General features: G+C 41.0%; 1 protein-coding gene across 1 annotated transcript; it reads right to left on the bottom strand.

Moving 5' to 3' along the window:
* Positions 1 to 47,058: 47,058 nt before the first annotated feature.
* LOC145393337 (uncharacterized) lies at positions 47,059 to 47,910 on the bottom strand. The gene has a single exon (XM_080267439.1). It carries the CDS (start codon positions 47,908 to 47,910, stop codon positions 47,059 to 47,061), a length of 852 nt encoding a protein of 283 aa, XP_080123565.1.
* Between the last annotated feature and the right edge of the window lie 24,179 nt (positions 47,911 to 72,089).

The raw sequence follows: 72,089 nt of genomic DNA, 5'->3' as shown, positions 1-72,089 counted from the left end.
AATGTCTATGTACAGTACATATTGCATGACTTTCACCCACTCTTACACTGATGATAGTCATGGTAACTCAGCTTTGACTGTTAATTTTCTCCCAGCTGAGCAACATGGTTCGGTGTTTAAGTAACATGCCCTTAGCCACGAGAACGTCCTTTTCACCATTCATACAGTTTAGGGGAGATTTCTTGTTGTGAAAGAGTTAATAAAGGCTATATCTACTTCGTCCACTTCGGTACGTCTCTCCTGATCTGAAGTAAATCGTCTGAAGTTGACAAGAATAATAACATACAAAAACGGCATTGTAGTGAAGGGGTTAATGACACCCATAACAAAAGAACTAATAAGGATAATGTCTGACCAGTTGACCGATAGCATTTCTCATAGCTGGGTAAAATCGTCTGCAAAAGACTCTTATGACTCAAACATTAATAAAATCGCTCGGCGTAAACTGGAAAATGCCGCATTTGTTCCGGCCTTGAGAAATTTAATGGTGATAGTATTAACCTTCTCGTGCTCATGTGACTCACGCACAGCTGAATAATACTCTCTGGCCTTGGCTGAACAGATTACTAAAAAAGTACCGATCATGAGAGGGTTAAGCATACCCGTAGCAACAAAAGAAAGCAAATAAGTAAATAAATAAATAAATAAATACTCATTTGCATAGACTTTGACTACTAAGATCTCCCTCACCAGAACATGCTGTTTTAGGCATCGCAGGAAGGGCTTCTTTCGTAATGAGGGGTTGCTAGTTGCAGTCTGATATGCTAATAAAGGAATGAACTATGATTCATCGAGAAAATTCCATAAAATAATTAATTGTTAACCCGATGAACTCTATGACACCTTAGACACCTTGAACTCTTCACCTTGAGAACGTCTTAAGTTTATTCTCATTACCTCCAGACGATTTTATTTAGCTAAGAAGGGTCCTTAGTTGTGAAAGGGTTAATGAAGGCTTTTTTCCTGCAAAGAAAAATGAAAGACTTGGCCGAGCAAATATTACCCTGTAAAGAGAGAGAGAGAGAGAGAGAGAGAGAGAGAGATCCGTTCATTTAGAGGTGTCTAGACACATTGCGTTTAGAAGACTGGATGTCATAGGCAAAGGGAAATAAAACTAACGTAGACAACTCCAGAGTCGACATGGTGCATAAAGAAATGTCTGGCGGTATTGGTTAACTCTTGGATCAGAGAGGTGAACAGAAAAGGTGTGAGAATGCGTTGCAAAGCAGGTCCTACGAGCCTGCCGTAATGGAGGAGGAAGGCAAGTAGACAGTTCAGAAGACTAGTGACCATTAAAGCAGCGATACTAAAAAGATATAGATGCAGCGGTTTGGAGAAGAGAAAGAGAGGTTGAAGGGAGTCAGTAAGAGGAGGGCAGTTGATCAGACGAAAAGCCATTGAACCCACCTCGTTTAGAAGAGCTGTGTGGGTAGCCTTCCCATACATGCAAGTTGTGCTCTATAGAAGGGCGATTGAGACCCTAGCGGCAGCAGATGTGCGGGACTAAAGAAGACACGGAAACAGCTTTGCACACTGAATCTCTTGGCAGTTCGAAAACTATTGAGAACTGAATAAAAGTGTCAGTTTTTAATAAGAAAAAATTGATACTGACGTCCTCGGGCTGAGCGGGATAAGCAGGAATGATTTTCAGATGGGAAATTCTACAGACTTCTACATATAAGAAATATATTTTCACAGAGCCGTTATTTGGCAAATTTCCCGTAGATAAAAACCGAAAAAAAAAGACACAAATCCATACTTACCCATCAGGCTTGTGTTCAATTCCATTTTATCAATTCCAGGTAAGATCCAACTCCGACAAATTCAAATTAATTTCCAATGAAATATCTATTAATTTATTCCAGATTTTTTAAAACCATGTCCTCTTTATTTCCAATTCAGTCCATTTACTTAGCAGAACACAAGTTGCACTTAAATTCAACAAACTATTATATCTATAATTTATATGGATTTTTAAAAGTCACCTCTTATTTATATGAGTTCCTATGATCATATTAACTACGGTATTTTTTAGCAACGTGGTTTAACCAGTAATAACCTTAAAGATGAAGCTTGTTGCCATATGGCAACACTAGCAGAATTTGAGTATAAATGACTGTTGGTTTCCAACTACCTGCATGTTGTTTTACTGCTTGCATTACGTGCAGTGCGTTATCTACCTAACTTATTCCTTTGAATGTGGTTATAAAGAAAAACAGTTTGCACTACTTATTTTGGCTAGCTCCATTCTACCCTTATTCTAAGTCACATTTTCTTTTTTTTTCTTGTATTCTCGTTTAATGGTGGCAGGCACTTCTATCCTTCATCTGACCAAACTTGGACACAATGACCAGCCTATGACCTAGTTGTGTCCGCAAAGTTTTGGTTGCTAGGCAACTGTTCGTTGCCTAATGCCTATCCATGGCCGGAAAACCGCCTTTTTCGTACTTTCCACGTTTTGCTTTATAGACTCATTACTTATGGGCATAGAAAGCTCTGATTTCTTTCGGCGTCATCTTGGGGTCATTCCCTACTGGAAGTGTGCCATCCATTTTTTCCCTCTCTCCTCCAGTTTTCGTGTGGCAACCCGGCAAAGATTGGCCTCAGCTTCCTATAGCAACCGGTAATGGTTTTCAAAAATGCCACCCTATTTCGCCAGTGACTATGGAATTGAATGAAAGTTTGCGTGCTTATAGACATTCACTAGTACAACAATATTCTTTATTAAACCTATGTGCTACATTGGCCAGGTCGGGGGTCAAAGGTCATCAAATGCGAAAAAAGTGAAAATAGCTAAAATCACGACTATGTGCAAAAGGCTAAGGCTCCAAAGATTATTAAGCCAGGGCCATAATTCTTGGGTGGAATGTTGCACTGGAGTATCTCCATACAAAAATGACATTTAGTGTCAAAACTCACTTCCAGTCACTGGCAACACCACCTAGTAGTTGTACCTTTTGTAATCTGCGAATTTCAAGTACCCTACCTCCCCAGTGGGTGGATGGACTTGAATGAAACTTTGCATGCTTTTAGACGTTAATGAGTACTATAAGTGTGCTTTGTACAAGCATGCCCTATATCTGCCAGGTCAGGGGTCAAAGATCATCAAGTGTAGAAAATATGAAAAGTGCTAAATTGTGACCTTACTTGCACAAAATGCTAAGGCATCGAATATTTAAACAAGGGCCGTGATTCTTGGATGGAATGTTGCACCGAAGTACTTCCATATAAGAATGACTTTTAGTGTGGAAACTCACTTCTGGTCGCTGGCAGTGCCACCTATAGTTTGTACCTCAGGGAGGCCAAAGCTTGGTCCGCTTAGAGCTGGCCATCATTGCCTACTGGTTTGTCTTGTTTAAGTTTTACAGCACTTTATTACTTAGGGCACACCATTTAATGGATGTCCTTAGCTACAACATCTTATCATCTAATGTTCTGCAATTAGATCTAAAACATTATTAGTGTACTTATCATTGCAGAGGTCAAATCAATCCCTGCACATCGAATTATAGACTTGTAAATTATGAAGATACTCTACTGATATAAATCCTTACAAAATACTTTGACACCTCTTTTGTTATCATGACAGCGGACCAGTTTAAGGATGCATGATGAACTAAATACTCATAGTATTCATCAGTGAAAAACGGCCCCCAAAAGTTCCCTTGAAGTAAATCACAATACTTGCTATTGTTTGGCTCTGTGAGCGAAAGTAAGCTCTTTCTCTACCGGTGTACAGGGGCAGTTTCTTGTATTGTTTCATTGAAGAAGGCTAACATCTCACTCCCATATCAAGGCGGTATTATGATTATGAGCTGTCTCTTTTGGATAACAAATTTCTAATATTGCTGGGAACTGGTTGCCAGTGTCTTTCTGGTTGTTTTTACTCATCCTTATCAGTAGAAACTTCATCAGTCAGCTCATGAAATTAGGAGGTTTCAAAATACATGTCATAAATGAGGCGCCCCCTGCTGAAGTGATGCAAGTGACACCTCGGTCAAAATTTAGCTATCACTTTCATCGAGTGGTACGATAATAGCTCTATGTCAGATAAGTTTCCCAAAATGATTCATGGAATGGTGTGGTCATAAGGTCCATAACCCTACACAACACAACGAATTTTTCAAGGAAATGCCGCACGACTTTACTTTCCAATCTGTAGTAAGGCAAGAGCCCGGGAGAGGTGCCCAACCAATCAGCACACTAACATCATGGTGCCCGCCAGCCAATGGGAGCACAGGAGGGCCATCAGTCATAGTTCCCGCCTTGTATCAACTGGTTTACCTTTTTTGTTTTTTCTTTTCTTTCTTTCTTTTTATGTATGGTTTTCTGACCTGTACGGTTCGTTGTGTTAAGTAAGTGTTAAGAAAAAATAATATTATTATGAAAGTCATTATTTTTTTTTAGTAACAATGAAGTTGTATGTTGCCTACATAAAAGAAAAATATTATTTTGAGAAGTCCGTACGAGTGTTACATTACCTTTTTTTTTTTTTTTTTTTTAAGAAAATATTCAGCGTTGACCCCTTGTGCCAAAGGGGTTCTATGGCTATGATTAAGTGAAGTACCCAAGAGAAAGCCTTAGTGTTAAGTTAGTTTTAAGAAAAAATAATATGAATAATATTATGAAAGAAAAGTCATTATTTTTTTTTTCTAGTAAACGCAAGTTATGTGTACGTGGCTACATTAAAGAAAAATATTATTTTGAAAAGTCCTTACGATTTAACATTGCCTATTTCTTTTCAGTTTACAAGAAAATAATATTCACTGTATTATGAAGAGGAAATTATTAAGTACTGACATCAAGAACATATTAAGTGACGAAGTAGTACGGTAATAAGACAAAGCACAATTACATTCAATAATATTATTATCAGGGTTATTGTCTCGCAATGGCTTGGGTAGGCCTTCAGTCTTCATCAGCCACTTATTCAGACAGTTTAAAACAACAGGATTATTAATAGGTAAAGGATGTCATTTTTTAATCCATGCAACTCCGATAAATCTTCGTATGTTGAGTGAGATCGTATGGAGGTACCTAAAATATAAGGTACAAAAGCGCCATGTGCTTCAAGGGGTCATGTATTATCAGTAGATTAATAATAACCCAAGAACATAGCGTATGAAAGATGGAAATGAGGTTAGCGCCACCGATTTGCTCCTTGCTTCACTTCTGCTCTAAAGGTGAAGTGAGGCAAGGGAAAACGGGAGTGAGCCAGCCCGCCAACTTTCAAATGCTGTTTTCGCGACTTATTGTTTGTGTCACTTGCATCATTTCAGCAGGGGACGCCTCAAATCACCCTAGAATGTCCATATGGGATAAGTTAGTATTTGTTTTGTTAAGCTGGATTTGCTGGTTAGGTAGTTTGGAAGTTTCTCAATATTTCTGGTATTTTACAGCTGCGTGTCAGAGTTGCCAGTTAGCCTGCTATTGTGAGCATAGTTATTTCGTTAGTTGTACAGTAATTTTTATGCTCTTTTTCTGATTAATGTTTTATTGATATGATTGGTTTTTAAATTATGTAATTTAATTTAAGTTTGTACAGTTAAGCAGTGTAAGAAAACTCCTGCATGTTTTGGATTTCTCCGAGTTGGTAACGGTTGAAACCGTTGCTCCCTCGTGAATTCACAAGAACTTTGTAGACGTAATACAACACTCTAGAATATGGGAAGCTTATATAAGGATGGGCGAGAGACTAGAGCAGTTTCAGCCAGTTTTCAATTCAGTTTGAATTGTAGTGCAGTGTCAGTGCAGTGTTAGTAAAAGTTGTCTATCATCAGTACTTGTGAAAACAGTGACGCGAAGTTGGAGAGCGTTAAGTGTAAATATTTGGAAAATAAAGACAGTGAACTTTAGTAGTCAGTGTTTATTCACCAGGCCTAACCTGATCTTGTGTCCTGTACACTGTAAGGCTGACCATAGGAAGAACAACACAACGTCCTTCTTATAATGAACTACTGCTGTTGGAGCCTGTGGCAGTGTGAGATGGGGATGTAATAATGGTGTCAGGAGTGTGGATTTTCAGAGTGTGTTGCCATGAGACTAATCTTCGACATGGAGCAAGAGGGTGTGCAGAACAAGATCCCGAGCTGGGTAGGAGGAAGAAGTGTCATTGGCTGCAGTCATGAAGCTGTTGCAAACACAGTATCCAGTTACAAGCACAAAGTGTCCAACTACAAGCACAGTATGAACGACTACAGGTACATAATGAAGGACACAAAGAACTCAGAGAACAATTACGAGCACAGAATGAAGGAATACAGGCACAGAATGAAGGACAGAAAGAACTCATAGAACAACTGCAAGCACAAAGTGAACAACTAGAGGAACAAACATGAAGAACAGAAAGAACGATATGAATAACTTCAAGAGGCATTAGAGGAGCAACAGAGGGAATTACAACTGAGCGTGCAAGGACAACTAGATGTTATCACGGGGAAAATGAAGGAAGAACAGCAACAGCTTAAGGAGGAAGTAGATGCCAAGCTAGAGCAGCAGAAGTATAAGGTAAGCAATAATGTGAAGGTGTGCAGACAGCATGTAGGTGACCTGTTGAAGCATGTAGATGACCAGTTCAAGCATGTAGATGGCCATTTGAAGATAATTTGTGAGAGAATTGAGGCTGTAGGGAAATATTGCACTGCTGAGCCTCAGGCTAATGTACAGGGAGCATATATATATATATATATATATATATATATATATATATATATATATATATATATATATATATATATATATATAACTGTATGGTGGATCTTGACGAATCCCAAGCATCTAAAAGTAATATGACAAGACTGAATAATCAGAATGCAGAAGTTTTAAGTCTTGGACTTAATTATGATACCCCAGTTTTTAGGCCTCAAACCAGCAAAGTGCATGACTAATGGGGGTCCAGTCAAAAAGAAACCTCAAGACTTTGATGGCAGAGTATCTTGGTAAGCTTCCTGTGCACAGTTTGAGTTACGTGCTGGTCTGAAGGGTTAGGATGATAGGCAGAGGACAGCGCAGCTCGCTACTAGCCTTAAGGGTGCCTCAATGGAAATTCTGAACCAAATGTCAGTAGAGGATAGGAATAGTTATCAGTCCCTAGTAGAGGCTCTGGAGTGCAGATATGGGACCATGTACCAGTCTGAGGTTTACAGAGCAAGATTCCGGACTGGTGTATGGGCTCGAGGCGAATCCCTACAGCAGCTTGCTCATGACCTGGAGAGTATGGCATACAAGGCATACCCTGGAGCAGAACCTAATCTATTGGCTATTCTTCTGAGGGACCAGTTCATCGATGCACTGGACAGTGCACAGTTGAAAGTGCAAGTGAAGCAGGCACAACCCAGAAGCATGCAAGAAACACTAGCCAAGGCTCTAGAGTTCGAGTCCTACATCAAGTCCAGTACATCCACTTTTCAGGCAGGTCGTAGGGCAGGATTCAAGGCAAGAAAGGGGTAGGTACGTGAAGCTGAAAAATTTGAAGGAAGATGCTGGTACTGTGCAAACCAGGCCATAGGAAAGAGGACTGCTACAAGTGGAAGAGGGAACAGGAGCAGACTGGAGGAAGTTGCTGGTTCTGCAGGAAGCTGGGACACAAGCAGGACGATTGTTACAAATGGAACAAGGAGCAAGAGCAGGGCAGTGCAAAGAAATCTAAAAGTGTAACAAAAGCGTGTTGGACATGTAGTGAGGTGGGACACTTCAGTTCTGAATGTCCGAAGAGGAAAGGGGAGAATAAGAAGAAGGCTGCAGAAGACCAGATAGACGCAGAAACCTAGTGGAGGCTAGTGTTAAGGGGCAACCACCAGCCGGCTTTTCCCAAGTAGCCCCACCACCAAGAAAATGCAACTGAACTGCAATCAAGAGTGTGCAAACAGACGGAAGAATAGATGGAAAGAAATGTTCCCTGGTGATTGATTCGGCCTCAGAGCAGACTTTTGTGAGGCCTGATGTGTTACATCATCAGTATCTGCCTGAGTCATTAGAACAATTGTGTGGCGTAACTGGTCGCCGTGCAGAACTGAGGGGACCCTTGCATGTCTGGATTGAAGTGGCAGGGAAAGAGGCTGCTCTTCCTGTCTATGTGGCCAACATGGAGGATCCTTGCCTTCTTGGTCTGGACTATCTGATGTCCATGGGATGTGAGCTGGACTTCTGCTTCAAGAAGTTGAAGGTTCATGGAAAGTCGTTACCTCTCATGGCAGTGAGCCATACCAGTTCTGGAGGTGATGTGAAGGTGCTCTGCACTACAGTGATACCCCCAAATTCGGAACCATGCTTCAGTGTAAGGTGAGTGGGTCTTTTGGCGGCTGAATAGGAGACAGTGAAGCCTGATTTACAGTGCAAGATGAAGGCTGGAGTGATGGCGGGGAGAACTTTGGTGGAAACAGGTGCAGGTGAAATGCTGGTTGTGGTTGCCAATTTCTCCTGTGAGCCACAGAAGATCAGTGAGGGAGAAATTATGGGACTGTGCCAGGTGGTGGACCCTGAGTAGCATCAGAGGAAGGCCTGTAAAAGGAACATAGTCAAGGAAAATGGGTACCTGCCAGACTACTTACAAGCTCTGTTTTCAAGGAGTTGCCAATGCCTGGATGGCATACAAGTGCTGAAGTTCAGGCAGCTGCTGATGAAGTTTGCTGACGTCTTCTCCACCGGAGACCTATACCTGTAGTGCACTGATATTGTGGAGCATAGTATGGACACCGGGGATCACCTCCCAATTAAACAGCCAGTGTGGAGGATGGCGCCAGCCCAATGGCAAGAAATGGAGATGATGATGGAGAATCTCAAAAGTCGAGGAACGATAGACAAGTCCAGCAGTCCTTGGGCATCAGCAGTGGTTCTGGTAAGGAAGAAAGATGGCTCGGTAAGGTGCTGTGTGGATTATCGAGCCCTGAATGAAGTGACAGTGAAGGTGCATACCCCTTGCCAAGAATTCATGGCACCCTGGATGCTCTGTCAGGTGCCAAGTGGTTTTCCACCCTAGACATGAAGGCAGGATACCACCAGGTCAAGGCTGCACAGAAGGACACAGAGAATTCAGCCTTTTCGTATGGGCGGGGTTTATGGCAGTTTAAGTTGATGCCTTTTGGCCTATGCAATGACCCAAATACTTTTGAGCATCTAATGGATCGTGTACTGGAAGGCCTGCATAGCAGATGGCCCTCACCTTTCTGGATGATGTAATTGTGTTTGGATGGACTTTCGACCAGGAATTGGAGAGGCTGTAGGAAGTGTTCAACAGGATCTGAGTGGCGCACCTCAAACTGAACCCCAAGAAGTACTACTTGTTTCAGAAGGAAGTGAAGTACTTGGGACACATTCTAGGTGAGAGCAGCGTCCATACTGACACAGAGAAGGTGGCAGCTGTAGAAAACTGGCCAGTTCCAACTTGTGTGAAAGAGCTATGGAGTTTCCTGGGCTTGTGCACCTACTATTGGCGTTTTGAGCAGGACTTTTCTACGATAGCTGCACCTCTGCACAAGTTGTTGGGGAAGAGACAGAAGTTTGCGTGGACTGCAATGACTCTGAAGGCCCTCAGCAAACTGAAGGATACGTTGGCAAACTCTCCTGTATTGCCATACCCTGATCAGAGTCAGCCATTTATCTTGGACTGTGATGCTACTGGCCATGGTACTGGTGGAGTCTTGTCACAGAAGAAGGATGACAAGGAGTATGTGGTGGCATATTACAGCAAGAAGCTCAGCCCACTGGAGTAGAACTACTGTATGACCCGTAAGGAGCTCTTGGCAGTGATGAAGGGCCTTGATTCCTTCCATTCCTACTTGTATGGGTCTTACTGCATCATCTTGACAGACCATGCGGCACTGAAGTGGCTGAAAACGCTAAACAATCCAGAAGGACAACTGGCATGCCGGTTCGGGAAGCTAGACCAGCACAATTATGAGGTGCAGCACAGTCCTGGGCAGGTATATGGCAATGCTGACAGCCTTAGTCGTGGGGCTTGTGACCCAGAGTGCCGGCAGTGTAGTAAAAAAGAAGCTCATAGTAAGAAATGCAGCTGTACTGCAGCTACAGGGCCAGTGTCAGATGAAGAAGACCTGAAGAGAATGCAGATGAAGGATGCAGATTTACAACCAGTTCAGCCCTGCGACCAAGAGCTACTAGAGTCAGTGGGATCTTCTTTATTCTAACAACTGACTTCTGAATGTCAGTGAGAGACACCCGATGGCCTCAGCAAGTACTGGCAACTGGTGGTTCCAAAGAAAATGAGGTCCAAGATCTTGCATGAGTTCCATAACCAAATCACAAGTGGGGACCTGGGAGTGAAGAAAACTCTAAGCCGGCTGCGACAGAGGTTCTACTGGACTGGTATGCATCAGGATGTTGAGGAGTGGTGTCAGGCCTGTGATGTATGTTGTGTCAAGAAAGGACCCAAGACATGTGGCTGTGCCCCTCTTCAGCTGTACCAAGTGGGTGCACTGATGGAAAGAGTTGCGGTAGACATTGCTGGACCTCTGCCACTGACTGAAAGAGGAAAACGGTATAATGTGTTGCCATGGACTACTTTACAAAGTGGGCAGAAGCCTATGCCATTCCTGATCAAGAGGCTGCGACTGTTGCTCAGTTGTTGGCTGACCAGTTCTTCTGTCGTTTTGGGATGCCACAAGAGCTTCATTTAGACCAGGATAGAAACTTCAAGTCTGCTGTGTTCTGTGAGCACTGCAAGTTTCTGGAAATCAAGAAGACTGGGATGACCTCACTTAGGCCACTTTCAGATGGGATGGTGGAAAAATGCAACTGGATCCTGGGACAAGAACTGGCCAAGTACTACAAAGAGGGACAAATGGAATTGGACCAGAAATTACCTGCATTACTGATGGCATATCAGTCTGCATCTCTTGAGTCTATTGGCTACATTCCTACAAAACTGATGTTGGGCCACGAGATGCACATACCTGCTGACTTGTTAGTGGCAAGACCACCTGTTGAATAGCTGCCTACAGACACCTCCAGCAATGTGAAACATCTTAAAACATCTCCAGGACAGGCTGGCTGAGGTACATCATCAAGTGTGAGAAGCCCTTAAGTTTTCAGAAGTGATGAAGTGCAAGTATGATGCCAAGGCAAGTGAGTTGAACTTCAAGGATGGTAACCAAGTTTGGTTATACAATCCTCAGCGAAAGAATGGACAGTCACCGAAGTTGCAGAGCCCATGGGACGGGCCTTACACTGTGCTGGGCCGTCTATCAGATGTAACTTACAGGATTCAGGGAGATAGGAAATCTCGCCCAAAGGTGGTACACATGAATTGTCTGTGGCAGTACCATGGGCCAGGACAGTACAGCTGGGATGTCTCCAAGGAATCATGCTCACCTGCAGCCGAGGATGTTGAGGAGAACCAAGGAGCTGACATACAAAAGGATGGTGATAGTTTCCCAGTGGAAGAAGTGCATCAGGAAGAGGATCAAAACATTCCAGGAGAAGTGGACTGTATGGAGGAGCAGGGACGTTGTCGGAAGCGGCACAGGAGAGGACCTGATAATTTGAAGGAATATTTTGTGTATAATTAAATGCTTAGTTTCGATTAAGGATTATGTTTGTATACATTGTGTAGTTTTGTTGGGACGACAAAGGACTAGGAAGGGAGTAGTGTTAAGAAGCCGTATTTGCTAGTTAGGTAGTCTGGAAGCTTCTCAATGTTTCTGGTATTTTACCGTTGTGTGTCAGAGTTGCCAGTTAACCTACTATTGTGAGCATAGATATTTCGTTAGTCGTACAATAATTTTTATGCTCTTTTTCTGAATAATGTTTTATTTATGTGACTACCTTTACGTAATTGAATTTAAGTTTGTATGCTAAATAATTTAGGTATTAAGCAGTGTAAGAAAACTTTGGCATATTTTGGATGTCTCAGAGTTAGTAACGGTTGAAACCGTTGCTCCCTCGCGAATGCACAAGAAATTTGTAGAAGTAATAGAACACTCTAGAATATGGGAAGCTTACATGAGGATGGGGAAGAGACTAGAGGAGTTTCAGCCAGTTTTCAGTTAATTTTGAGTGTAATGCAGTGACAGTGCAGTGTTACTAAAGTTTGTATAGCTCCAGTGCTTGTGAAAACAGTGAAGTTGGAAAGAATTAAGTGTAATTACTTGAAAAATAAAGACAGTGAACTTCAAAAGCCAGTGTTTATTCACCACACCGGAGATGATCTTGTGTACTGTACACCGTAAGGGTGACCAGAGGAAGAACAACTCATTGGGCAACGGCCTTCCTGTACTGAACTGCTACTGTTGGACCCTGTGACAATGTGGGACGGGATATAACAGTATTATATTTAGCACACAAAACCACATTTCATAGTCAACACTGGCACTATACATAGCAAAATAGCAATACATCATATGCAGTTGGTAACAGGAATATACTGTATTACTGCAGATCAGTGAATAACAAGCCTTAGGCTTTTCCATTTTGCAATCCAACAAAACATAAATGCATCCACTTTTAAAGAGAACTGACTGCAAATAGAGAACTGACTTCAGACAGACAAGCTTAGTTCAACATATCTACAAAGAGGAAGGCAATATTATGTTGAGCCATCCACAAGACGATGGCGCTAAAAACAAGAACTTACAGAGGTTTTATATTTTTGACACTAATGTTGTCATATGGTAACACTGGGAGACAATGGATTAAGATGCTCTTTATTTCTAAGTCAGCTAATTTAATTTTATTAAGTATGATGGATGCATTGGTTTTATAACAACCCACTTTTGTTCGTAGTAACTGTTTCACCACAGTTTTAAGGCAATAACGGAACACGTACCAAAAAGTAACACGTGATGCATATTAACAATGTACAAAAAATCCAATAACCAAACCCTAAGAGCATGTCATTTCATCTCTATGGCACAAAAAAGAGAAAACACATCAAAATCAGCTGGGATATTTAAAAATAATACAACATATCTGTAGTTGTAAAATTACGAGCAAATGCAATTGTTTAGAAAAACCACAAAGTAAAACTGGATAACCTTAAATAAGTTACAAGCAAGCTGAACAAAGAATAAATAAATAGGCCACATAAAAAAGCTAGTATTTTTATTCAGTATAATATCAGTTCATGTCAGTTCATCTTATCATTTCCTATTCAATTCAGTTCCTTTGATATATTTTATACACAAATTCATTTCCAATTCACATACAGTACTTACCCAGAATTTGCATTTCAGTTCCATATCAATTCATAATTGAACCAATGTCTGTTTCCCATCAAACTTTGCCCTGTAATCTCTCAAACAAACCACTGACGCTCACGAATAGTCTCTATTATCAAAAAAATATAAAAATTGCAATAATAAAAGTGTTAGTGGTTGATATAGTTGTGGTAGCAGTAGTGGCAATCATTATCATCATATTTATCATCATACAGACCTCCTTTCCCATCCCAAGGATCGGTGAGGTAGGGTCCAGGGAGCCAGAAAGTACACTTGTGAGGGTATCTTGAAAATTGTGTGTGTGTGTGTGTGTGTGTGTGTGTGTGTGTGTTAAAGTGAGGACAGTAATGGTGGTTTAGTGGTGTGAGAGAGTTAGAGGGTGTTAGAGGCTGGATGATACTGTATTATTATTACTTTTTGTTGGTTACATGAGATTATTATTGTCATTTGTTTGATAGACAATAATAATGCCGATCGTAATAATAAGAAAAATAATAAAATATACTACTACTACTACTACTACTAGTAATAATAATAATAATAACAATAATAATAATAATAATAATAATAATAATAATAACTAATAATAATTATATTATTATAAGTATAATCATAATATTAATATTAACAATAATTATTTGATTCAGCCTCTAACACCCTCTTATCACCAACGTACCACCAAAGCACTATTGTCCTCGCTTTCTACACACACACACACACACACACACACACACACACACACACACACACACACACACACACACACACACACATATATATATATATATATATATATATATATATATATATATATATATATATATATATATATATATTTTATAGGTATTAATTATATAACACATAATATATAATATGTATAATATATATAATATTGGTATAACATATTTATTATAAGACATACATAATAAATAGATTAATATATATATATATATATATATCCATCCATCCATCCATCATCCAATCCTACATTTCCCCATGAGGAGCGTAGGAGCCCATGGCTAAGCAGTTGGTCCCGGCATTTAAGATGAGAGTGACCAGCCTCACTCATCCCTGAGTGGCATTACATGAGCAATCAACCCCAACCATTCCTTGGATATAAACCTTCACCGGTTCAATCCGATTGGAGCACAATAATTACTCACTAAACCACCATGCGCCAAAATCTGGTTATATGGTTACCACCCCTCATAGTAAATGGTTTCCTGGTGTACAGGAAGCCATTTGGCTTGTCACTCAGTGTAGAGTCATCCACAGGCAGAAGGGAGAGGAAAGAATGAAAGAAAGAAAGACAGAAGAGGAAGTGTATAGAAACCCGTAGGCAGATGGACAAGGAAAGAATGAAGTAAAGGAAGACAGATGTATATCATTTTTACCAAAACTTTAAAGAACCACAAGTATCTCACCCACAACCGTAATACTGAAATGTCTACACCAATGCTGAGCTCATTCCTTTAGCCATTCGGATGCAGGGGTTATGGTGGCGGGATGTCCGACAAGTACTGTTTATTGCTGGCTTTGATTGTGCGGCCCTCAAACACACACACATTATCACCCTAGACGCCCACACAACCCAGCATACAAACCTGCACACTAAGTACGACGCGACTTGAATGGCTGCTTGTTTGGTTAGTATGCAGGGCCTGGAGGAGGAGGAGGAGGAGGAGGAGGAGAGAGAGGAAGAAAGAGAGAGAGAGAGAGAGAGAGAGAGAGAAAAGTCTAAGGATTATGCCCCTCTATAAGACGAGGGTCATTAAAAGAGACGTGTTGTTTTGTCCCTGTTATCCCTGCAAAAGCGGCCCGAAGGTGTATATATATATATATATATATATATATATATATATATATATATATATATATATATATATATATATATATATATATATATATATATATATATATATATATATATATATATATATATATATTTGCAGAGACTTCACTTCACCGTGAAGATATGTATGCAAACTAACCACAGGAGAAATGTAAGGAGCGACAATGAGTACTTTCGTATATTGCATCGTCAGACAGAGTGAGACAGAAACGTAAAGGGTAGAGGTCTTTTATGCACACCCGCAGCAGGTAGTGGCACACAGAACAATGGATGACCTGAATTTTTACCTGCGGCTTAACTTAGGGTCACCTGCAGCAGGGCGTGGAACACAACAAAGGATGACCTGAATCTAAAAAATGCACGTGACAAAGGAGGAGGGAGTAGGAGGGGAGGAAAGGGGAGTTGGAGGGAGGGGGAAGGGGAGAGGGAGGAGAGGATGAATACTGCTGCTTAACTTAAGACCTAGAGGATTAATGCTTGGTGTGTCCCACACAGCTGTGACTACACCACCAGGAGATGACAGGGAACAATCACGTGTTAGTCTGGGGGATACTGCTTTAAAATTAATTCAGTTAACAATTTATCACACTTAAAATGACCATAGCTCATGTTTACATTCTTTTCATATGTGCCAGAAATTAGACAAGATTCTATTACATTTCTTTCATCTAAGCTTTTTGATCTTGCTAGAATCTTGGAGCCTGTCCAGTCAATATGGTGATCATTGGATGCTTTGTGCTGAAATAAACCACTACTCTGTTGGGCTGTTCTTACACTGTATTTATGTTGTGATATTCTAGTTTCCAAATCTTTTCCAGATTGTCCTATGTAAAATTTGTTACAGCTTTTACACGGGATTTTGTAAACAACGCCTGAATTACTGAAAGGGCTGTTCTTGATGAGGGTTTTTTTGATGGTGTTCTCATATTTGAATACTACTTGTACATTGAGTTTCCTCAGTATGTGAACAACATCAAGAAAATTTTCATGGAAGGGGAGGACAAGGGTTCTTTGAATGTTCTGGCGATCTGGCTTATTCAAATAACCCTTGTCCTCCCCTTCCATGAAAATTTTCTTGATGTTAACATACTGAGGAAACTCCATGTACAAGTAGTATTCAAATATGAGAACACCATTAAAAAAAAAAAAAAACTCATCAAGAACAGCCCTTTCAGTAATTCAGGCGTAGTTTCCAAAATCCCGTGTAAAAGCTGTAACAACTTTAAAAAGGACAATCTGGAAAAGATTTGGAAACTAGAATATCACAACATAAATACAGTGTAAGAACAGCCCAACAAAGTAGTGGTTTATTTCAGCACAAAGCATCCAATGATCACCATATTGACTGGACAGGCTCCAAGATTCTAGCAAGATCAAAAAGCTTAGATGAAAGAAATGTAATAGAATCTTGTCTAATTTCTGGCACATATGAAAAGAATGTAAACATGAGCTATGGTCATTTTAAGTGTGATAAATTGTTAACTGAATTAATTTTAAAGCAGTATCCCCCAGACTAACGCGTGATTGTTCCCTGTCATCTCCTGATGGTGTAGTCACACCTGTGTGGGACACACCAAGCATTAATCCTCTAGGTCTTAAGTTAAGCAGCAGTATTCATCCTCTCCTCCCTCTCCCCTTCCCCCTCCCTCCAACTCCCCTTTCCTCCCCTCCTCCTTTGTCACGTGCATTTTTTAGATTCAGGTCATCCTTTGTTGTGTTCCACGCCCCGCTGCAGGTGACCCTAAGTTAAGCCGCAGGTAAAAATTCAGGTCATCCATTGTTCTGTGTGCCACTACCTGCTGCGGGTGTGCATAAAAGACCTCTACCCTTTACGTTTCTGTCTCACTCTGTCTGAAGATGTAATATACGAAAGTACTCACTGTCGCTCCTTACATTTCTCCTGTGGTTAGTTTGCATATATATATATATATATATATATATATATATATATCTATATATATATATATATATATATATATATATATATATATATATTGAGTCTGGTGAATGCTGATGGTAGTGAGTGGAATCGGAATCAGCTGCTTTTTGTGGATGATACAGCACTGGTGGCTGATTCTGAGGAGGGTTTGAGATAGTTGGCAGAGGAGTTTGGATGGGTGTGTGAAAGGAGGAAATTGAGAGTAAATGACAATAAGAGTAAAGTGATGAAATGTACCAGGTTGGTAGATGGTAGGGGGATGAATATAGTTATGAATGGTGAGTTGCTTGAGGAGGTAGAGTGTTTTAAGTATTTACAGTAGGGTCACATGTTGCTGTGGATGGAAGAATAGATGCAGAAGTTAAGTTTAGAATGAATGAAATAGGAATAGTGCTGGGAGGAATGAAGAAAGTGTTTAGACGTCGTTCGCTTAGAATGGGTGTAAAGAGAAGGCTGTATGAAGGTGCTCTGGTATCGACTGCTTTATATGGAAATATGGGAATAGAAGAGAGGAAAAGTCTGAATGTAATGGAGATGAGGTGTCTGAGGAGTATGTGTGGAGTGACACGTATGGATCGCGTGAGAAATGATGAAGTGCGAAGGAGAACTGGAGTTGTGCGGGAGATGGCTGATCGAGTTGAGCAGATGGTGTTGCAATGGTTTGGACATATGGAGAGGATGGATAATGAGCGGTTGGTGAAAAAGATAACTGGATCGGATGTGAGAGGTGTAAGGTTGAGGGGAAGACCACGAATAGGATAGATGGACAGTGTGAGAGAGCGTTGGATGTGAGAGGGATGTGTGTTGAGCAAGGAAGAGTGGCTACATGTGATAGAAATGATTGGAAAGAAATTGTGAATGAATAAATGATGATGCAGCCCTGAAGAGATATTCTCCTGCATTTGGTCCAATCAGCTGATCTGGTCAGTGCGGGTAAGGGGATGGGTCAATGATGATGTGGCAGGGGTAAACCAGCTCTGCTGTTGGGCCCTGTTACAGATTTCGCTGGCTGCACTGAGCAGTTAACCCTCGTGCGGTGTAGCGCGGTGAGGATCTGTCTCTTCTCCCCTTTGGGGCTAAGATGCGAATGAATGTGTATGTGTGGATGAGTAAATTGGGAGTGTCTCGTCCTGTCTCGGCTACATCCCTTTCTTGGGGGAAGCAGCCTAGGTATATATATATATATATATATATATATATATATATATATATATATATATATATATGCTAGGAAGAAGGAACCAAAGGCAACGAGCCCGCAATAATCGTTCCCTCCAAGAGAAAAACAAAATACAAGAAAGAGCCAAATTCAAGATCCGATCATTTCGAGATGCCTGGACACACTGCGTTTGAGAGACTGGAGATCATCGCTAGCAGGAAATACAGACAGAGGAAGACAGTTCCAGAGCTGACCTGTTGGATAAATGAAGGACTGGGAGTAACAGTTAACTCTTGCATTAGAAAGATGGACAGAAAAGGGATGAGAGTTTGCTGCTAGACGGGTGCTATGCACCCGTTGTAGAGGTGGAGGAATGCAAGCAACAGTTCAGAGAAGCAGTGACCATTGAAGTTGCGACAGAAAAGAGATAAAGATGCAACAGTGCGGCAAAGAGACAGAGGTTGAAGGGAGACAGTAAGAGGAGGAGAGTTAATGACACGAAAAGCCTTTGACTCCACTCTATTGAGAAGAGCTGTATGTGGGGAGCCTCCCCACACATGAGAGATGTACTCTAAACAGGGGCGGATAAAACCCGTGTATAGAGTCAACAATTGTGCAAGGGTAAAGAAGGAACGGAGACAGCTTAGTACACCTAATCTCTTGGGAGCAGATTTTACAAGAGATGTAATATGATCTTTCCAAGATAAGTCCCGAGTGAATGAAACCCCAAGCATATTCAAAGATGATGCAAGATTAAACTGAATATAATTAAGCATTAGGGGGTACACCTGTGGAAGATTTTGTCAGGTTGATAGGTGTAAGAACTGAGTCTTTGATGCATTAATAACAAGATTATTTTTATCTCAGACAGAGATACAAGCCAAGTCAGACATTAGGTGTGCCATAGCCTCATCCCTTGCTTGTTGAAGTAACTGCTGAGATGGACGTTGCGGTAACCGAATGGAAAGGTGAAGGGTGGAATCATTATCGTACGAATGGATAGGGTTAGATGTACAGCTTAGAAGGTCATTGATGAATAAAAGGAAGAGAGTGGGTGATAGGACAGAGCCCTGAGGAACACCACTGTTGTTAGATCTAGGAGAAGAACAGTGGCCGTCTACAACAGCGGCTATAGAACGACAAGAAAGGATGCTATAGATGAAGGCACAGATAGAAGGATAGAAACCGTAATAGGGCAGTTTTGGTATGAATGACTTACGCCAGATTCAATTGAAAGCCTTTGAGGTGTCAAGTGCAATGGCAAAGCTTTCTCCGAAGTCCCGAAAGGAGGATGATCAGGAGTCTGAAAGGTAGGTGAGAAGATCGCCAATGGAGCGTCCCTGACGGAGCCCATACTGATGATCTGAAAGAAGGTTGTGATAGGAAAGATGCTTTGAAATTTTTCTCTTAAGAATCGACTCGAAAATTTTTGAGTTACAGGGTGTTAAAGCAATTGGACGATAGTTAGAGGGTTGGGAATGGTCACCCCTTTTTTTGGGACTGGCTGAATGAGAGCAAGAAGGAAAGGTACAATTTGATAGACAAAGGCGAAAGAGTTTACCTAGGCAGGGTGTAAGCACAGAAGCACAGTTCTTGAGGAAAACAGGAGGAACTCCATCAGGCCCATATGCCTTGTTAGTATTGAGGCCTGAGATGGCAGAAAATACATTTTAATGCCAGCCATGAGGAAGTCAGAGAGGGGAAGTGATGGAGGTACAGCACCGGAATCGTCTAAGGTGGAAGTGGAGGAGAAAGTCTGAGTGAAGAGATCTGCTTTATTAGTAAAGGAAATAGCTACAGAGCCATCAGAGCAGAAAAGAGAATGAAGGATGATGAGGTAAAGTTGTTAGAAAAGTTTTTGGCAAGGTGCCAAAAGATAGATAGATATTCAATTGTGTGTGTGTGTGTGTGTGTGTGTGTGTGTGTGTGTGTGTGTGTGTGTGTGTGTGTGTGTGTGTCTTCCTAGTACATACTGAGTGAAAAGGGATAACGGGAAGTACAATGACTCCTCCAGTCCGACCTGCCGAGAATCCTGCGCAGTGGAAGAAAAGGGCAAAAGGAAATGATGAGGAAATGAGAGAAGGGAAAACGATGAGGGAAGAAAAGAAGTAACAACAGGGGCACTCAGTGGAGGGCATCTCTCCGACAAGGGCAACGTAATTTCCAAACCACTCTTAATAATGGGTTAGGTTTTTTCATCACTGATTAGGGTTTCACAAAAATGTTTTCCGGATCCATAATCCGTAATACGATCTGGACTGATCTTAATAGTTATCCGATTGTTCCCTGGGACATGGGCTATCTACCCATTAAGCTTACTACTGATCTCTCTCTTCTAGTTTTTGACTAATTTTACTAACAAACAAACAAACAGGGATGTAAACATACTCTCCTTGTCTGAGAGAAAGAGAAGAAGGAAAATGGTTTTGTTGAGGGAAGAGAAGAAAGATAGGAAGGAGAGGAGGAGGAAGAAAAAAGAGACGAGAGGAAAGAGGGCATAACAACACCAGTATATGAGCACTGTATCCACTTCACTAACCTGCTCGACATCTCGACCGAAATTCTTATCGCCACTGTAGCTGATCACGGCACTCTGTCCTAACGTGCACTGTTGTTTCCCCCTCTGTGTTGCAGGGTTAGCGTAATTTTCCACCAAATTCAGAGTCTGCATCTTTTTCCAGTAGAGTTATCAGGTTTCTGTTCCTTTTCTGCGAAATTTGCATCTGTTTTTGCTACATCCAGTGTTATAAAGTTAGTGTATATTTCTGTTAGATCCAGAGTTGACACCCAGGTTAGTGTATTTTTCTGATAGATTCGGAGCTGTTAATTTAGCTACTAAGTTGGCGCTTTTATTTTATTTTTCATGATTTAATTTTTTGCCACATCCACAGTTGCCGGATCTGCGTCTCTTTCTGCAAGATCCACAGTCACCAAGCTCTAAACCATGCAAAGTTGCTTGGTTAGCGACTTCTTTAAAGATTCAAGGATTTTTTTAAAGCAGTTTTAGCAGTATTATTTGACTTGGATTTTGATCCCTGTGTCTGCCGGGATGTTACGCGGATTGACAATCGTGGGCTGTCAGTGAGGACAAACGGTAGGCTTGGCAGATCTGAATAGCCGATCACGGGTAATTCAAAATCCGTCCACCTGGTCATGAAGCCTCTGTATTAAACTTGACGGTGGCTGGACAGGGCAATGCCTGGAAGAGTATGAAAGGGGGTGGAGGCTGAAAAGGACGTAAAAGGTAAGGAGATCGGAGGGAAGAGTTGAGCTTAGGAGATTAGAGAAAGGAGAGGATGCTCAAGAAAGGAGAGGAGAATGGAACGGGAGAAGGAAATAGAAACTTGGGGGGGGGGAGAGGAAAGGAGGATTACTTAGAGGGTGAGAGGATTGTTCTCTTGACGAGAGGAAGGCAAGTGGATAATGGGTGGAATATAAAGTAGGAAAAGTAGGGAATGGTCGGACTCCCACACCCACCTATCCTTCAGTTAAATACAACAGGGAAGAAAAAGTCCATTAAAACACAGAAAAATATTCTGATAACATTCTGGAAACAGTCACTGAAATTATATATATAATCCTAAGGAAGGAATTGGAAACTGGGAGAGGGAGGAGAGATGAAGAAAGAGAGAAGGCAAAGGCAAGAGAGAGAGAGAGAGAGAGAGAGAGAGAGATGTTGGAAGCTTGCAAAAGTTGTTCTTTCAAAGAGAGCAAAAATGAATATCCGTGCATGTCAAGGTTACCTGATATATAAAAGACTAGAGGTGGCAAGCAAAGAGAAGCCGTACAGATACCAAAGATTCTCTCGTAAACAGACCCAGAACGACCGCTTCCAGTTTCTCTAAGGCAAAGAGGGTTCATGTTGGTGTCTGTGTCCAAATGAAGTTCGGTAATCGAACACAGTTATTAGCATAACAATTTTTGGCGCTAATCTGTTTTCACCAGCATTATGAAGCAACCTCTAGCATTTTATGACCCTTAAAAGTCAGAAGGGTGAGTCAGTCATCCATTAGGTTGGATTTCTTGGTGCACTATATATATAGATAGATAGATAGATAGATGTATAAAGATATATATATATATATATATATATATATATATATATATATATATATATATATATATATATATATCCATCATCCAATCCTACATTGCCCAATGAGGAGCGTAGGAGCCCGGGGCTAGGCAGTTGGTCCCGACATTTAAGATGAGTGACCAGCCTCACTCATCTCTGAGTGGCAATACATGAGCAATCAACCTCAACCATCCCTTGGAGATAAACCTTCACCGGCTCAATCCGATTGGAGTGCAATAATTACCCACTAAACCACCAGGAGCCAAAATTTGATTATATGGTTACCACCCAGCGTAGTAAATGGTTTCCTGGTGTTCAGGAAACCATTTAGCTTGTCACTCAGTGTAGAGTCACCCACAGGCAGAAGGAAGAGGAAAGAATGAAGGAAAGAAAGACAGAAGAGGGAGTGTAAAGTCACCCGTAGGCAGAAGGACAAGGAAAGAATGAAGGAAAGAAAGACAGAAGAGAATGGAAGGAAAGAAGGATGGAGTAGAGGAAAGGGCAGACACCCAACAGCAGCACTACATCGAGTGAGTGGATGGTGAGCGCCCCCACCCACCACTATATATATATATATATATATATATATATATATATATATATATATATATATATATATATATATATATATATATATATATATATATATGTGTGTGTGTGTGTGTGTGTGTGTGTGTGTGTGTGTGTGTGTGTTGCAGTGAATTTGTGTAACCAGTGATTTTATGAAATCCCTAGTCTATTCGTGAAATGAGTTTGAACTGGGGTGGATTAATTTAGGCTAGGTTAATTTAGCCTGTGGTTAGGTTAGGCTGGGATAATATAGGTTAAGCTTAACTTAGATTAAGCTAGGTTAGTTAGGTTAGGTGAGGTTAGGTTAGTCTAGATGAATGCTAAGTACTGTTAAGTGTTCATCTAGATTAACCTAACTAGTCGAACAGGGCAGTACTCCCGAGGTGGATGGCAAGCTGGTGATAGGGAGAGCTGGAGCTCCCGTTTCACCAGCCCTCAGGACTTGATCCTGACCATCCCCCTTTTCTGAACATTTTTAATGCATTCACTTGCACAGAGAGTAGGCCAGCATGCTCTCATAATACCTCTACCTTCAACTGTCTACACCACACTACATGCACATAACATATCACACCTTCTATTCACTCTCTTTAGTAATGGCCGCTGCAATGTTACGATCAAATGAGGTGGTACCTCGGATTACCACCACCAGCAGGGTAGGACTGGCGGCACAGGGTCCTCCCGGTCGCCATCATGCGACTATGCCAGCAGCGACTGTTGCTATTTCCTGTAATACTCGTCAGTGAAGAGGTGAAAGTGCGGCTTTATTCTTCACCAACATCCGCGGCCTTACCACAAATTTAAACTCAGTTAATTTTTTCCTTCAATCCATATCCCCTTTGGCAATTTTCCTCACAGAACCACAAATCTCACCCTCTACTGATATATTCTCATTTTGTTTTCCTGGTTACCATCTCCTTACAAACTTCTGTAACAAGGGCGGCACTTGTTGTTATATCAAATCCCTGTATGCAGTTGTCACTTTTAAACTTCACTTCATCCAGTTTTGATTACTCATTCTATAAACTAAATTGTCAAAATATTACCAAATATATTTATGTAGTTTATCGCTCCCCCAGTGCTTCTTTGGAACCCAGTGTATTTGATTCCATATCCACACAGTTGAGTAACCTTAACCTTGCCCTTAGCACTGAAATTACCATTTTGGGTGATTTTAACCTACATAATGTTGAATGGTTATTGCATTCTGCCAGGACTGACAATGCTGGTCTAGAGTGCGAGCTGTTTGCGGAGTCGTTTAATCTCACCCAGCTGGTAAAGCAACCAACCAGAATACCTGATAATCCTGCCCATGGTGCCCATCTCTTGGATTTATTCTTGACAAATAATCCAGATCAATACAGGATAGAGGTACTGTCACCACCTGGATCCTCTGACCAGGTACTGTCACCACCTGGATCCTCTGACCACAATCTCATGAAAGCCTCATCATTTAAACCCCCCACACCTCCCCGTTCTGAACCTGTCAGGGTGACCCGATGGCACTTTGATAGGGCAAACTGGGATAGATGTAGAAATTATCTTACTGACATTCCATGGCAGTCTTTCTTCTCTAGTGATCCCAGTGCTACCTAGTCCCACATTTGCGACTTAATACTAGCTGGTATGGATTTATTCATACCACGTCAACAGTTCACTAAAAGATCGGACTCTCCAAAATAGTTTAATGGCAAATGTGCCAGAGCAACAGCCCAAAAGTCATAATTCCTGGTCATCCTCCTTTCGGGACTTTGGCGAAAGTTTTGCCATTGCACTTGACATCTCTAAGGCTTTTGATCGAGTCTGGCATAAATCTTTAATTTCCAAACTGCCCTCTTATAGTTTCTATCCTTCTATCTGTTCCTTCATCTCTAGCTTCCTTTCTGGTCGTTCTATAGCCGCTGTTGTAGACGGCCATCGTTCTTCTAGATCTATCAACAGTGGTGTTCCTCAGGGCTCTGTCCTATCACCAACTCTCTTCCTTTTATTCATCAATGACCTTCTAAGCTGTTCATCTAACCCTATCCACTCTTATGCTGATGACTCCACCCTTCACCTTTCCATTCGGTTCCCGCAACGTCCATCTCAGCAGTTACTTCAACAAACAAGGGATGAGGCTATGGCACACCTAATGTCTGACTTGGATCGTATCTCTGACTGGGTAAAAATAATCTGGTTGTTTTCAATGCATCAAAGACTCAGTTTTTACACCTATCAACCCAACAAAATCTTCCATAGGTATACCCACTAATGTTTAATAATATTCAGCTTAATCCTGCATCATCCTTGAACATGCTTGGGGTTTCATTTACTCGGGACTTATCTTGGAAACATCATATTACATCTCTTGTAAAATTTACCTCCAAGAGATTAGGTGTGCTAAGCCGACTCCGTTCCTTCTTTACCCCTGCACAATTGTTGACTCTATACACGGGTTTTCTCCGCCCCTGTGTGGAGTACAACTCTCATGTGTGGGGAGGCTCCCCACATACAGCTCTTCTCAATAGAGTGGAGTCAAAGGCTTTTCGTGTCATTAACTCTCCTCCTCTTACTGATTCCCTTCAACCTCTGTCTCTTCGTCGCACTGTTGCATTTTTATCTCTTTTCTATCGCTACTTCAATGGTCACTGCTCCTCTGAGCTGTCTGCATGCATTCCTCTATCTCTTCGACTTGTGCGTAGCACCTGTCCAGAAGCAAACTCTCATCCCTTTTCTGTCCAACTCTCTAATGCAAGAGTTAACCGTTACTCCCGGTCCTTCATTTATGCAACAGGTCATCTCTGGAACTGGTCTGTATTTCCTGCTAGCTATGATCTCCAGTCTTTCAATCGCAGTGTGTCCAGACATCTCGAAATGATCGGATCTTGAATTTGGCTCTCTCTTGTATTTTGTTTTTCTCTTGGAAGGAACAACAATTGCTAGCTCGCGGCCTTTGTTTCCTTCTTCCTCGCATAAAAAAAAAATAAAAAACGTCTGAATCACTCTTTCAATTTAAAATTGCTAGAAATCATGCAAAAACTGTAATAAATCTATCTAAATCAAACTTTCTTCAAAAGCAAGCATCAAAACTACTTAAGAACCCTAATGACAATAGAATATTCTGGTCAGCTCTTAATTCTTTCAATAATAACTTTAACAAGTCATCGTCCATTCCCCCACTAAAATCTTCAGATGGTAACATTACAAATGACCCGCGTGGAAAAGCTGATATTTTTGCCAGTACATTTGCCAGAAATTCTACCATAGCCGATTACAGCCAGTATGTTCCAGTACTAGAACCTGACTCTCCCGAAAGAGTCCCACTTAAACTACAGACAAGATACGTAAAATCCATTCTAGACAATTTACCTACCAACAAAGCTCCAGGCCCAGATGGAATTCCGCCAATTGTTTTGAGAAAATGTTCCCTTGAACTTGCCTCTGTTCTAGCTAATTATTCATATTATGCATACGTACCTCTTCATTCCCAAATTCATGGAAAGAAGCCAATATCCACCCAATTCCAAAGAAAGGAACGTCCTCTGACCCTTCTGATTACAGACCAATACCTGTCACATCTTCTCTTGGTAAGGTATTTCAAACCTTAATTAATAAGCACATTGAATCCAGCAACTTAATTAGTGATAGACAATATGGTTTTCGCCACGAAAGATCCACCATTGACATACTCAATCTCGTAACTCATACCATCCATCAATCAATTGATGTACATGGAGAAACTCATGCAGTAGCCCTTGATATTTCTAAAGCTTTCGACAAAGTTTGGCACCGTTCCCTGCTGTCCAAACTCCTTTGCTATGGACTAACGTCTTTTGTTCCTTTGATTTCTTTATATCTTAGTGATAGGAAAATAAGAGTAAAAGTAGATGATGTATATTCCAATTTTCACTTAATTAACGCCGGCGTGCAGCAGGAGTCAATCCTGGCGCCAACCCTATTCCTGGTTCATATTAATGATCACTTATCTGTCATCCATAATCCCATCCACACATATGCAGATGACTCAACACTACATAGTTCATTCACACTCAGACACCCATTTACAAAGTCTAATATCTCTACCTCTCAACTCACTACAGCCATCTCCATAAATCAAGACCTATCTACGAACAGTGAATGGGGACAAAACAACCTTGTCTCATTTAATGCTAATAAAACTAAATATATACAATTTACTAATAGGCAGATATTGCCAGATTCGTACTTTACCTTCAGTGCTACTAATATTCCCAACTCCAAAAGTATTGAAATTCTTGGTGTCTCACTTAACAATGCCCTTAGATGGACCTCTCATGTTAGATTGCTTGCTAAAACCGCCTCAAAAAAACTTGGATTATTGTACAGAGTCCGTAACTTGTTCGCTGATGAGCAGTTAGCTATAATTTATAAGAGTCATGTGTGCTCTCACCTTGAATATTGCTCACCCTTGTGGAATGGATGTGGAGAGGTTGCATTAAAACAACTAGACAAAATTCAGAATAAATTTGTTAGAATTATTAACAACCTTGCCATTACATATAAACTACCTCCCCTGCAAGTAAGAAGGAATGTTGCCTCCCTTGCTTATTTTACAGATATTTTTATGACAAATGCTTAGACGAAGTTGCGTCCATGGTGCCACGTCTCCATGCCTTCTCGTGCTACACGGGCATCTGGTAGCGCTCATGACTGGAATGTCACTCAGCCATATTGCAGAACTTCTGCCTATCAGAATTCTTTCATTCCCCGAACTGCATCTCTCTGGAACTCACTTCCCCAGAGTTGTTTCCCTCCAAATTTCAACCCACAGCTGTTCAAATCTAACTGTTACAGATATATTATGAACAGAGGACACCAGTAATCTGGTGTATGGATCATTTTTGTCTTATTCATTTGTTTTTCCTTCCTCTGTTTTGTTAAAAAAAAAAAAAAAAAACTAGTTTAACCTAACCTAAACTTAACTTAGATTATCCCAGCTTGACCTAACTGCAACCTAAAGTAACCAAGCCAAGATTAATGCATTCCAATTCACACTCATTTCACGAATTAACTTAGACATTTCATGAAATCACTGGTTCAACAAATTCACTGTAAAATATATATATATATATATATATATATATATATATATATATATATATATGTATATGTATATATATATATAGATGTATATATATATATATTGTTACATAGCCTATGATTTCATCATCCTTTGTGTAATTTTAACGCACAGTATTCTGCATGTTTGATCACGAGCGTGTTCTGCCTCAGTCCCCCCCTTCTACCGTTATAGTAGAGTAAGTCGTCCTTTCTGTTGTTTAGAGCGGGATTGTCAGCTCTTTGTCCCCATGGCTTCATTTGCGCGTCCTTCTTACAAGTTGTATCAAGCTCTGCTGGCCCCTATATAATGAGCTCAGTCTCTGCATCATTGCCACTTAGATCTACTCCTCATTTTGTTCACATCTCTGTCCTCCCCTGTACAGTTATTATTGTGAGTTCTCAGGAAGTCTCCAACCATCTACCAGCTGTGTGTAATTTGAGTATAACTGTTGTTGCATTTTTTCTTGTACTGTGTAGCATAAAGTTAATTCTTAGGCCTAGTGAGGTTTTTGCAATTTATGTAGGATTCATTTTGTCAGCCAGTTTTATTACTATTTTGTATCTGTAATAATTTATCTTGCATTAACTGAGCATTACCCAGTGTATTTTCATTTTATCAGGGCTGACTTAGGTAAATTTACTCTTGCTAATTTCATGTTAATATAGGCTATTGCAGTTAACCATATATTAAACCTGTTTTTTGCCATTACATTATCCTTATGAGTCCTGAATGTTTTGTTGTTAGTTTGAGCATTAAACTTTAACTTGTAATTTTACCTAACTCTTTTGTTTTGAACCTGGAACTTTACGGGACAGTAGTGATTTTTAGTATTCTCACTTAAAGTGTACATTATCTTTCTCTGTTCAGTAACATAAATTTGGCGACCTCATATCAGGATAATCAGGATATTATCATAAGGATATTGCTTGATATTTTGTGACTGTGATTTATTCATGATGTCTACTATTACTACACTTGATGAAGCCAAAGATTTTTTGTCAAATGTGCAAACAGTGTGTAATGTAGAAAACAACAAAGAATGAACTTAAGCTTGTTGCTCAACAATTGGGAATTGTTGTTCGCTCTCATCATTCTAAAGATCAAATTGTTGACATGATTAATGAAAGCTTGTTTAATGTAACTCCTCCAAATGAGCAAACGCAGATTGAATTAGCTAAGTTACAGCTAGCCCTGCAGGAGGCTCAGGCTAAGGAGGCGGAGTCTCGTGTTAAGGAGGCTGAATTTCAAGCACGTGCTAAGGAGGCTGAGTCTCAGGCTCGTATTCAGGAGGCTGAATTTCAAGCAAGTGCTAAGGAGGCTGAATTTCAGGCCCGTTCTAAGGAGGCTGAGGCACAAGTTGAAATTGCTAGGATTCAGGCAGACCATGAGTATCGCATGAAACAAGGTGGAACTGAATCATCTAGCTCTGATGATTTTGATGTGGCTAAAAATGTTAAACTTGTCCCTCCTTTTAATGAATCTGATTTAACAAAGTATTTTCAGTTGTTTGAGAGGGTAGCTACAGGTTTTAATTGGCCCAAAAAGTATTGGCCAGTACTCCTTCAAACTGTTCTCACCGGTAAAGCTCAAGTAACATATGCATCTTTGCCTCAGGATCAATCTGATAATTATGATGTAGTTAAGAGCTTGATTCTTAAGGCCTATGAACTTGTTCCTGAAGCTTATAGAGTAAAATTTAGGACAACTTACAAGCAAGATAAGCAATCCCATGTTGAGTATGCAAAAATCAAAGAAGATCTGTTAGAGCAGTGGTTAAATTCTAAGAATGTGGATTCTGATTTTGGTAAATTTAAGCAGATGATTTTGCTGGAGGACTTCAAGAGGTGTGTTAATAAAGATGTAAGCCTATATCTTGATGAGAGAAGAATAGATAATTTGTCTGATGCTGCAGTTTTAGCTGATGAATATGTTCTCACTCACAAGAGATATTCTAAAGAAAAAGGGAAAGCTGAGAGTAAGTACGTTGCCTCTATTCAGAGTACAGGTAACAGGAAAGAGAATAAAGATGATGTATCTCAGGAAGTAAATACCAGCTCCACCTCTAGATTTCAGAAAAGTAAATGTACTTATTGTAGTAAGCTTGGTCATACTACGGAGAAATGTTTCAGGAGACAGTGTGATGTGAACAAAAAGGAGTCTTTAAATATTCAGTCAATTGGTCTAGTGTCCACCCTTGAGAGTTCCCATAATTCTTTAACTGAGTTAACTGAACCTGCTTTGAGGGGTAACTTAAATTCTCATGATGGAGCTCCTCTTTTGAGCAGTAACGTGGGTGACACTCTCAAGAGTTCATGTGCTAATTTCCTGTCTGATGGTTTTGTCAGTCCTCTGGACAGTAATGACAGGAAATCAGTTAAAATATATCGTGATACAGGTGCTTGCCAATCCCTTATGCTGACCAGTGTTCTAGGCTCTAATGTTAATTCCTCTGATGAAACTGTAATCTTACAAGGTGTAGGGAATAATTACTTCTCTGTCCCTCTGTGCAGAGTGAATTTAGAATCTGGTTTTGTTAATTGTTCCGTTATGGTTGGGTTGGTTGAGACACTCCCAATGTCAGGTGTAACTTTCTTACTTGGAAATGATATTGGTGGAAGTCAAGTGAGTCCAGCTCCTCAGTTGTCTAGTGAGCCAGTGGCTGTGTCCCAGGATTGTGATGTCCCTGATGTGTTCCCTGCATGTGCTGTCACTAGGGCTAAGTTTAAAGTTACTGGTGATTTAGAGGATAATGATGATGATGATGTTATCCTAGCTGACACTTTTCTTGCTAATTTGGACCACTCACCAGATGAGGCAGTACCCCGTAGTGTTGATAATTTGTCTCGTCAAGAGTTGGTTGAGTTGCAGATTGCTGACCCTGAGTTGAAAGGTCTAGCTAATTCTGCTTACAGTGAAGAAGAGTCAGCCGGTGCTTCTACTTGTTATTATGTGAAGTCAGGAGTACTTATGAGGAAGTGGAGACCCCCAACAGCATCAGCCGACTGTGAATGGGAGGTTGTACATCAAGTTGTCATCCCTCGTGTTTGTAGGCAGGATATCATTAGAGTGGCTCATGATTCCAGTTTGGCAGGACACCTTGGAGTGAGGAAGACTGTGGCACGCATTTTGAAACACTTCTACTGGCCAGGTATCTTCAGGGATGTTTCCTTGTATTGTAAGTCTTGTCACACCTGTCAAGTTGTGAGGAAGTGTAATCAGACCGAAAAGGTTGCACCTCTAGTTCCCATTCCTCCTTTTGAGGCGCCATTCACCCGTGTGTTGGTGGATATTGTGGGCCCTCTTCCTAAGACTTCTTCAGGATTTTCTTATGTGTTGACCCTGATTGATATGGCTACTCGTTATCCTGAAGCCATTCCACTTAGAAATATCTCAGCAAAGAACGTGGTTAAGGAAATGCTAGGGTTCTTCACAAAGTTTGGTCTGCCCAAGGAGGTACAGTCACACCGAGGAAGTAATTTCATGTCGAATGTTTTCAAGCAGTCTCTGAAAGAGTTGGGCATCACCCAGATCACGTCTTCAGCTTACCATCCCCAGACCCAAGGAGCGTTGGAGAGATATCATCAAACACTCAAATCGATGCTCAAGAAATACTGTTTGGAACATCAGAAAGACTGGTATAAAGGTCTTCCATTCGTTGTGTTTGCTGCAAGAGAATCTCCAAATGAATCACTGGGCTTCTCACCTTTTGAACTACTGTTTGGCCATGAAGTAAGAGGACCCCTTAAGCTACTCAAGGAATGCTGGCTGTCGGAGGAAGATGACGTCAACCTGCTGGAGTATGTGATGAAGTTCAAAGAACGGCTGTCCACTGCTTTACAACTGGGGAGAGAGAATTTAGGAGCTGCTCAGGAGAAGATATAAACTTGGTATAATAAGAAGTCCAGGTTACGCCACTTTCAGCCAAGAGATCAGGTTCTGATTCTGCTACCAGTGCATGGGCAACCTCTTCAAGCCAAGTTTAGTGGTCCTTATTTCGTGGAGAAGAAACTCAGTGATGTCAACTATGTCATCGCCACCCCAGATCGTAGAAAGAACAAGCAACTATGTCACATCAACATGCTAAAGTTATATCACAGGCGGGACGAAAATAATCCAGTCTGCACTGTGGCTGTTCCACCCGAGTCTGCAAGTGAAGCTCTCCCATGCAGTATGACCTGAGTGATAGTTTGGGGAAGAATCCTGATATCATGAATGATCTCCAGACTAAGCTTTTTCATCTACCTCCCGAGGAAAGGCAGGAGTTTTCGGCATTACTGCAGGAGTACCCGCAAGTGTTCCGTGCCACTCCAGGAAGAACCACTGTGTTGATGCATGATGTCGATGTTGGAGACGCAAAGCCAATTAAATTGCCTCCTTACCGTGTGAACCCAGTGAAAGTTCCTCTCATCCAGAAGGAGCTTGGCTACCTGTTGGACCACAAGATGATTGAGCCCTGTCAGAGCGAGTGGAGTTCTCCTGTCACTCTAGTCCCTAAGCCAGGTGGGTCACAGCGGCTTTGCATCGACTACAGACGTGTTAATCAGATAACCAAAACAGACACTTACCCTCTCCCTCGTGTGGAAGATTGCATAGACAAGATCGGAAAGGCTAGGTACATAAGTAAGTTTGATTTGTTAAAGGGATACTGGCAAGTACCTATGACTGAACGTGCTAGGGAGATCTCATGTTTTGTAACACTAGGAAAGACTTTTGCATGTTCCGTAATGCCATATGGTATGAAGAATGCACCAGCCACATTTCAGAAGCTCATGAATGTTGTAACAGAGGGTTTGGCAGGGTGTGTTGTTTATATTGATGATGTATTAATCTTCAGTGACAACTGGAAAGATCACCTATGCCATGTCAGTAAATTTCTTGAGCGTTTGGTTCATGCTAATCTTGTAGCTAATTTATCAAAGTGTGAGTTTGGTCAAGCTAAAGTTCAGTACCTTGGGTATGTAATTGGTGATGGACATGTTGCACCACCAGCAGCTAAGGTTCAGGTTATAAGTGATCTTCCCAGACCTAAAAGTAGGAAAGAGCTACAAAGATTTTTGGGAATGGTAGGTTATTACAGGAGATTTGTTCTTAACTTTTCTATTCTTGTATCACCACTTACAGACCTACTGAAAAAGAGAGTTAAATTTGTCTGGACCGATAACTGTGAATCCTCTTTCAACAAACTTAAAGCTATCCTATTAAGTCAGCCAGTGCTCGCTACTCCAAATTTTGCTAAGCCTTTTAAGATGGCTGTTGATGCAAGTGATACAGGAGCTGGGGCTGTTTTGCTGCAAGAGGATGATCAGGGTATTGAACACCCTGTATCTTATTACAGTAAGAAGTTCACTTCACCTCAAAAGAACTACTCAACTATTGAGAAAGAGCTTTTTGCCTTGATTTTGGGTTTTTCAGCATTTTTCATTTTATTTGTGTTCTGGTTTTGACCCCATAGTCATTTATACCGATCATAACCCACTGAAATTCCTTAGTAAGTTTAAAGATAAAAATCAGAGATTGACAAGATGGAGTCTACTTCTTCAGGAGTATTCATTAGACATACAACATGTCAAGGGGAAAGAAAATGCCATTGCAGATTGCTTATCTAGACTTTAGACAGATTGTTTTAGAGTAATAAGAAATTTCCTTTGTAAAATTCTTTTTCTTTGTGGGGAGGTGTTACATAGCCTATGATTTCATCATCCTTTGTGTAATTTTAACGCACAGTATGCTGCATGTTTGATCACGAGCGTGTTCTGCCTCAGTCCCCCCCTTCTACCGTTATAGTAGAGTAAGTCGTCCATTCTGTTGTTTAGAGCGGGATTGTCAGCTCTTTGTCCCCATGGCTTCATTTGCGCGTCCTTCTTACAAGTTGTATCAAGCTCTGCTGGCCCCTATATAATGAGCTCAGTCTCTGCATCATTGCCACTTAGATCTACTCCTCATTTTGTTCACATCTCTGTCCTCCCATGTACAGTTACTATTGTGAGTTCTCAGGAAGTCTCCAACCATCTAGCAGCTGTGTGTAATTGGAGTATAACTGTTGTTGCATTTTTTCTTGTACTGTGTAGCATAAGGTTAATTCTTAGGCCTAGTGAGGTTTTTGTAATTTATGTAGGATTCATTTTGTCAGTCAGTTTTAATACTATTTAGTGTCTGTAATAATTTATCTTGCATTAACTGAGCATTACCCAGTGTATTTTCATTTTATCAGGGCTGACTTAGGTAAATTTACTCTTGCTAATTTCATGTTAATAGAGGCTCTTGCAGTTTTTTTTTTTTTTTTATGTGTCCGACTCTGGGCAAAGGCTCAGGGCCTATTTCTTGGGGGCAGTTGCCTATCCCAAGGCCCAGTAGTCCTCCTACACCTCCACATGTCACCACTTCGGCGCTAACACCCACCATCCGTATTGAATACATGCTAGGGCTGTCTCATACAGGACTGGTGTATTGGTATTAGCTAACCATATATTTAACCTGTTTTTTGCCATTACATTATCCTTATGAGTCCTGAATGTTTTGTTGTTAGTTTGAGCATTAAACTTTAACTTGTAATTTTACCTAACTCTTTTGTTTTGAACCTGGAACTTTACGGGACAGTAGTGATTTTTAGTATTCTCACTTAAAGTGTACATTATCTTTCTCTGTTCCGTAACAATATATATATATATATATATATATATATATATATATATATATATATATATATATATATATATATATATATATATATATATATATATATTGCTTAATTATATTTTTTTAAACTAATCACATGAAAATCGTGCAGTTAGTCACTGAAGTACACAAAAGACACTTTGCAGAAACTTTAACATAAATTATCTTATCACTTACTTTGTTTCTGACTGTGAGGTTCCTTATTTACATGTTGAAGTCAGAAACTATGCAGAAAATGTGGCAGCAGTCTACATAAGGATTATCATACTGATCATAACTTGTTCTCAACTGTTACTCTATTCAGAGCTGATAACCGACCGGGTAAAAATAAAACCTGTTTTTAGGCATGCAAACGGACGCAGCTCAAAATCATATTGTTACCTGTTTACACGAAAAATACACATTTGAAACTTTGACTTCATTGACTTCAACATTTACTTATGGGTAAGTTCCTGTTCTAACTCCGAGAGATTTTATATTCAGATATTGCAGACTCTGCATACAACCTTTGCATTCATATTATTTACACATACTTTGCACAGATTTTGCTTATAATCTTTGCATTCAACCTGTGTGCCTGTTAAGATGCAGCATACATTCAGACTGTGCATTTGAAATATTTGCACCAAGACTTTTCACTCAGAAACTGTGCAGAAAATTTAACAGACACCTGGATGAAGCAGACCTAATTTCATAAACAGCATTCATCGATCTAAGCTGTTATTCTTTTTAGAGCCGATAATTGGTCGGGTAAAAATAAAAAATTATTTCCAACCACGCAAACACCAAACAGCTCACATTAGAGTCACAAGCCATCTTGGGTTAAGTCGTTAGGGGAACGTATTAATAAAGGATGTTATCCATTTTCTACGATTAGTGTCACCATATCAGTTATTTATCAGTATTTTTTTTTCGTATTTTCCACTATGGTATTTATTGTAGTCTAGGTGGGAAGTGTTTGGTAACTGTGCAAGTTGAGAAAAACGTATAAACAAGCAAGCTTAACACACCTTTTTTTTTTTTTTTTTTGGCCTATCGACCATTGGGGCAAAGCCCTCGTACTGAAGGGCTGACTCAATCTCCATCAACGCTTTCCATACAGACACCCTATTAATATACCTCTTCTCACTACCAGACTGTTTCGTTCCTCTTAACAAGGACCACTCGCAGTGAAACAGTAAATTTTGATCATATAATGCCCCCAAGTGAAGGAAGCTGGTCATCTAGCCTTCAGTGTACTGGACTACTGTGTGCGCTTCAGTAACATGTATTATACGTGGGTCCGTTAAGACAAGAGATCTCTCACTGCACCAACCGAGCTATCTGGTTTCAGGGGACCGTATTCTAAGTGGCAGAGGAAGTCTCGGAGTGCCCCTCCCTCAACTATTTATTTTGCATATCATACCTCAGTATTTCCTTGCACGTTATTTACATCATTTTAGTATTGACAGAATGTTTATCATGCCAGAGGATATTGAGGTGCACTGTGCAGAGTAAATAAACACGGAAGAGATGTGACGAAATCTGCCAAGCCAATTAGAATGCAGCCTTATATCCTGCTCTCCATTTAACTCATTCAGCATGAGGCAGTCTTTTACATGATATTCTTCCTACCTTCATATTTAATTTTACTAAGGACAGATTTTTCCAAGTGGACGGGCTACATGCAACTTTCACCAAACCTTTCAGCACTAGAGGTTATTTCTTTGTGATTCTGGGGGCAGAAGGAATAAAATACTAAGAAAGAGTAAGCTACAAGCGAGTGCAACATCCACACTCACCAACTTTGGTTTAAATCACATCAAAGCCGATATCCTTGACTTTGCCCAGTGCTTCTACTTTTGACCTTTCCCCGCGACTGGACCTTTAACCCATCTTAAAATAAATTCCCTTTATCCTTGTTTTAACCTAAAGTCTTCCACAAAGCTTAGTCAGCATCAGATAAAATTATCTTAAGTTGACCTTTGCCATATAACCTTGGCCTTTGAATCACTAAATAACATATACTATATATATATATATATATATATATATATATATATATATATATATATATATATATATATATATATATATTGCCAGAAACCATAATCCTACAAGGGGTGATCGTTTGTCTTTGAGTTAGTTCTTTTACGGGAAAGGGTACTAACCCTTCGCCAACCCATTTGTTAAATCGTAGGCAACAAGTATGGGTTGGTTATATTGTTGCCACCCAGCGTTGTAAATGGTTTCCTGGCCTACAGGAAACCATTAGGGTTGTCACTCATTGTAAAGCACCTGAAAAGGGAAGAAGAGTAATAAAACGTGACAGGAAAGACGAGGGAAATAGGAAGACAGCACGGCAGTCACAGAAAAAGAATGATAAAGGCAGGGATGGCCCGAGGAGTTCGTGACGGGGGGTTGGGGGGTGTAACCTTAGTTGTGAACAACTCACCCCTTATTTGACCCAACTTGCCCTTTATTTGACCAACTCACCCCTTATTTGACCCAACTTGCCCTTTATTTGACCAACTCACCCCTTATTTGACCCAACTTGCCCTTTATTTGACCAACTCACCCCTTATTTGACCAACTTGCCCTTTATTTGACCAACTCGCCCATTATTTGACCAACTTGCCCTTTATTTGACCAACTCGCCCATTATTTGACCAACTCGTCCCTTATTTGACCAACTCGCCCCTTATTTGACCAATTTGTCCCTTATTTGGCCAACTCACCCATTATTTGAACAACTCGCCCCTTATTTGACCAACCTGAACATCTTTGACCAACAAGTTAGATATAACACTTCCACTATTTAGGTATAAAAATATCCCTAGGATATATATATATATATATATATATATATATATATATATATATATATATATATATATATATATATATATATGAGCAAAGCACATATAAATGCACCCCTATGATTTACCCGTGAATATTTATTGCACCTCACAATATACCCTACTCCTTTTGTTGGAAAAGCAGCCTGTCTTTATTTGACCAACTGTGTGAACATCTGACCAACTCTAAGCCAAGTACCGGGGAGGTGATCCCCCCCCCCCTGGTTGGGCCATCCCTGCTTGTACTTAAAGCCACCTGAACTTTGACCTAGGCCCGAATTATTGCTGGCAAGAAAATGGACACCATGTATATTATTTAGTAGTCTGATTAAACTAATTCACCCAGTAACGACATATGGAGTTTTTTATGACCAGACCAGTAGTAGGAGAGCACACAAATTTGCCCCGACCTCCTCATCCCCACCCCCTTGCCACTGTTCCACGGGTGAAGGGGGGATCCACCTTGTTTAATGTGGTACTTAGACTATTCTCCTGAGAGAACGGAAACTAGGATATTTGTGTTTTGTACCCTAAATTTATATATAAAAAGAAAAACACATGTAAAATATATATATATATATATATATATATATATATATATATATATATATATATATATATATATATATATATATATATATAGTCTTCTCAGACAGCTCTTCTTTTATGTAAAAAAAAAAAAAAATCTACTCTCCATCTTTACCAACTCAATAATTTTTTTTTACCAACTCAGAAACAAACACTGGGGAGGGGTTACCCCCCCCCCCGTCAGGCCATTCGTGGATAAAGGTGCAACAGGCCATATCTACTGGGTGATCCTCAGTTCATTCACTAAATATGATTCAAATTAGGTCAATACTGTATTAGTCATTCTGTTCACACAGAGACACATGGGTTGAACTTTCACGTTGCACTGTGAACTTAACCTTTGACTGATTTTCCACAAAACTGAATCCCTTCGTTTTTGTCTGGTCTGTAATCCTTCCGCCAAGTTTGGTTCAAATTAGAACAAAACAGTTTCAGTTGATCTTGCTCTATGACGACCTTTGGCTTTTCCCTGTGACCTTGACCTTCGAATGATTAGTCTTACATTCGAACCCCTTTATTTGTAGCTTACCCTGAACCCTTTTGTAATGTTTGGTCTAAATCGGTTGAAAAATATGTTGACCTTGTCCTGTGACCTTGATATCTGTTTAATTGTTCTTTTGCTGACCTTCAAGTCTTCCACCAAGTTTGGTAAATCATATCAAAACTGAGTGATTTATTTTGTTAACAGACAAACATTTGTAGAAAGTCAACGCTGGCCTCTGACCTTGACCTTTGACAGTTCTTTTCAAAATTTATTAAGTTCTTTCTTTCCTTAGCCTCAATCCTTCCCCAAGTTTTGTATAAACTGAATAAAAAATTTTAAAGTTAATTTTGGTAGGCCGAACTTTGATCTAGCCCTGTGATCTTGACCTTTTTCCTGTTATTCTAAAAACTAAAATGTTAAGTCATTGGCTAACACACACCCTGTCAATCAAGCTTGGTTGATATGGAATTAAAGCTGTTGAGTAATTTTGTTAGCGCACACACACACACACACACACACACACACACACACACACACACACACACACACACACACACACACACACACACACACACACACACACACACACACACACACACACACACACACACACAGCACCCGATCTAGCTTCCAAAGCATGGGTGTAAATATGAACGCCCCCAGGCTGAAGGAGTAACAGCCGGAAAAAGGGTTAAAACTGATGACGACGATAACAACAACGATGATGATGATGAGGGCGACCATGATGGTACTGAGCTGCGAAGCCATAGGTATGGATCTGATATTCTATAATCCTGAGCATGTGTGTGTCGGTGTGCAGCACAGCAAAAACTGGAAAAAGAATTTAAATGAAACTTGGCAGAATGACTGGAGCTGCGTCCCAGACGGGCCAGTTTCAGTGTCATGTTGATTGAAATTTGCTGATGGGATGTGTTGGCCCTTACTTCATGTCCCCATTGATGTTACATTATGCATAAACGGAAAATGTGGAAGGGCATGTCCGTGGTGTTTCATGCATCTCCACAAGAACCCAACAGACCGTAAAACATTTACTCCACCGCGAAGCACTGGTCAGAATCAGCTACCATTTGGATAAGTGCTGAGCGGCCAGGTAGGGCTGCGAGACGATTGTATAAGTTTAAGTTATAATTTAATTATCGACTACTGACATAATTATTAGGATCTCTCTCTCTCTCTCTCTCTCTCTCTCTCTCTCTCTCTCTCTCTCTCTCTCTCTCTCTCTCATATCCATTTTCTCTTTTTTATTAATGTGAACATTATGAGTGTCCCCGACCCATGGAAGACTGCCTAGGCATGTCGAGTAAGACCATAGGTACGCGAAGTACTGTACATCTTCTCTCATTTGAAATTAACTTCCTCATCCATTTAATTCTTCCCCTATTCCCCTCTTCCTTCCTACCTAGCGACAGTCTTTGGTGTCTTTCTCAGTCGTGTCTGTATGTATATGCTAAATTTGTCATTTAAAGAACTGCCAGCCTCATATATACCTCTAAAGTTTTCCTCAACCTGTCACTCGTCTTGCAGCATAAACAGGAAATGTAAAAACCACAACTCATTCAGTTCTTTATTTCCATAAAAAATGGCATCATACTAAGAGACAAACAGAAAAAAAAATTAAGGGGTCGGAGGAAGATCAAAGTGAAGAGACAAGAACACTGGTAATGAAAATACAGTCGGTAAGACATGTATCGCTGTCCACAACTCACAAGTTCAGTAGGAGTGGAAATGAGCAAAGCATCTCCACAAGTCTTGGCATTGTTCGGCAAGGCTGGAAGTGGGTGTAATTATACCTAACCGATGATTCTCGGTATGTTTCGCTTTGTCTGATTATTCTGAGTGCCTGGTATTGAACCTGAGTGAAGATGCACCACAAATTTTGGTAATTCTTTGTGCGTCTGATTATGCATCTAAACAATATTTCTGCAAATGTCTAGGTGAGCCTGGTCATTCTGCGCACAAAAAATTCAGGGTGATGGTGAATCATTATACTTCCACATGCGACAATGAACAACAAGTTAATTAGTTAACTGATTAATTAACAAGTAAACAAATATATATGTAAGTAAATGAGTGCATGACAATAAAGGAAGGATAAATAGTATATGATCACTAGAACAGGACAAACATTAGAGGATAGTACCTTTTTTTTAAGCTCTCCATCCTACCATTTAAAAAGTGGCAGTAAGAGTAACCACACATATCCGACTGCACCTTCCCTCTGTGCTCTCATTACAGCACCCAAAGACGTAGTCTCGTGAACTTAGGTTTTCTGACATCTCTTACTGTATATGACACGCAAATCATTTCTCCCAAATAATTTAAGCAACCCTTACCGAGATAAAACATTGACAAAAACGGACGACAAAATATAACGTGTGATATGCGAAATCAATCGGAAAAGAAGAGATCGTGCTTTTACACTCTTGTATGGTCACAATGTAAGCAGTCTTCATCAGTATCAAAGGTATGTATAACATACAAGAATATTAAGGTGATCTAAGACAAAAAGTGAGTTTGCATTTGGCAAAAAGAAACTAAAGCTAAATATAAGAAAGAGGTGTTACGCTAGGATTTTCTTCCCAGAAATTTATGTGTTTTATATCAGCATTACAGAGACACGCCTATCAGACAAAAGAACATCAATGCGTAATAAGCTAATTCATTTGCCTACAAAACCGATACCACAATAATATTCTTTTATATGAAAACTAAAAATTAGGAAAAAATGAAAAAGTGAATATTAATCGTTTCCCTGCGACATACAAAAGTTTTATTCAATCTGGCTATCTCAAAACTACTTCATTCAACTTAGCAACGAACGCCGTGGCAAGAGGGGTACGGTGGAAGTTATGTGCAAAATTAACCGCTTAGGAGAAGGCGCTGGGGATCACCCTGTACCCAAGACAGTGAAAATAATAAAGATCAACAGCTTTGCGTGTATGATGTAAGAGCTCCAACCCGTTCAACATGATACCTTCTGTTTTATGATATCAGTGTTACCGCCCAACGTTGTCTTCCGCTAAGGAGAGACCCCACTGTTATTAGAAGTGTTAGAAACCTTCTTCCAGCAATCTCTTTAGTATGATGGTGTCCTTTTATATTCATCCTTGCAACCGCCAGACAATTTCATAGAGACCCGATCGTAATGAAGGGGTTGACCTTATACATTATGGATATCACAAACATTTCTCCTCTTAAAGGCACATAAAACCTTAATAAAAATCTTGGAGCAGTGTTTTATAGGGTGTAGGAGGCTCCATGGCACTTATTCTTTTGTGGTTTCGCATATTATACCTTAATGATACAGTGTGTAAAATCATTACAGTACACCGTATCTGTATCTTTAAGACGACTGCTTACAACCGTCCAAAGGCTAATATCTCATCAGTGTGCAGGCATAATAGACAATAGAATAGTGAAGTGCCGTATACAAAAATAAACTGGTACGGATGAGGTTTCATGTAGCCTGCTAAGCCCAAGAGAATAGTGCCTTTTAACTCCGTGCAGTAGACAGAGTTAGGCAAATAATAAATTCCTAACACATAAATGAATAAATTACATTAAATACTATTTACAATAATAGCTCAATATGTATAATATTACTAGGTGAAATGTACAACACAACCACAGGATTTCTTCAGAGATTAATATGAGTACAGATTATAAAACTAAACAGGAAGAGTTGTAGAAGAATCACATATGCTGTATTCTGAGAATAAACCGTCTTGGTGTACCAATATAAGACACTCTGGGACAATGTTCTCTTAGTAGCTCCTTAAACATATATATATTCTTTCTCTGTTTTCATCCCCCCACGTATGAAATTCGATATGGATGAGATGACGATACTGATACCGATGATGATAATGATGATGACGATGGTGATGAAGATAGTATCAAACAAAACGATCTACAGTACTAAAATTCAAATACCAAGCACCATGGGATACAATAAATAATCCTTAGCACAAGCTGTCTGAGTAAACTGAAATGTAACAAATGAAGCATACATAGCAGCACCGCAAATTATATTAATGGAGTGCAAAAGAAAATTGAGTTTCCGCGGGAGGGACGGTGGGAAAACTTTGGTGGTGGAAGAGAGATGAAGAACAGATGAAATAGTTTAGTAAGAGATTGATCTAGGTTAGTACAAACAAGCAAACCGCTGGTTTATGAAACTAAAGATAATAAAGAATATTAATAGTAAAAGAAAGCTGAAACCAGAAAGAGCCACCTAACTGAAGGCCTGAAGCAAGAACTGGACATTTGCCAAATCCAAATAGAATAAAATAGCCGGTGATCTAAGACAAAAAGTGAGTTTGCATTTGGCAAAAAGAAACTAAAGCTACATAGAACGCAACAGCTGGTGAACTCGAAAAAGGAATGAACATTTATTTGGCAAAAAAACTGATTTTATGAACTCAATATTAGGTTGTCGTGAAAAACAAAAAAGAAAGAAAAAAAGCAGGAAGAAGCGGGAAAAGGCAAAAATAAACCGAAGCAATGGAACACAAAGTTGCTGGTCGGCTATACTATAAAAGGATGAGACAGAAGTGAACGCTTAGACGACAAAAACTGAAACAATAAAAGAAACACTGAGCCAAAAGAAATAAAAACCATGAAAGATAAACCAGTCGTTTGTTATGAAAGGAGGACAAGAAACAGTCAGTAACAGCAAAGAAACTGATGCCACAGAGAGATAAAGTCTACCTTTTGAAGAAAGAATTCTGTTCAAAATAGGAGAAACTATCTGGTAGGTAGAGAATATCTAAATTAATAAACTAAAACGCAAATAAACAAGGGAGAAAAGACAGTCAGTTAAAAAGATGAAGTAGCTGAGAGATACAGTTGCACCAAGTAGATGTAGAACTCAGTATGACAGATGATGAGTTATGGGAGAACTGTGTTGAATATAAAAGCAGGAGTAGTAGCAGGAGGTGACCTGGAACACACACACACACACACACACACACACACACACACACACACACACACACACACACACACACACACACACACACACACACACTCCGGCAAGATATTCATCATCACTTCGACGTCTTCACTCCCATTATGTAGATCACCACCTAAACTAGATCACCCTCACTTCACCAATCACGACTTATGCACGAACAGCCAGACAATCCTTTATATATCCACCAGACAATGTCACCGTTCTCACGCACACATTTTCACTTTTTTATAACTTCTCCACGCTTAACCACCTGTGTACTACCCCTGATCCTATATAGTCAGCAACATTACGGGAACTTTAATGAACCGCACACAATTTTCCCTCGCACTAACCGTCATATCTGCACAACTACTGATATTGTAACTATCTTCACCTTATATCGGCACAATGTAATCTCAGCTCTTGACTCTAAACAAACCGCCTATTCGACCCTGCACAACCTGTTATTTAAGAAGGAAATGTCATATTTGCAAAACAATGACATCACACAAATCTTCTTGCACAACAATCATTACATCAGTCATCTCATCGCCACTGCTGCTACGCATTCCCTAACCCTATCATTACACAAATCTTATACAACTTGTAATTACAAGAATCTACCCTTTCTCACAGGTACTTCTACATATGTTTATACACGACTTTTGCCTGTATCTAAACATCACTATTGCTCGAACCTCTAACATAACCAAATACGAAATAACACATACCTACGCATATGCATAATGTCCAGTCAGAATACAGATCATCTTTACGCAATTCGTCCCTCTACACAAGCGCCCACAAAACCTCTTCATTCCCTGTCATAATACAAGCCTTCATAGCCATCACACAAATAACATCGCGATCACCTTAATGGTAAACACCATTTTCTCTGCACAACACAAATACTATAAATCTCCTCAGTAGAGTGTTATTTTATTATACTGTTGCAATAAGGCATCTCGTGGTAATGGAATCACAACAACCTTTATGCAACCTCTCTAGCTTATCATTACTTAATATATCCAAGGCACTGTTGTGGAAATGTTAACATTATGGCACAAAGATCATGACTAGAATTACTACTGCCGTACATGGGACACACACGGTCGTATTCTCGTCGGTCTAGGACTGTTTCAAATAATTCTTCCTTAACGATTATCTTTGCATATTTCAGGTAAATATTCTCTTACTTGTGAAAACGATGTAAGATTTTTAATATTGACATTGATTCCTTAAGTGGCAGACAAAAACATAAAACAGTGAGTTATTAGATAAATAAAGCCTTGCATTATAAGTGACACAGGAGGGTTCGAACCCCTTATAAATATATAAATATATATATATCATCATCATCATCATCAGCCGTTTGAGTATCCACTGCAGGACCAGCCTATCCCGACCGAAGTCGGGACGGTACAGCCAATGTATCTCTACCAAGTGGCTTAGGCTGTCTAGTAGAGATTGTATGTAGGGTGAGAAGTGCTTGTAAGTGTAACTGTCGTGTTGGAGTGGCTTTGGATGTGTGTGTAGTCTGTGAACCAAGTGTAATCTGCCCGCGCAAGCCGACTGGGTGCAAGCATACTTTATAGTAAGCGACACTGGTTCAACCACAGCACCCCTGGTGTCCGCCAATGCAGTACGTGGCCAGGTGAACACTCCCAAAGTTTATTACCTTGGCGGGGCGCGAACCCTGGCTCACCCGTGTACGAAACGCACACTCTACCACTGTACCACAGAGGCTCAATATATATATATATATATATATATATATGTGTGTGTGTGTGTGTGTGTGTGTGTGTTATAGAGGGTGTCCCGGTACTTATGTCCAAGTACGTATTGCTCTACCTTCATGACGTGGTTCTAGGACTGGTTTTGGGCAACAAAATGCTATATCACCATGGCTCGACCCCTGACCCGTAATGGAAAAACAGTTACTGATGACTTAAATAGCCAAAATGGTCGCATTCGTAGTTCACTGATAAGACCATCAGTAATTGTAGCTCCGTTACGGTTTACGAATGCAATCCATGTTGATATAGCGTGTTGTAAAAACTCTGAGTCAGACCTATAATCACCTAAAGTTTGTGCTGAAAGTCCGTGCACCCTTGTATACATATCTATCCATATATATATATATATATATATATATATATATATATATATATATATATATATATATATATATATATATATATATATATATATATATATATATATATATATACTGTAAAAACAGAGAGAGAGAGAGAGAGAGGGAAGAGAGAGAGAGAGAGAGAGAGAGAGAGAGAGACTATACAACATTTTATAGACATAGCTTGCATCAGTATCATATCAAAGGGTACTGAGGTATAAAGTCTAAGAATAAATCGTTAAGGGATACGTGTTACGAATTTCCAAAGTCACTTAGAATACAACCCATTCACAAGGAGAGGATGTCCGAAAACCTTAACCGACGAGAATATAGGCCAAGGTTTGACTTACGGCAGCGAAAACACGCACCCTATATGATAAATTGGGCAAGCCGAGTTTTACATAGGAACATTTTTCAGATCACAAGTTTATTCTAATTATACCTCAAGTGTATACCACTACATACTAATGGAAAGTAATTATGCACACAGTACTATGAAAGCATTGTGCCAGAATAATTTTACGCCGTTTTCAGTGAAGATATGTTTAGTACAGGAGGAATACAACTATAATTTACAAGGTAACGCAAAATATAACCATGCAACAGAAAAAAGGAGCACCATTATCATTACTGGAAATTGAACATCAATTTCATTTCCTTCTAGTATTTTTTTTTTTTACGTCTCCGACTCTTGGCAAAGGCTTCAGGGCCTATTTCTTGGGGGCAGTAACCTACTCCAAGGCATAGTAACCCTCCTACACCTCCACATGTCACCACATCGGCGCTACCACCCACCATCCATATTGAATACATGCTAGGGCTGTCTCACACAGGACTGGTGTATTGGTATTAGCGGGGGTATTTTTGCGACATGTCGGCGGGTCATCTGGTAGATCAGGAAAGTCTGCATTTAGGAAATTCAAATCCTTAAACTGTTCCCTGTCCCAGCCGGAATTCGATCCTGGGTCCATTAGGACTGCAGGCCATCAGGACCGCAGGCTGCCTTTCTACCGATTCAGCCACCGCCTCCCCCAGACGTTATTATTATTATTATTATTATTATTATTATTATTATCATATTCTTCATCGTACCCAATACACTTATGAGCGGGGAATACGTAGGTTATGGTGGTAAAGCTGATGTTGAAGGAATGCCGTATGAACCATTAACATCGCTGAAAATTGCACATAACAATTGCTTCATAAGCTATATGTTTCGGGATCCTAGCTACTACTAATAGTTGGAAAAGGGGTGGTGATATTGACGATGATATAAAATACATTACGCGGCAGTAACACATATAGTTGAGATATACATGACATTTTGTTCTGTTCCACTTTGTATCACAACCACCATATCAGAGTCATGATCGTTTCTCTCCACCTAACTGCTGTTTGATAAATCAGAACGGAGTGTGTGTGTGTGTGTGTGTGTTTGTGTGTGTGTGTGTGTGTGTGTGTGTGTGTGTGTTTGTGTGTGTGTGTGTGTGTGTGTGTGTGAAGCATATACAGGCCTCAAGTGATGAATGAATGTTGTTGTTGTTGCTGTTGTTGATGCCATGAGATCTGAGGGTCGAAGTTGATGAATAGCTTGACAGGGTCGGTGTGTGAGTCTGGCGGGGCCTCAGAGAACGTATCTAGGCTGTTTAGCGGTGTGGCCTCCTCGGCACTGTACAGCAGCGTAAACAGGTCCGTGTCTTGGGTCACTTCGGGCTGCGGCAGCTGCTGCAGCTTGCTGGGGACGCCTTCAGCACCGATCTGAGTTACATTTGGCTGCTGAGGTTCGTGATCCTCACCAAACACGCCGGAGAGGACCCAAGCGCAGGTGTCCTGGGGGGCATTGCCGTCCAGTATGTCCTGCAGGGACCTGATGTAGGCAGAAGCCAACTTCAGGGTGGCGATCTTGGTCATCTCGGCGGCTGCTTGGCTCCGACACACCCACGACGGCAGCACGCCACGTAAGCTGTCAAAGGCATTGTTGATCTGCCGCATGCGACACCTCTCGCGGGCGTTGGCGGTCTTCCTGCGGTACCTGGACAGAGGAGCAGCACGCGGCTTTTGGTCCAGGGCGTCCTGCAGGCTCCAGTCTGGGTCACACAAGTAGCGCGACTTGAATGACCTAGGTCTCAGCTGGTATTTGGCCACCGATACCCCTGGTCGTCTGCTCACCTGCTCCTGACTTTGCTGGTTGCTGACCTGATGATCCTTTACTTGATATCTGTCTTTGTAGTGGTCACTGTCGCCAGCATCAACAGTCGTTCCACTGGTATTGCTCCGGTTGTTGTTGTCGTCCACTACTTCACCTGCCAAAAAGGTGGTCGTGCCTGCACCTTGGCACTCCACCCTCGGCCTCTTCGATGGGATCATTGTTACAATGTTCCTCCTTCGCCAGCCTCCTTGCCGATTATCAGTATTATGGTATCTTGATATCCTTAAATTCTACTGCAGTTAAGCTTATGAAAACACTTATTCTATTTCTGCACTTCCTTTCCACTTTAAGAAAACTGTGACCGCCATAATGTCATACTAGAGAAATTGTTTTATTTTCAAGTAGTTACTCTTTGTTCACTGCACGCCATTATTTTGATAGATCTGATAAAGTACGGAGAAACTTAATCACCATGGGTTTATGAGTTCAGGACCATGTGGTAGATGGGCTCAAGAATTCATAACATGTACTGTCATATGCACTTAGACTGCAGAGGTAATTAATGCACTTAACCACATGCGCTATTATGTGTCCAGAATTCAAAACTAATTCAATATTATGTGGCTGAAGAGTTCATAGTTCAGTGCTATATGCCCCCAGAGTTCTGGAAAAAATACCAGCCAGATGCCCGCTCAGTTCCAAACACTAGATGCGGGAGGAAGACAACGTCAGAGGGTGATGGAGTCGGGTGGAGGAGGAGGAGGAGCAAGAGGTGAGCAAATATCCCCACCCAACCAGCTCTTCCAGCACACTGGCGACCCACACCACAAGCCCAGGGTTGCCAGGTGGGTAGGATCGTCTCTCGCCCAATCCTACCCGTAACATAGCCCAAATATAGCCCAGTCCCTTCCACAACCCAGTCACTATTTACTTGTCCTCACACAAAGCCATTTCACTGAATTTTTATTCACCTTCGACAGTATTAGTTGCAGACACAATGTAAACTGCATGCAACCACATTGAAGAGAATCCATACTGGTAAGTAACGTATAAGGGATTAAGCTTAGTATATAAATATAAATGCGATTCAGTTGGAATAATTAGTACGTCATAATACTTTTACGGTTTGCAGTCTAACAAAACTATCATCATTACAGTTATATTTATAGGCCAATCTGCTATGAGAAAACTGTGAGGGTATTACTATACATGTTCTGGAACAGTCTGTCTATGGAATCTTGAACATGCGCTGTATTTTCCTTTTTTTTTTTTTTTGACTATATATATATATTTTTTTGTTCTATTTGAGCAAGAACACAGGCAGGTGTTTGAACTCAATTTATAACGTTTATACGGGTGTCTTAACTCAGTTCAATTCACAGTGTGGCCAAGGACTCAGTTGCCACGGAAATGATCCCTAGAAAACGAAATAATATATTTCTGGTGTGTGTGTGTGTGTGTGTGTGTGTGTGTGTGTGTGTGTGTGTGTGTGTGTGTGTGTGAGGGAGAGAGAGAAAGCAAGGGGGGTCTCCTTGAGACCATAAAACTGGCCTAACCAGACGTAATTTTTCCTTTACCACTATCACCGCCATTCAATATGTTATCCTTACCTGTTGTAACTATAATGCGAATGTATTTTATATAATTCTTAATTTTTAAATTATAAATAACGCATCAGCTTAAATTATAGGCTGCCAAAGTATTTCCGAATCACCGACGAAACCGCCCAAAGTAGCACACCTTACTAAATATACCCATAAAACCACAACCCGCAACTCCGCAGATTTTCCCTCAATTGGGTCTGAACTTGGCCACCTGTGCGGGAAAACTGCAACTTTGGCAACTCTGCACTTGCCTTCAACGGAGTCGCATCTCACCTCTCCACCACTCTCTCTCCGATGTGACACTTCTTTACGTCCTCCCGGGTAGGTTGTTTCACCTGTTACTTAAATCATCCTCTTCTGCATTCTGTTTGATCATTTGCCAGCAGTTATGGGGTTCATTAAAGACTATTGTACAGTTTTCGGCCCTATGTTGTGTTTGTACCGGTTGTGGGGTTGCACGGGGCAGTTGTCTCCTAGGTTTAGGTGGGTAATCTACCATCTTCTTGCCTGTTTGTTTATAAATATGAAATATTAAACTAGATAATTCTGTAAATCCTAGACCCCCTTTATTCTGGACACATTACACTCCCTAAAACACTCATACATCCTCATATACGCATGTACTTGCCTCTGTCTAGCGGAAGTGAATCGTACTACTGCTGCCTGGGACGAAACTTCCATTGTGTCCACACACTTAGGGTGTATCCGTTTTGCAAATAAATAAATAAAGATATATATATATATATATATATATATATATATATATATATATATATATATATATATATATATATGAATGCATATAAGCCAAGCTGTGTATGTGTCCGTCTGTCTGTGCTGTAGTTCTTTTCATTCACGAAGACGATAATAGGTTTCGACCTAATTCTTTTTGCATTAGGTCGGGGTAAGCCAATGGAGTGTCAGAAAGTTGCAAAGATAAATGGCCATGTAGCGCGAAGCGTAAGAGCGAAATTGTCGGAAATCGCGACACGCGAAAATAAAGGAAAATAATTTTTTTCGAGTTTATGGACAGAAATGGTCATTGTGGACTCAACAACGGTATTTACAAACACATCGTGATGGGAAGGCTATTAGTTTAACGCAATTTTATGCAGGCAAACATTAGCATATGTGTATATATGCATATACTCGTATTTATATGTATGCATGCATGTATGTATGTATGTATGTATATATTGTACCTCTCATGTCAGATCACTGACTAAAACCGCCTCAAAGAAACTTGGATTATTGTACAGAGTCCGTAACTTCTTCACTAACAAGCTGTTAGCTATAGTTAATATGAGTCATGTGCGCTCTCAGCTTGAATATTGCTCACCCTTGTGGAATGGATGTGGAGAGGTTGCATTAAAACAACTAGATAAAATTCAGAACAAAGCTGTTGAAATTATTAACAACCCTGCTATAACAAACAAACTACCTTCCCTACAAGAAAGATGGAATGTTGCCTCCTTTGGATTATTTTACAGGTATTTTTATGACAAATACTCAAACGAAGTTGCGTCCATTGTGCCACCTCTCCATGCCTTCCCTCGTGCTACACGGGCATCTGGTAGCGCCCATGACTGGAATGTCACACAGCCATACGGCAGAACTTCTGCCTATCAGAATTCTTTTACTCCCCAAATTGCATCTCTTTGGAACTCGCTTCCCCGGAGTTGTTTCCCCCCAAATTTCAACCTACAGCTGTTCAAGTCCAACTGTTACAGACATTTTATGAATGGAGGACGCCAGTAATCTGGTGTATGGATTTTTTTTTTATTAATTCAATTGTTTTTCCTTCCTCTGTTTTGTTATTAAAAAAAAAATCTATCTGTATATCTCTAATGTATGTGTGTGTGTGTGTGTGTGGAGTAATATTAAACATCTCTTACCTCAGAAAAAGTAGGCAGCAAAACAAATTGAGGAAAGTAAAGAATTTTTAGGAAATTTTTCCTCCTTGACTGTACAGTTACAGTGTATAATCACATTTTCCTAACATTTTCCTTTCTCTACACGGAACAGGATAAACACGTACTGTTCATGAGCCAGATGTGCTACACGATGACGATTTCAGTGCCAAAGGTTGTTGTGGCCAACGAGTAAATTGTGGTCTCATTTGTCGAAATTGTAATTTAACCATTATTGTTGTAAACTCGAATAATAATGATAATAATAATAATAATAATAATGATGATGATGATTCTAATGATAATGATGATGGAGATATTGATAACGGTGGTGATGATGACGATTGCTGTGTGCATAGATTATGATAGACAGATAGTTTCCTTTTTCGAACTCATAGTTCAGACACAGAGGAAAATTTTTGGTTCTGAGAGTCATGATGGCAAAGACGCTTTTAACGATTTTAGGAAAATGGCTGAAAACAAGAGGTACTTATAAAGGTACAGTATTCGTGCGAAAAGTAGTTATATGTGCTGAATTTATATCTTATCGACATGATGGAACACTGCGTGCTGACGACGACGACGACGACGGTGGCAACGACTACGACGGTGATTGGGGTGGAGGCCGCTACGACGATGACGACGACGACGGAGACGACGACGATAAGGATGAGGGTGGATATGATGATGATGATGATAGTTATGATGATGGTGAAGACAAACATAATGATAATGATGATTGTAGAGATGGTGGTGATGATGATGACGACGAAAACTGATGATGATGATGATTATGATGATGGTGGTGGTGATGATGATGATGATGATGATGATGATGATGATGATGATGATGATAATGATGGTGATGATGGGAGTTAAGCAATGATGCAAAGGTGAATATAGAAAAGAATCCCTCTTTCCTAGAGACCCGTTTCAGAATATATACTCAGACCTGTCGCTTACGGTGCGAATATGATGTATATATCGCATGAATAAAATTGACTCTCATTTTCTTTCTGCTGCACATCACTTTCGAAAAAACTATTGTTTATATAAGCTCCACTGATCATGCTGTTCATCTTACGAAGTTGTATCTCGTGAAGAGAATTTTTTTTTTCTGTTCGATGTGTGTGTGTGTGTGTGTGTGTGTGTGTGTGTGTGTGTGTGTGTGTGTGTGTGTGTGTGTAAACAAATTGTTAAAATAGTTTTTGTCCGAATCTAACAAAATTAAGGGAAAGGGCTGACGTGCTATTTTTGACAACAATTCAAAGGCCAAAGTAACAGGGTTAGATCAGACTTTGACCTGGCAAGGTCAACCTGCACAGTATTCATCTGATCTGTGCCAAACTAATTGGTGGAAGTGTTGTGGGAAGGCAAAAACGCCTGGCTGAATATTGGAAAATCCGTCAAACGGCAAGGTCACATAGCAAGATCGAAGTTCGATCCGTATTGCTGTATATGAGCGTAATACCTGAAGCAGTTTAAGATTTAGGTTAACCTTTGTGGAAGCGATGAGGGTAAGCCAAAGGGCTGACTTATTATTTTTGGTGATAATAGGTCAGAGTCAAGGTCACATGGCAAGGTCAACTTAAACAGTTTTAGCTGGTTTAGACCGTACTTTGAGAAAGGACTGAAGGTAAAGCAAGGATAAAGAAACTCACATTTTAGAGTACTCTGCAAAAGTAACAGTTACGGGGAAAGGTAGAGTTAAGGTTACTGGGCAAACGCAACTCAGGCAGTTATGATCTGATTTGGGTCAGGTTTTTGGAATGGTTAAAGGCCAGGCGTGAATGAAGTATTTCAATTTTGAGAGCAATAAGGCGAAGATCAAGGTCACAGGGCAATGTCTATTGTTTAGCCCTTAGACCAACTCGTTTTGCACTATCTGTCTTGTTTTTTATTGCTTAACTACTTGAACACGATATCTTCATTCTTGCTGCCGTCATACGATTTCATTCCTCTTATGGGAGACTGCTTTGTTACGAGCGAGCGAGCGCAGCGAGCTAAGTGATGTTTACTCAACATTCAGCTGAGAAATGGGCGGCCCGACATGACCCAGCCCGGCCAGACAAGACACTGCCCAACTGCGATTGTTTTCAGAGAGTAATAACTTTTCTCCTATGTGAAATAGACAAAAGATTCTTTCAGCAGGTAGTAGATACATTCAATAAATTTTGTTTTTAACTATATATTTATCCATGAAAACAAAGAACCCCCTTGGAATCCCAACTTTCCAAGGGAATGTATCGAGGGCTTCAGTTGACATGCTCCGCTATGAAATCGAATTAAAAAAGATTTCCGGTCGTAACTCTATGTTTTCTTGCATGAATTCTAAAAATTAAAATATCGGATATTACGCTGATAATTTTACATGAACGTTATTCCTACGTTTAGGGGGTGAAGTCAGCAAAGGTAACTGCCCCATTTCTGGGTTTTATCAATCGATCAATAGCCAAGAAATTACCGAAGCAGCTCGTTGACACGGCAGGTCGGGAGCAAAGAGCTGAACATTATGCGAATAACAAAAGCTATGGCGCCTGGCTATGTGAACATCCAGAAAGAAACGTGAGAAAGAGAGTGAGAAAAAAAAAGTAAGAAAGCAAATATTTTAGCTTAATTATTATTCTCTCTCTGTTGAGCTACCTCACGAGAAATGTTGAAAGTTTACATCAAGATAAATTTTGATCATTGGGGTATACAAACGCCCGCTCGCTCGTCATTCTTGAACAAAGCGAACTTTACTGTTAGTGTAGAGTACGCTTTTAATTTCGACTCATCATACAGTTAATTTCTCTCATCGATGCAAGAGCCTAGATTCTATTTTCTGCTGAACAAGTATTCTATTCTACTCATTTGTTTTTGCTGCATCCCGACGATTTATACAGCTTTAAATGATACCTCTAGATCTGAAGGGTTTAATGAAGGCTGATACTCATCAGTTTCAGAAGCTTCTCATAATATACAAAAATCATCTGGTGGCAGCCAGAACTTATTAAAACTATAAGTAATCGGACTGAGGAGGTTAGCATTTACAGTAGGCCACATTGACGTCCTTCGTATTCTGTTCTTGCAAGCTCCAGATGCTTTTACTTTCTGAATGATTATCTGACCTTTATTCATCTCATTTGATAACACACACACACACACACACACACACACACACACACACACACACACACACACACACACACACACACACACACACACGTTAAACAAGCGGTGGTGTCTTCGCCGTGGGTCTACCCCCCAGAGGCTGTCGAAGAGAAGAGGAGGACAGCATAGGGGCCAAACCACCGCAAACCCCCCCGGCCCCTCACGGGGCTCTAGTACCTGGGAGTGGCTTCGGTCGCCCGGGCAAGTACCACATCTCCCAACACATTACACACAAAAACACCGTTTTTTCTACACCGAGAAATGACTCCCCGGCTGTCATTTCTCGACGACTTCTTCTAGCCGGGGACATTGAGAGCAATCCAGGACCCACCAACAAATACATATCTCCAACATGCTCAAAACCTATCACGTCGAGCTGACAGACAAAGGGTTCAGTTCAGTGCAACTCTTGCAAGAACAGGACCCTTTACACCTGCACAACACTTGCATCCAGGAAACATTACACAAACACCTGGACCTGCTCCATGCTCCTTCCCCCCATCACCCATCAACCCCCCTTCCAATCCTACTCCTACTTCCTTCACACCTCCACAGCCAAACCCACCGACCCTTCCCACACCATCCAGTCCCCCAACTCCTCCCATTCCAACCCATCCTAAATCCACCTCAACCCTTACCTCCATCACAACCACCTCCTACCCTTTCCCCTCCACCCACACCACCTTCCCCCCGTGCTGCAGCAGCAGCCGACACACATCGCACACACAACATAAACATCCTTCAGTTAAACATAGATGGCATAAACACCAAAATACATGAACTCACACAATTCATCAAACAACAGAACATACACAATGCCATCTTACAAGAAACAAAACTACACAGAGCACAGAAAACACCGACATTTCATAACTTCACCACCATTCGACAAGACCGGGCCGACAGCGATGGCGGTGGACTCACCACCCTGGTACACAAATCCTTCAACTTTGCAGATACCAGTGCACACACATAGTCACTTCTCCCCCCACATGACACCACAACAGAAATACAATCAATTAAAATACGCACTGGTAACAAATCACACATAACAATCCCTAACACATACATTCCCCCCCAATCGTGCCCCACAGTACCACACAATTACTCTACACAGATACACCACATCACTAACATACCCAACATCATCCTGGGTGGTGATTTCAACGCCAAGTCGTCGGCCTGGCATGTCAACAACCCTGACACAGACAGAGGGCTGGTACTACAATCCCAGACAGATCATCTTTTCATACTAAACAGTCTAGACCAACATACCCATATCCCACACCAAGCCCTCTTCCTCCCATCATCTCCAGACATCACCTTCTGCTCCCCAAACCTCGCTCCCACTACAACATGGAGAGTGGTCAAAACCCTAGGTTCTGATCTCCTCCCAATCATCATCACTACCAAAACCAGAATCACCCCAGCTGGCCACAAACACACATACACTAATTTATAAGACAGCCAACTGGGAGGCCTTTGTAACTGAAACAGAATAACATTTCGAAACACTAAACTGTACACCCATCACAAACATCAACACCTCTGTGCACACTTTCAATACAATCATACAAAACGCAGACAAAAGACACATCCCCAGAGGCAACAGAAAGAGACACATCCCCAACTTCACATCAGAAATTCAAGGCCTCATCAGACAACGGGACACACTGCTACACTCCCCAACACCCCATTTACAAGACACCATACAACAAATACAAGAACTCGACACTCAAATAAACAGTAAAATATCAGAACAGCAAACACTAACTGGAAAAATTACCTCCAAACACTTGACCACAAAACAAACATCAGCAAACTCTACAAAACACTAAACAGCATCACACTTTCCAACAGCAACACCACACAATCACACGCTGCCATCACAACAACAGACACCATACCCTCAAACAAACAACAAGCAAACACTCTCATCAATCACTTTTCACAAGTCAGCCATCTAACCCCCCATCCGGAAGACCGACGTATCATCAGACGTAAGAGACAGCTCCCCACAGACCCAGACTACGCACCTTTCACTTACAACCAGACGAAGCACATCATTAACAACCTCAAGCACTCATCTGCGTGTGGACCAGACAACATAAGCAACATTCACCTTAAACACCTAGGACCACAAGGCATACAAGCACTCACCAACACATCAAACTACAGCTACTTACACAACATAATACCCAACATCTGGAAGCATGGCAATATCATCACTATCCCTAAACCCAACAAAGACCCCACGTTACCCTCCTCACATCGCCCCATTACACTCCTCTGCACCCCCTCTAAAGTCACTGAACGACTGATACTACAACTAGTCACACCTCACATTCCCCTAGCCCAGTCACAACATGGCTTTAGGCCATTACACTCCACAAACACCCTTCTTACAGATCTTACACAGAGAGTTTTCGATGGCATGAATTCAGCTAGACCACCACACAGAACACTTCTAGTCACACCAGACATTAGCAAAGCTTTTGATGCCATCCCCCGCCACAACCTCACAAACAAAATACTCTACACAAACATACACAATAACACAAAAAGATGGCTGGCAAACCACTTAGCAGGCAGATGTGCACATGTAACATTTGCCGGTCAGTCTTCTAACATCAGAAACTTCACAAACGGCGTCCCACAAGGATCTGTTTTGTCCTCTACACTCTTTAATCTATACATGCACGACATACCCACACCCCACACACCACAGATACACATAGCTTCCTATGCAGATGATATAACCTCGCTCCCACTACAACATGGAGAGTGGTCAAAACCCTAGGTTCTGATCTCCTCCCAATCATCATCACTACCAAAACCAGAATCACCCCAGCTGGCCACAAACACACATACACTAATTTATAAGACAGCCAACTGGGAGGCCTTTGTAACTGAAACAGAATAACATTTCGAAACACTAAACTGTACACCCATCACAAACATCAACACCTCTGTGCACACTTTCAATACAATCATACAAAACGCAGACAAAAGACACATCCCCAGAGGCAACAGAAAGAGACACATCCCCAACTTCACATCAGAAATTCAAGGCCTCATCAGACAACGGGACACACTGCTACACTCCCCAACACCCCATTTACAAGACACCATACAACAAATACAAGAACTCGACACTCAAATAAACAGTAAAATATCAGAACAGCAAACACTAACTGGAAAAATTACCTCCAAACACTTGACCACAAAACAAACATCAGCAAACTCTACAAAACACTAAACAGCATCACACTTTCCAACAGCAACACCACACAATCACACGCTGCCATCACAACAACAGACACCATACCCTCAAACAAACAACAAGCAAACACTCTCATCAATCACTTTTCACAAGTCAGCCATCTAACCCCCATCCGGAAGACCGACGTATCATCAGACGTAAGAGACAGCTCCCCACAGACCCAGACTACGCACCTTTCACTTACAACCAGACGAAGCACATCATTAACAACCTCAAGCACTCATCTGCGTGTGGACCAGACAACATAAGCAACATTCACCTTAAACACCTAGGACCACAAGGCATACAAGCACTCACCAACACATCAAACTACAGCTACTTACACAACATAATACCCAACATCTGGAAGCATGGCAATATCATCACTATCCCTAAACCCAACAAAGACCCCACGTTACCCTCCTCACATCGCCCCATTACACTCCTCTGCACCCCCTCTAAAGTCACTGAACGACTGATACTACAACTAGTCACACCTCACATTCCCCTAGCCCAGTCACAACATGGCTTTAGGCCATTACACTCCACAAACACCCTTCTTACAGATCTTACACAGAGAGTTTTCGATGGCATGAATTCAGCTAGACCACCACACAGAACACTTCTAGTCACACCAGACATTAGCAAAGCTTTTGATGCCATCCCCCGCCACAACCTCACAAACAAAATACTCTACACAAACATACACAATAACACAAAAAGATGGCTGGCAAACCACTTAGCAGGCAGATGTGCACATGTAACATTTGCCGGTCAGTCTTCTAACATCAGAAACTTCACAAACGGCGTCCCACAAGGATCTGTTTTGTCCTCTACACTCTTTAATCTATACATGCACGACATACCCACACCCCACACACCACAGATACACATAGCTTCCTATGCAGATGATATAACACTTACATGTACACATCAAAACGCAAACACAGCTGCACACATCATCCAACCTTACCTCAACACACTACACGAATGGTTCACCACAAACAGGCTCAATATAACCCCAGCCAAATCTACAGTGACTCTTCTCACAAACTGGACAGCAGAACACAGTCACATCCCACACCTCACCATAAACAACACTCCCCTACCACACACACACCATAAACAACACTCCCCTACCACACACACACACACACACACACACACACACACAAAATCCTTGGTGTAACATACAATACATCAATGTCATTTAAACAACACATCACAAACATTAAAAATAAAATAACACCAAGACTCAATGCTTTGAGGTCACTTGCCCATACAACATTCGGACACAACAAAGAAACCATCACCACAGTATACAAACAATACATACGTTCAGTGATGAATTATGCAAGCCCTGCCTGGGCTTCTAACCAGACCAAAACACACTACAACACTCTACAGACCATACAGAACAAGGCCCTAAAAATAATCACAGGCTGCACAGCCACTACACTCACAGACCACCTACATCAAGAAACCAAAGTCCTCAAAGTCAAGGATCACCTAGACATGAGAGGCACCCTGTTTCTTGCTGCAGCCTCTACAAACCTACAACATCCACTACAGTACATGGCAGCACATCCACCCACACCAAGGAACATCAAAACAACACCCAGCACACGATACCATACACAATTACTGTCATCTCTCCCCCCTTGCCCACCTCAGACCAGCTTCCAGAAGCATATCCACACTCAGATCACTCGCCGCTCCATTCAGTCACTTAAAGACAACACACAGCTGCATGCACGGCCTCCTGACATCTACCCTTCTGAATCCTATCTTCCTCGTGAGGACAGGGTCCACCTGGTCAGGCTGAGATGTGGGCACCATCCAGCCCTCTTAAGCTACCAGAAGAGGCTGGATGACTCCGTTGCTGATGCCTGTCCAGGATGCAACACAGCACCCCATACTATTAAGCACATTATGGAAGACTGCATTGCACACAATCACCTACGCCAACAACACAACATACACTCTTTGAGAGCTCTGTGGGAAAGCCCGGTCTCGGCCATGGCCTTCGTAAGAGACTCGGGGCTGTTCGACCAGACTGCCTAGGGAACAACTACTACTACTACTATTACAAGATCAGACTTGCTTCCACCGCGCAAGCGGGTGTAAAACGTCATTTCCACACCAAAAAGGTTAACACTTTACATGATCCCTGACCTTAGACATCGTTACAATGCCATCTCTCTCTCTCTCTCTCTCTCTCTCTCTCTCTCCTGGAAGTACAATATTAACCCATTCAGTGGAAGAGTCACATTTGGGAATTTTGCGCTGATTAATGCCGAACAACTTGAGTCAGTAGAGAGGAAGGTTCTCTCAGTTAAAGTGCTAACGACGACCTCAACAACGCCCTTCATTACCATGATCCCGTTTGTGTTACTCTTCAGAGCGCGATATTTTATTTAATTATTAAATTGTTTATTTTTTTTACGATGGTGAACAATTTCAGTAACTTATCCCGAGGAGGCCTTTGTATTATTTATTTGAGCTTATATCCTACGATATTTATCGCATAAGATTCCAGAGGTCATGGCATTAACTAGATGACCAGGCGCAAGTTGTTATTACTCCTTCACTACAGTGTCCTTTTTTTCTTGCCTTCTGCTTTCCGATATAATATACACGGCAACACAGGTAGGATCTCATGCATTAAATGGGTTATTGAAAGCTATTTCTAACATCTCACCCCCCAAAACGCTCCTCTGCTAATTAAAATTGTCTGATGTGATTTTAAAAATATTGCAAAACATGGCTTTAAACTATTGGAAAGGTTAAGTGAGGAGGAATTAGCACAGTGATAGCTCGTAATTAGTCTAAGTACCATACCCATATCTACCGATAATCTTGGTAAAGTCACTGAGATTATAATTACTAAGCACAATGATCAGCATCTTGAATCCAACAGCGTAATTAGCATCGCACAGTATGGTTTTCGCCATAAAAGATCTACTTGATATACTCAGTCTCATAACTCATACAGTGATATCCATCAGTAAACTGACCAACATGATTAAACCCATGCAGTTGATATTTCTGAAGTGCAGACAGACTGTGGCACGATTCCCTGTTATCTAAACTCCCTTGCTACGGTCTATCATCTTTTGTCCCATTGATCTCCTCATATTTCAGCATCAGAAAGAGAAGAGTAAATGTAGATGATGTATATTCCAATTTCCTTTCAATTAATACTCATGTGCCACAAGGATCATTCCTGATTTCAACCCTTTTCCTCATGCTTATTAATGATCTGCCTGTCACCAATAATCCTATTCATTCATATGTAGATTGCCAAACACTTCACAGTTTCTTCACACTAAACCACCCATTCACAAAATTTGATATCTCTAACCCCCATGTCTGCACAGAAATCTCAATATATCAAGATTTATATGAGATCATTAAATGGGACCAAAATAAAATTGCCTAATTTAATGTTGGGAAAACCAAATATATCCCGTTTACCAATTGACTTGGAGGTAGGTGGGGGCACCTGTCATACGCTTATTTGATGTAATGCTGCTTAGTTTTTCCTTCATTTCTATCAATTTCTTTCTGTGTCTGTCCTTTTTTTCCAATTTTCTCATCCTTCCTGTGCCTGTTTATTTCCATTCATTGCATTTCGGGTGGTTCTACACCGAGTAACAGACCAAATGGTTTTCTGTACAAGAATCATCTAGAAGGCTGGTTGGTAACCATATCGCCAAGTGAAGAGGTGACTTGGAGCCTCTTGTGGTATCTCTGCTAACTACGCAGAAACGAAAATGCTACGTCCTACAGGGAACCAAATTTCCACACTGATCTCCGTCCTCCTTGTAGCTATGTGCTGTCTGACACATAGGAACACTGGTTCACTGCAATGGACTGAACTCAGGTGTCAATGATCTCCTGCGGTTGATGGGTCTGCTCGGTCAGACAGACTGGGGAAGCACAATATTCCTATCTCTAAAAGTACTGATATTATCGGCGTTTCAATTAACAATACCCACAATTTGACCTCTCACGTTAAATCACTGGATAAATCCGCTTCAAAGAACCTTAGATAATAAACAGAATCCGTATCACCGACGAGCAGTTAGGTGTATTTACAAGACTCATGTGCTCTTTCAGCTCAGCTGGAGTGTTTCTCTCCCCTGTGGAGCGATTGTGGAAAGGGTGCACTAAATCAAATGGACAAAATTCAGAACATAGTTGTAAGAACTATCAATAACCGAGAAATTACAAGTGAACTACTTCCCTTACAAGGAAGACGGAATGTTGCCTCCCTTGCATTTTTTACAGATACTTTTATGGCAAATGCTCAAATGAAGCCGCATCCATTGTGCCACCTTTCCGCGATTTCCTCCGTGCTACACGGGCATCAGGCAGCGCTCATGACTTGATTGTGACTGCCGTATTGCAGAACCTCTGCCTATCAGAATTCCTGTATTCCCCGAACTGATTCCTTTTGAAATTCGTCCTTTCATCCCAATCTTCAGCCTACAGTAGATCAGATCTAACTGTTAGATTTTTTTTCTTTTTTTTAGTGAACGGAGGACACCTGTAACTTGGTGTATGGATTTTTTTTTTTTTTTTTTATTCCTCTATTCATCTTTCATTTTTAAAATCCGACAAATTGTAACAGGTGTAGTTTATACTTGGTTTCCCGGCAGGGTTAGATCTCATTAAAGAAATAGTTAAGCTATTATTAAGTACCTCATCAGTTTAGTATGATGGATGATGTTAAGTGATGGTCATTGATTTACTTAGGTACAGTCTGCTCTCCCTACGTGTCGAGTGGGGTTGGTGGAGGATTGGTGCCCCTCCCTGTGGAACAATTAACTCTGAGCCCTTGGTCACCCCGTTTGGGATACATGGCGTCTGGCAATGAATGAATGAATGAATGAAACATTCTGTTTTTCCTTCCAATTTTCAAATTTTCTGTAGTAAAAAATTGATCTGTTTTCATTATAAGGCCATATCACAAAGAGAGAACCGAAAGTCTGTGTGACCTATGTAACATGCGGTAGGCCAGCATTCTATGCAGCAGGTCTACGAAATGCCGGTGTATTCTTTCCTCCTGTTGTCAGTCAACTGTAACACTATTTTTCTCACTCCGTTGGTAGTGTAAGTGAATTTCATAGCAAGAGAAACAAGTATAATCACTTTAGATGCTACATACGTTACATCAGCATAAAAGGGTACACTCCAAATCAAAGTCAGGTGTAATGCTTTGGCACCTTCCATAAAAGTGTCTCCATCATTAAACCACAACACACAACACACGTGAAGGTATAGGCTAATGCCCTCAGACTGCATTAAAAAACCTTTTACCTGCCACGGCCGAATTAAGGTATTTGACTTGGACTGGCACTACCCGATATTATTCGAGTGATGGAAGCATTTGGAGTCAGAGATTAAAAAGTAAATCAAATAGCAATACCACTACGATAGTTATGTTTTATTATTGCTGTTACCCGATGACAGATGAATGTATTCACCGTAGGTGAGAGTTTTATTACTCGAGGACTTTAGATCAGAGCCTTTTTTAAACTCTTCGTGGCATGAGTTCTTACCATAGACGAATAAAGTAGCCTGGTGTCTACCAGAGAAGAAAAAAATGCATCATTGTACTCAAGGTGTTCACCCCTATTCTCCAAAGACGTCTCATAACATCTGAATAAAACTGAACTTAGTACAGTAAAACAAGATATCACTTGCGGAAGAGGTTAATGAGACATCAGCCCACACTCCGCTGATACATATCACTGAACATTCAATCTGCAGGAACAAATCTTGCAAGTGCGTACTCGTACTTAATCTAAGTGGAAGCACTGACACTTGATTCGTAGTAGCCCTCACAGTCCCTCTCACTCTCAGCTACACTCCCACGCTATATTATATTTGAAACTGAGATTTTATTCAGCTCAGTATTCATACAGCGGGGTAAAATGTGTTCTTCATTAATCCGTTCGCTACAGAAAAATCGTCTAGAGGAAACAAAATATACCAGTATAATGCGTCACTGAGTGATTGAGTTAAATGGATCAGGAATTGAGGACCCTTAATTGAGAAAGAAACCAATACACGGTACGCATTCAACGTATTACGTATTCAAGTGCGGAGCTAAATCATGTCAGTTCTCGCTATTTAGTTTCACTTATCCCAGTAGCCTCCCTTTTCAGTTTTTGTTGTGGGTATATATGTGTTGGGAATGTTCCGACGATTTCAACTCGGATTTTTTACCCGCTAGAACCTTCGTATCGTCAGGATGGCATTTATAGATTTATGCCAAATATTAGAGTTTACACTCATAACGAGAGAGAGAGAGAGAGAGAGAGAGAGAGAGAGAGAGAGAGAGAGAGAATTTTACCGACCGCATTCTGGTACATTTAGGAGGATTCGTAACAGCTCTTCCTCATCGACTTTTTTTGCACGTAACACCTTGATATCCTGATAAGGAAGAAGCGCTACAAAGTCTCCTATTTCAACGAGAATAATTATGAAAAATTTCCATTAACCTTCTGAGAACCAAACCTATGCAAGGTCCACGCTCCGAGCAGGGCATTGAAACCACCAGACGCCAGTAGACTCATAACCTGACCTAATTAACACCTGTTCTTTGTAATGTCTATATTCAGCATTCAAGATCAGAGTAGCACATAAATTCCATTCTGGTCCGCTTCCCTCCTAATAAGGTACGGCGAGGAGGTTCCAGAAGGGAAAGCTTAGAAATGGTAGCCTGAATATACAGAAGAAAGACAGGAAACACATAACGCAAAATCTATGTCTGTCTGTCTGTCTGTCTCTCTCTCTCTCTCTCTCTCTCTCTGTCTCTCTCTCTCTCTCTCTCTCTCTCTCTCACACACACACACACACACACACACACACACATGAAACAATCATATAAAAAATTCCGAATTCATCTTCGTCGATGATAAATATTGTTCTTCACTGAATTAGACATAACCCTTTGCGACGAATAGGTAATTTTTCCATTACCTGATGTACTATAATTCTCGTCGAGTGTCTGTCTGTCTGTGTATGTTGTGCAGTCGAGACTGTAAAAAAGATTGCGATGAAACTTGGCAGGATGGTTGCAGCTGGGCACAAGTGGGGTCATTTCATTTTCACGTAGACCGAAATTTTCTAACAGGGAGTTTTGGCGCCACTGACTTTACATTACGCGGAACGTGTCGAGAGTGACTGCTCGGCGTCGAAGTAGCTGTTCCTCGGGTTCGAGCAGAGGGATTCCCAGCAGCGGAAGGCGTGGTTGAAAAGCAGCCCTTATTTAAATAAATTTCGCACAAAACTATGTTTTCCCCCCTCCCCCCAAAAAAAAAAAATGTATCACGGACAACGATATATAATTCAAAGTGCAATGATGCAACACTACTGCAAGCAGATGTGCGTAACTGAAAAAACACTCGGCAGTCAAAGGGAAACATAAATCACTAAATACTGGTCATCTTCAATGCACATTTACGACAGTTGACATTAATTTGTAAAAATATAATTTGGCACTGTTGGCATCGGTTCTATGTTGCGAATTCGGCTTTGTTAACAGATTCCCTATTCATTCAGTTATTCTGTTACAATTGCGAGATGCCTGAAACCAAACCCGTGTAGAGGAAACGTCAGACCAATTCTGTTTTCTCTGTTCAGCCGATGCCTTGCTGCAAACCATTGAGATTCGACGGCGAAGCCTGAAAACTTTCCCAAAGAAAAAGTGCGCAGCGGGCTGATAGGGCCAGGCAACACTTGTATTTTCGCTATTTTATGTCATAGAAGTAAGGGAATCGCTGTTAAGGTGGGAGGAAATAACTGGCGGTAGGGACAAGATATAGTTTGGTTGACCAACTCCGATAACGTTTATTTCAGCGTCACATGATTCTCCTCAAATTAGAACAGATTTTTCGAAGTGAGAGGTGTTTCCTTGATTCATGTAATCGCCTGTAAATTGCAAAAATACAAAGTTGCAGGAGGTCAGCGGTTGGAAAGGGTGGTGGCGTGTGGTGAGAATGTGGCCGTTAATGACTCGGAATGGAAGGATTGGTAGTATGGACAGAGCACAGTTTAGTGGCATCAGTGGATAGACATATTTCACTCCGTACATGAAAACAAATGCTCCGCGAAAGTGGAGGATGGGAAGGGGAATAGTGGAAAGGGCGAATGGGATAAAGTGGGTCTGAGTGAAGGAAGTGGAAGGGAAATGGGGAGGTGAGAGAAAAATGGGTTCGAGAGAAAAGAGGGAAGAGGAGACAATGAAAGAGAATGAGGGAGAATGAGAGAAAGGGATAGGGATAAGAGAGTTAGGGAAGGGTAGATTATGAGGAGAAAAGGGGAGAAAATGACTGATGGATGGATGGGTTGAATATGGGCAGAAAAAGGGGAAAATAATAGACAATGTAGAGAAGAAATAGACTGAATGGGAGGGAGGAGGATAAAGTGAAATAATAATGAAGAGATATTGGTAGTCACTCATAAAAGTTCGTGGGGGTCCGTGTGTGTGAGAGCTTGTGCAGTCCCCAACCCTTTCTGGACGGCGAGTCTGTATAAAGACGAGACTACGCACACACCCATACACACGGCAGAACTGTGACGTTGATGTAATAAAGTAAGAAAGGATTATGTTTGTCATACAAGAAAATATTGACCTACGTCAACAGTTTCCTGTAGTCGTTAGGTGAATAGTTTCTTACCTGCTTCATGTTTTTCCCTCACTAGTGTTGCTTTAGACTCGGTGCTGTTCCATTACGACTTTTGCCAGACTGCTTCATTGCTCACTGTTTCGAGTCTTGGTCTATTTACAGTGTTTTATTAACTATTAATCAGATTTGGTTTTCATTGGATACGTGGAGGAATATATGACAAAGATATGCTAAACAACGTTAATAGTAGATACTCTGTGCGTATAGCTCCTAATGGTTTACAACATTATGCATGTGGATACGAAGAAATTTTCGAAATGATTCGAATACATCTCGACCTGCACTACCGTCGTCACTGCTCACTTTCTTAAAGAAAACGTAGACATTGAAGAGGCTCTGATCTTCATATCTTATACAACAATGAATATGTAACTGATTATGACTAGCGATAACACATGACTGGCAAATATACCGTAATCCTTTCTTGTTTTATTACATCAACGTCACAGTTCTGCTGTGTGATTGGGTGTATGCGCTGTAGCGTCGTTATAAAGACTCGCCGTCCAGAAAGGGGTGGGGAGTCTGGGGACTGCACAGGCCCACACACACACGGACCCCCACGAACTTTTATGAGTGTCTGTACAGTACATAACGGAAGACTGGGCATACGGAAGTGAAGAATGGGTGAGAATGATATAAAGAGTGAGAATAAACAGCGAGGTAGTGAAGGAATGGGGTAAATAGAGAAATAATAGAAGATAAAAAGGGACAAGGAGATAGATGAAGTGAGACTGGAAGAAGTTAGTAAGCAAAATAAGAAAGAGAGGAGCAAGAAGAGGAGAAGGAGAAAACGGAAAGAAAACTCTAGTAACGAAAGAAGAGCGAGTGGAGAGAGAAGTAAATGAATGAAAGGAGAGAGAATGAGAGAGAGAGAGAAAATGTAAGAATATTACTGTAGTGCGGTTCATCCATCATCGTAACCACCACCTCCCAGGGCAATGCGATAAACAGTGAACAGCTAATGAAAAACTGCCATGCTGAGCCACTCAATAACATCAGGCATCGCAGTCACGCAACACCTACTCTGATTTTAATCAACGAGTCCTCTGAGGCCGTAGTTTCCCGAGCTTAGAAGGATTTAACAGCTTTACACATTACACCTTGTTTTTCTGTGCTCCTTGTTTATATATTTTCAGTAGAACCTTTTTTTTTCTTTCAAAGAACGAAACCAGACAGGTTTTTGCTTGTGAAACTGAACTGGAAGAGTGATGATGACTGATGATGACTGATAATGATTGAGACAACTACGTTTATGATGATGACGAAACTGGTTTAGGGTTATAACAATATATGATTACGATAATGTTAGATTAAGGTTACATTACCTTCCCAATTTCGTGAGTGACGATGATGCAGTCAAAAGTGTTACTGGGCCCGCAACCAAAATGTCCTGTGTTCCATTCCTGTGTCGACCACGACACCTTTGGATAGGGTCTTAAGTGCCTCATTACATTTGCACCTAGAACTGAAGAGGAAACCTGCTGAAGTATTCTTTAAAAGGCTGTAACCAGTTTGCTAGATAAACATGTTTTAATAAGCGTTTACTTCAATCACCACTCACGTTTTCAGATTCTTTCCTTGTACTATATACTGTACAATAGTTTGGTACCTGTGTGAATGAAAATAAAATTATAAACAAACATTCTTAAATATTATTTAAATTTATTAATATGAAAGCAAACCTGTATTTACATGGGTGCGAGTCGTAGTCTGGGAGAATGTTTAAGTGCTTTCCACGAGTTATGCCTTACGTATCGACCAGAAATATGTTGACCCATTCCTCTAATCCCTTCCCTATGCCATCCCCCGTTCCTGCCTGCTCTCCTTGCCTTTTTGCCCTGTTAACATCACCATCCACATCTCTTCTATCTTAATCTGATTTAATCAGTGCAAGAAGTACAGAAGTACAGTTGCAGCTGTCCTGCTCCGCCATCCCATCTTTCCCCCTCTCTCGCAAGTCCCCTCCTTTCCTTCACAGAAATTTTTTCCCCTTCTCAGTTCCCTACAGGTCCATCTCCCCTTCTGCAGATAGCCCTCCTCTTCCCTTCCCTCCCGCCAAACACTTGCATTTCCCCTACCAACGTCCTTCGCCCTTTGCACTCATCAACCAAGCTCCCCCACTCTGTAGTCTTCCTTTTCCCCCAGTCTTCATTCCTTCCCCACCAGTTCCTTTCTCCTCCTATTTCCTCTCTATGTATTTTTTTTCTTTCCGACAGGGTCCTCTTTTCTTTTTACAGACTCCCATTCCCTTTCTCCTATCAACCACCCTCTGTACCCACTCCATCATTCCTCTTCTGTTATTCCCATAAACCAATCACCTCTTCCTTTCCTCTCCCCTCTCTATATCCCTTTCCCCCCTCCTCCCCTTCTTCCTCTTCTCTACTCCTCCTTCCCCTCCCCACGCCCCTCCTCTGTCTTACGTACGCCGCATGGTAGACGACCCCACACTTGGATAATCCCTCACCCCGCCAAAATACTACCCTTCCCACTAGAAGAACAACACCACCCTTAGCCTAGAATTAATTCCAGTAAGTCGCCTTCTCACTAGAGCCATGACAGCACAGCCTACACACGAATACGCCACTCTATTCATACAGTTTCCTAAGGGCAGCTTCCTCAGTAGTGTTTTTTTTTTAACAGTCTAATGATCGGGACAACTCTGGTATATTTTTCCTGGTAACTCCAGACAGTTTATTAGTCTGAGAGCTAGTTATAGAAGTGTGAGTGTTACTGCCGGTTCTACAACCCCCCCCTCCCCTTAAGATCGCATCTTCTTTCGTCCTCCTCACGCATTGTCTGTTGTCCCCCTCACGGTCACATCTTTTGTTTTTCATTTCATCTAGTGGAAAGCGATTTTAGTCAGCTAAAATTGAGTATAGGAGCCTGAGTGTTAATACTGGTGCACCAATATCTCTTTCGTGTTGGAATCGACCCTAACACGAGACGATTTTACTCAGCATAAAAGTGAGTCTCAGGAGTCTGCGAGTGTTAATCTTTTTTCAGTAGAATGGATGTACTTGGATCTTATTCAGGCCACTATCAAATGACTTTATACGAGAGGTCAATCTCTAATTATCTATTGGGTGTAGTCTCCAAAACCGTCTTCAGTGCCCCGCTCACTAGCAAGATTATCCGTCTATCTACCTATTGCAAGACGCCTTAATCCCTTATACAGGGTGGCCACAAACAAATCGCCTCCACGTCACCCTGTCCCCTGCCATTTCACTGCCCTGCTCCTAGCTCACACTCCCCTTTCTCATATACCTCTCCACTCCATTCCTCCATCTCATCCTTGGCCTTCCCCTCCTTCTCTCCCCCTACGCCTCACTCACATACACTTTCCTCGTCAGTCTCTCACTCTCCATCCTCTCCACATGGCCAAACCACCTCAGTGTGTTTCTCCTAACTCTTCCTATCACATTCACATCCACACCACAACGCTCCTTCACATGCTCATTTGTCAGTGTGTCTCTCCATGTGACTCCACAGGCCTCTCTCAAATAACCCATTTTCACTGCTCTCACTCTTGACTTAAACAACGTTCAAGCTTCGTTTCCATACGTTAGAGATGGTATCACAATACTGTCATGTAATAACTTTTTCATTTCCATGCTCACTTCCCTGATTCTTCTCACTGTATTCAAGGAACCAGCAATCTTTCTTCCTTGTTGTACCTATTCAAGCACTTCACCTTCAAAACTTCCATCCTTACTCATCACCCTACCCAAGTATTTAAACGTACTCACATTTTCCATTTCCTCATCATTCAATCTCACTGTACATTCACTGACTTCATCTCTCTCGAAGACCATAACTTTGCTCTTCCCCACATTCACCTTTAGATTCCGTTTCTTACACACTCTCCCAAACTCAACCACCAAGCCTTGCTGCTCCCTTTCGTCTTCACCTAACAACACAGTATCATCTCCAAACAACAGTACAGGCAGTTTCCAAACACTGCCCTCTCTCATTAGGGCCACTCCAGCATCCACTGCCTTACCTTGTATCTCTTTTATAACCCCATCCATATACAGATTGAACAACCATGAAGACATGGCACATCCCTGTTTCAACCCAACCTTCAAATAGAAAAACTCACTAAGTTCACTATCCACACGCACTGCAGCCTTAGCACCCTCATACATTCTCTTCACAGCATTCAACAACTTCTCATCTATTCCATATATTCTCAACACTTTCCACAATCCTTGTCTATCTACCCTGTTTTATGCTTTCTCCAAATCCATGAAGGCCGCATTCAGCTTCGTTCCCTTCTCTAGAAACTTTTCCACTAAATATCTAAAGAATGAATATCTGATCTGCACAACCTCTTCCCTTCTTAAAGCCTCCCTGTTCTTCTCCAACTAATTCCTCTGTTATTTCCCTAACTCTGTCAATAAGTATCCTACCATATACTTTTCCTATTACACTAAGAAGACAAATGCCCCTATGATTACCACACACTTCTTTTTCCCTTTCTCTTTGTACAAGGGAAAAATTATACCTGTCTTCCAATCCTCCAGGACTCTACATTCCTCCCAGGCCAACCTGCACATCTTCCACATCCATTCTACTACTCTCTCACCCCCGTGCTTCAGCATTTCACCACACACTCCATCAATTCCTGGGGCTCTCCCCATTTTGACTTTTTTTCATTGCTTCCATAACTTCCATCCTACTGATTTTTTCCTCTCTTCTCAAATCCCTCCTTCTCCCAGTCATTCCCCAGCCACTTATACTCGCATTATTTTCATTCTCTACGTTCAGCAATTCATTAAAGTGTTCTCTCCATCTGCTCACTTTTTCTCCCTTCTCGACTAATAATCTATCATTTTTATCTTTCACTCCCCTACTAACTTCATTGCCACCCTGTCTGACTGTCTTTACCTCTTTCCAGAACATTTTCTTACATTCCCTCCACTTGACACTCAAATTCCTTCCAAATTCCTCATCCACTCTCTTCTTACTCTCTCTTACTAATCTTTTCACCCCTCTCTTCCTTTCTACATATAACTCTTTTTTCCGTCTTTCAGCTTCTTCCACGCCACTATTTCTCAGTCATTCATTATATGTTTTTTTCTTTTGTGCCACAGTCTGTCTCACCTCTTCATTCCACCATGCTGTTCCTTGCACCCCCTTTCGTCTTCTCTTCACCCCACACACCACAACACATGCTGCACATATTTCTTCTGTGAATATCTTGCACACACTTTCCACGTCCCCTATCTGCTCCAGTTCATATTTACCCAATCGTTCCTCTACTTCTCTCTTATACTCTGCCTTTTTCTCATTTTCTTGTAACCTTTCCACTCTAAATGCATTTACACCTTCCTCCCGTCCTTCCCTTCTTCTATTTCTCCATTATATTTGGACTTTGATTCTGACCACCACATAAGTCCACTCCCCCAACCTCTACATACTCTCGCATCCATTACACATCTTCGCATCCTTTCATCCACACACACATAATCAGTCATTGCCTTCCTTTCATTCAGCACACCATCCACCCTTCTCATCGCTCGCCATGTATACCTGTGGATCATTTTCTGCCTGAAGGGGGTATTGGCTATCACCAACCCCTTCCCGGCACAAATGTCCACTAAAGCACTGCCATTCTCTTGTGTGTCAGCAGGCACACCCCACTCACCAATTACTCCATCCACCTTCACATTCCCTATTTTACCATTCATATCACCAATCAAAAACACTCTCATTCCTTTCAAACTTCTCCATGCACACTTTCACATTTGTCCAGAACTCTTCTCT

Source organism: Coenobita brevimanus, chromosome 24 (assembly GCF_032717465.1).
Source record: "Coenobita brevimanus isolate Jiangsu-jjx chromosome 24, ASM3271746v2, whole genome shotgun sequence".
Classification (NCBI taxonomy): domain Eukaryota; kingdom Metazoa; phylum Arthropoda; class Malacostraca; order Decapoda; family Coenobitidae; genus Coenobita; species Coenobita brevimanus.
Note: the sequence above shows the minus strand (reverse complement) of the source record. Positions and strands in the feature narration are given on the sequence as shown.

Coding starts and splice junctions, on each gene's coding strand:
- LOC145393337 (XM_080267439.1), bottom strand. CDS start 47,910: ATGATCCCATCGAAGAGGCCGAGGGTGGAGTGCCAAGGTGCAGGCACG.